Source organism: Monodelphis domestica, chromosome 5 (assembly GCF_027887165.1).
Source record: "Monodelphis domestica isolate mMonDom1 chromosome 5, mMonDom1.pri, whole genome shotgun sequence".
Classification (NCBI taxonomy): domain Eukaryota; kingdom Metazoa; phylum Chordata; class Mammalia; order Didelphimorphia; family Didelphidae; genus Monodelphis; species Monodelphis domestica.
In genome coordinates this window covers 310,989,196-311,057,289 of record NC_077231.1, presented here as the reverse complement: position 1 = coordinate 311,057,289, position 68,094 = coordinate 310,989,196, and the positions used below count along the sequence as shown (strand labels likewise).

General features: G+C 52.3%; 4 protein-coding genes across 17 annotated transcripts; 3 read left to right on the top strand and 1 right to left on the bottom strand.

Annotated features, from left to right (window-relative positions):
* The first annotated feature begins 9,148 nt into the window (after positions 1-9,148).
* Positions 9,149-19,803, top strand: NFE2L3 (NFE2 like bZIP transcription factor 3). Its single transcript, XM_007505336.3, has 4 exons — positions 9,149-9,611; positions 17,506-17,589; positions 18,120-18,218; positions 18,670-19,803. The coding sequence occupies exons 1-4, from the start codon at positions 9,276-9,278 to the stop codon at positions 19,576-19,578; spliced, it is 1,428 nt and encodes a 475-aa protein (XP_007505398.2). The 5' UTR covers positions 9,149-9,275; the 3' UTR covers positions 19,579-19,803.
* Positions 19,804-21,928: 2,125 nt separating this feature from the next.
* Positions 21,929-31,372, bottom strand: HNRNPA2B1 (heterogeneous nuclear ribonucleoprotein A2/B1). Of its 14 annotated transcripts, none has more exons than XR_008912520.1 (12): positions 30,923-31,270; positions 28,131-28,241; positions 27,841-27,987; positions 27,427-27,637; positions 27,170-27,271; positions 27,012-27,092; positions 26,449-26,511; positions 25,026-25,145; positions 24,676-24,798; positions 24,314-24,398; positions 22,796-22,876; positions 21,929-22,244 (listed from the first exon to the last, which is right to left on the bottom strand). XR_008912520.1 is itself a non-coding variant. In XM_056800458.1 (11 exons), exons 1-10 carry the CDS (start codon positions 30,926-30,928, stop codon positions 24,337-24,339), a joined length of 1,026 nt encoding a protein of 341 aa, XP_056656436.1. In that variant the 5' UTR covers positions 30,929-31,270; the 3' UTR covers positions 21,929-22,244; positions 24,314-24,336. The 14 variants fall into 14 exon arrangements, 10 of the variants coding, with proteins under 10 accessions (XP_056656436.1, XP_007505395.1, XP_056656440.1 ...); XR_473686.3 differs by lacking the exon at positions 30,923-31,270 and adding an exon at positions 30,356-30,627; XR_008912522.1 differs by lacking the exon at positions 25,026-25,145 and having other exon boundaries at positions 30,923-31,289.
* Positions 30,973-32,035, top strand: LOC130454745 (proline-rich protein 2). The gene is made up of 4 exons (XM_056800681.1): positions 30,973-31,364; positions 31,452-31,723; positions 31,830-31,843; positions 31,934-32,035. Exons 1-4 carry the CDS (start codon positions 30,973-30,975, stop codon positions 32,033-32,035), a joined length of 780 nt encoding a protein of 259 aa, XP_056656659.1.
* An 85-nt stretch (positions 32,036-32,120) lies between these two features.
* CBX3 (chromobox 3) lies at positions 32,121-37,736 on the top strand. The gene is made up of 6 exons (XM_007505331.2): positions 32,121-32,259; positions 33,071-33,122; positions 34,977-35,119; positions 36,198-36,360; positions 36,468-36,562; positions 36,827-37,736. Exons 2-6 carry the CDS (start codon positions 33,099-33,101, stop codon positions 36,951-36,953), a joined length of 552 nt encoding a protein of 183 aa, XP_007505393.1. The 5' UTR covers positions 32,121-32,259; positions 33,071-33,098; the 3' UTR covers positions 36,954-37,736.
* The last annotated feature ends 30,358 nt before the right edge of the window (positions 37,737-68,094 follow it).

Sequence of the window (68,094 nt, the reverse complement as noted above, 5' to 3'; positions counted from 1 at the left end):
GCAGGTGCCCGGAGCCTTCCTCGGCGCCCAAAGAAGGGGATCTGGAAGGAAGGTGGCCACCTGCGACGGTCACTGGGCAGCTGGCGCCTGATGCCCTGGCGCCCTTCCTCTCTCAGCGGGCTTGGAAGACGTCCTGGGGCGGCTTTGCGCTGACCGCCCTGGCTGGGCGGCACACGCTGGCCTCAGTCCGGCCAGTGAGCAGCAGCAGGTGCAGCCACCAAGTCATCGCTCGCTCCGCTCGGGGGCCCTTGCCAGTTGGCCCAGGTGTGCTTCCTTCTTTCATCCTTACAGCCAGGGCCTTTCTCAACGCCGCTGGTCCCATGCCCAGCACGGCAGGGACTGGCTGCTTCCCCGATGACATTGGCCGGCTTATTACGTGTTCAAAACTGTCCTTCCATCTTGCCAAAGTAATGTCTCAGCAGGGCCAGGAGCCGACACCAGGCGTCTGTTTGAAGGCCATCGTATAAAAGCGAGGAAGATCATTTATTCTGCCTTCATCCACATCAAAGCATCTTCACTCAGACTGCTGGATACAGAGACGACACGCAGCCCCTAGATAATAATAGCCGGCATTTACGAGGGCTCGGTTTTAAGATCTGCAAAGCCCTTTCCAGGCATGGCCTCATCTGACCTTCATGGCAACCAAGGAGGTGAATACCACAGGCGTTATTATCTCCATTTTACAGAAGGGGAAACTGAGGCTCAGAGGCACATGACTTCTCATGGTTATCCAGCCAGTAAGAGTCAGGGGCAAGATCCTAACCTTGCTTTCTGGAGTAAGGAAGACCAAGTTCATATCCTGCCTCTGACTAGTTGTATAACAAGTCAATCAAGTATTTATTAAACTCCCACCATGTCCTTAGTGTCCTCATCTATAGAATGGAGCTAGCTGGCTTCCATGGGGCCTCCTAGTTTGAGATCTGTAAGGCTAGGAGACCATGGGCCAGGCACTAGGCTAGAGGCCAGGGACAAAGACTAAACCCTTGAAAATACTTCAACCCTCTTCCTGACACCAAGTCCAGTGGAATCCATATTTCCATCACCCCTTTAGAGATGGAAGGAGGGGGAAGGAGTCAAGTCTAATTCATATTAGCAAAGGCAGAACAATAAATAGTAAATAGCAAGGGCAGAATCCCAACCCTATCCTCTGACTGCGAATTTTAGAATCAAAGATTCTTTTTGTTCTTTTTTTTTAACCCTTACTTTCTATCCTATAATCAATACTGGGGCAGAGGGATGGGACAGCGAGGTAACCCAGTGGATTGAGATCCAGATCTGGAGATAAGAGGTCCTGGGTTCAAATCTGATCTCAGATACTTCCTAGCTGAGTACCCCCTGGCAAGTCACTTAACCCCCATTGCCTAGCCCTAACTTCTCTTCTGCCTTGGAACCAATACACAGTTTTGTCCTCCATTTTTTAAGAAAACCAATGACAACATATGACTTGTACATGAATTGGATTGAAGTGGGACAGGGCAGCAGCCTCACTCTCTCTTCCAGAATCATCCAAGTCCAGTGGCAAGTCAAAAGTCATAGATTCTCAAAGGAACCTGAGAGATCATTTAATCCAACTTCCTCATTTTCAGAGGAAGCAAGGAAGGTCAGAGTCAAAATTTGAATCCAGGTCTTACAACTTCCCTAGTCAATCTGGAGTGTATTCAATTTTGAGCATCACATTTGAAGAAAGTCCTTCAGCAACTGGAAAGCACGTAGAATGGAGGAGGTCCTTGGGGGAGTCCACCCTACATGAGGATGGCTTGAAGGAACTGACAGAGAAGATGGGCGAACTGTCTTCAAGCATTCGAATGGTGGTCCTGGGGAAGAGGAACTAGACTTGCCCCAGTCAGTCCTACAGGGCAGAGTGAGGAGTAATCCATTGACATTTATTAGGGACCTACTGGGTGCCAGACACCTACTAAGAGTTGGAGATACTAAAAAAAAAATTTAATTGGAAAATGAGGGGATGCCCTCCAACTGTGGAATGGCTGAACAAATGTGGGATATGTTGGTGATGGAACACTATTGTGCTCAGAGGAATAATGAACTGGAGGAACTCCATGTGAACTGGGAAGACCTCCAGGAACTGATGCAGAGTGAAAGGAGCAGAACCAGGAGAACATTGAACACAAGGACAGATACATTGTAATACAATCAAATGTAATGAACTTCTCCACTAACAGGCAATGATCCAGGGCAATCCTGAGGGACTTATGAGAAAGATGCTATCCACATCCAGAGGAAGAACCGTGGGAGCAAACACAGAAGAAAAGCAACTGCTTGATCACATGATTTGATGGAGATAGGATTGGGGATGCTGACTCTCAACGATCACGCTGGTGCACATATGAATTATATAGAAATAGGTCTTGATCAAAAACACATGTAAAACCCAGTGGAATTGCACATTGGCTATGGGAGAGGGAGGAGAAGGGGAGGGAAAGAACATGAATCTTGTGACCATGGGAAAAATTGAGGTGGGGATGGAAATGAAGAAAGGCTTTACATAGAAGGTAGCCCTGGCGCTGGGAACAGAAGGAAATCAGGAATTCTGCAAGGTAGAGGCGAGGAATGATTGTGTTCCAGGCATAGAAAACAACCAAGCCAAGGCAACAACAACAACCACAACAAGATGGCAGAAAGCGTGTCATGGGAACACAGCAGTGAGTAGGCCAGTTATGGCTGGATCACAGAAAGCAAAGAAAGAAAGAAACGTTAGAAGACTAAAAGTGTAGGAAGGGTCCTGGTGTTGAAGGGTTTTAAATTGGATCTTGGAGGTAATAGGGAGCCACTGGAGTTTATTGATCGGGGTGGAGGGGCATGATTGAACCCCTGTACTTCAGGGCACTGCTCTGGCAGCTGGGTACAGAGATGGATTCGAATGAGGTGAGACAAGTCAAAGATACCAGATAGAAAGTTATCACAAGGGGCTAGGCAAGAGGTACGGTAGGTTGGAAATAAAGTGGTGGCTGTGTGAGTGGAGAGGAGGATGGATATTAGGCAGATGGAAACGAGAAGCCTGGGCAGCTTTAGGTGAGAGCAAGGAGCTGAGGGTGACGCCATGGCTAGCCTGCCCTTACCAAAGGCACTTTGCAGGTGGCATAAGGATACGAGTTTGAGACCGCCAACAAAAGCAATTCATTTTTTTACCTTTTTTTACCCTTTATGGAAATATGTTTGCGTGTAGAACCCAGGTCCAATCGCTTGTCAGCTCCAAAAGTGGGGAGGGAAGGAAGGAGGGAGACAACCTGGATCATATACCTTTGGAAGACTTAGGTGAAATGTGTTCTTATGTATCATTAAAAAAATAATAAAATATTTTGAAGAAAAACAAAACAAAAAAGACCAAACAAACAACAAACCCCTTGCCTTCTGGCTTGGACACAATGCTGTTCCGGTTTCGAGAAGAAGAGCATGAGAAGGCGAAGGAGTTACATGACTTGCCCAGGGCCACACATCTAGGAAGTATCTAAAGCCAAACTTGACTCCCAGTCCACTGGGCACCTCGCTGCCCCCCACTATTTGTTCGGCAACGGCTCATTTGTAGCGACAAATTCCCAAAGGGTGCTCGGTGCCAGCAGGGCTGGCCACCTTCTCACAACGGAGAGAGTTGATGTGCCCCAAACGTTCTCCAACGGCCGATGTCCGGTCCTCAAACTCCGGCCCCAGACCCCGACGTGAGCCATTCAGCCAGAGCGGCCACCTTCTCTTCAGTCTCGGATCCTAAGAGACATGGAGGCAGGACTTAAAGGGAGACGCATGGCCTCAGAGCAGAGACAGGAAGGCTTTTGTCTTTGCTTGCCCATCTTGCCACCTTCGTGGGCAGACGATTAGTCACTGCCAGGTGGGATGGAGAACAGCCCAGCTCAGAAGAAAACTTGTCCCTTTCACCCTTCGGCAACTGGGCATTGTGCACCTCCCCCGGACCGATGGGGAGAGGCGGACCCGGCCCATCGGGGCCAACGGGAGCAGCAGAGCCACTGCCTTGATTTGGGGGGAGCCCATCCCCTCACAGGAGAAGAAAAGGAACAAGAGAAGGAAGAGGAGGAGGAAGAAAGCCCCAAAAGGCACAGATCCAATAGAAGCTCTTCAGATCAGGCGAGGGTGAGCCCAAAGGGCACCTGGGAAGAAACCTGGATGGAAATGCTGGAGAGAGACGGGATTCTGGCCCACAGACTCCAGGGGAGAGTAGACTGGGGAGCGCTGAAGAGAAGGACTGAGACCTCGCTTAGGGGAGGAGGGGGCTTCAGGGTAAGCTCACATTTGGTTTGAAATGTCTCCACGAGAGCTCAAAGGTGTGCAAATACTCACCTGCCAACAACTCTGACGAGCGGGGAGTGACATATTATGATGCCCAATTTACAGTTGAGGAAACTGAGGCACCGAGAAGATAAGAGGCTGGTCCCAGGTCACACACAGCTAATGAACGAAGAAGCATTCATTAACTGCTTGCTCTGGCCCAGGCTTTGAGCGAAGTCAGCAGAGAAGCATCTAAGCTGGGAATCTGACTCCAGAAAGCCGGCGCTCTCTCTCCTATTTATTTGGAGAAAAGGGTAAAGGGATCCCCCAAATCGTGAGACTTTAGAGATGGAAGGTCCCTAAAGACTATTTCCACTTTACAGATGAGGAAACTGAGGCCAACAGAAGGGAAATGAATACATTCACACAGAGAGCAAGTGGAAAACTTAAGATTCTAACCTAGATGCCAACTCTTTCTTGGAGGAGTTAGTGACTCCGTGGATAGAGAACTAGTCCTGGAATCAGAAAGACCCGAGTTCAAATCCAGCCTCAGACCTTTCTTAGCTGTCTGACCGTAAGCAAGTCACTTAACCTGTGTAAAGATTAAAATTTAGGGGAGACTGAGGCATCTGAGGCAGGTAGAAATTAGTGTCTCTCTGCAAGGAGTATTATATTTTTTAGAGGTTTATTAAGGATAAAGATTAAAGAATATACAAGTAAGACACATGTGTCCAGGCCAGAGGCCTAGACAAAATAACCTCACATCATGGAAGAGACTCCCCTGCTCCAAAACGGAAGTCCAAAAAGAGCCAAGAGAGAGAGCGACTCAAAAGCCTTTGAATCAGCTTAAATACCTTCTCGATCTCGGCCCAGGTGAGATTGCAAGGCATTCTGGGGAAGTGGAGCAAAGGCTCATGGGGATTGTAGTCCTGTATTCGAGTCTATTTTTTACACCTGTTTGCCTGTAAAAGGGAAATAATATATGATATAGAAATAAAAGCCTCTTTCCCAGGTTGTTGTCAGGATCAAATGAGAGAATACTTGTAAAAGTGCACCTAGTAGGTCTATACAAATGGTGGCTATTATCCTATGCCATTATTAGCCTTTCCTGGCTAGAGGCCTCAGGCCGGAGGCTGCCTGTCCTCCCGAGGCTCACCGAGGAGCTCTGGACTCTCCAGCAGGGCAAGGGAAGGTGAGAGAAGATGGGCGGAGGAGGCCCCTCGGGGCCCTTGGCCACAGCCCGACCCTAAAGCCCGGCCCTGTGGGAAATGGCTGCCCGAGTATTCCGAGGGCTCCCGAAGCGTTCCACAAGGAAGCACCCCCCCGGGGCCCCCCAGCTCATGCCAGCTCACCAGAGCTGGTGCTTCAATTCGGGGTGATCTGGGAACCCCGGTCCCGGCAAACGCCACCCATCCGGGCTGGCTTTGATTAAATAGCCGAGAGGGCGGTGGCGAAAACGCTTCCTTTAATGGGAGAGCCCCAGCCCGTTTTCCTGCCCTGAGGAATGCCGACCCTTCCAGCTGGGCATCACCGGGAGGCGATGGCCCCCCTCCCCTCTTTCCTCTTCCAAGGGGCTCCCCAGGGCGCCCGGGGCCACGTGCCAGGCCCTTGGATACCGACGGGAGGCAGAAAACGCCTTCCTGGCCCTCGAGGAGCTTCCGTTCTCCCGGCCAGGAAGGAGCCAAGGGCGCTCCGAGGAGAAGGGCGGAGTGGAGAGGAGGCGATCTCCCAGCGTGGAGAGTGTCTGCTTTGCCAAGAGAAGACCAGAGTTCGAATCCTGTTCTACTCTTTAGCAGTGTATGACCTGAGGCACGTGGCCTCTGCCAAATGAAGGGGCCGTGGGGGGGGCCGAGCCCTTCGTCCGTGACCTTCTCTGCTCTCCACGGGCCTCCGGGGGAAGGCTGGGCCGTGGCAGAGCGTGGGGGGACCGCGGCTGCCGGCCCTCTTTTCTTTTTCTCAGCAGGGATGGGAGAAGGAGATTTCACAGAACAAAACTTCTCGTTCATTGGGAAAAGTCACCTTTAAGTCAGCGTCCTTCTGGCCCCGTCCTTTAGGCCGTCACAGCAGGGACTTCCTGTCGGGTTTGGGCCCGCAGAGTTCTGAAAAGCTCCGGCTTGGCAGGTGGCCGCAGGAGGGGCCCCTCAGAGGCTGTAGGGACCGGAAACCCCTCCCAGACCATCTCCTCCCCCGAGGCACGACTGGCCACCAATGCGGCAGGGCCAGTCCTGGCCCCAGCACCCATGGGCGGCAGTGGGGGAAGGGCCTCCAGGCTGTTCTGGGGGGGGGCTCTCTCAGAGGATCTCAAGGGCTATGACTCGGAGGGGAGTCGACTTTTCCTCGGTGGCCCCAAAGGCCGCCCGCTGGGTGCCTCACAGAGTTGAGAGCCTAGACAGGGAAGGTCCTGGGTTCAAATGTGGCCTCAGACACCTTCTTCGGAAGTGATTTTTAAAGGAAAATGCAATCAAAGGAGAGTCGGAGACACCCTGGAGTCAGGAAGCCTGGGGGAGCCTGGGGGAGCCTGGGGAGGCAGAGGAGGGCCCCCACGCCGGGGAAGCTTGTGGAAGAGGCCACGGGGGACAGTGGACATTAGGGGCGCGGAAAGGCCCCTCGCTCAGGCCTGGCTTTTCACCAGAGGCCTTTGCAGCTGACTGGAGGACAGAGCGAGGGGAAGCCAGGGGTTCCCAGAGCAGGGCCGGGGTGGGAGGTAAAATGTCGCCCCCTCCGGGAATCAATAGCAAGAAAGCCGCTTTGGCTTTGGCCGGCGCGCAGACGGTGTTCCTGCGAGCTCTACAAGCACAGATCCACGAGGCGCTCTGGGTTGGTAGGAGACTTGGGTTCGAATCCTGACCCTGGGACTTTGGGATGAAGCGAGGTCTGTCCGGACCTGGCACGGTGGCCTGGGTGGGCTCTGCCCCGCGCCACCGAGGCTGGCCCTCCCGCCCAGCCAGGGCTCGCCCGGATCTCCTCCTTCCGGAGGGAAGCCAGGACAAAAGAGCAGAGAGCCGGCCTCGCCCCCCAGGGCTGCCCCGGCCCCGAGCGGTTGCTGCAGGTGACGTCATCGTGACGCTCTTACAAGCTTTCCCACTGAGCCGGCAGGGGCCCGGACGAGGCCGCACCGCACCCCCGGGTGGCCTCGGGCCTGGCCGCACCGCCGGGTGGCCTCGGGCCTGGGCCGCACCGCCGGGTGGCCCAGGTCTCCCTTCCCGGCTTGGACACCCGCGGCAGGCCCTGGGGCCAAACAGGCCTGTTTCCAGTTTCCGGCTCGGAGCCCCGCCCCCTCCCTGCCCTGGCTGGGAGACCTGTCGGGCTCTAGGCAGGTCCAGAGGGGAGGGGAGGGGGCGCAGGGGCCTAGAGGCCCCCCCGGAGCCCCCCAGCCTCTGTGCCAGGGACAGCAGGGACCCCCGAGAGGGAGGCACGGGGGACCTCGAGATGACCATCGGGACGGCGGCTGACATTTAGGCAGCGCTCTGGGCGCCCGCGAGATCTCGCAATAACTCCGGGAGGGCCGGCCTGCTTGTATGGCTACAGAAGGGGCCGAGGCAGGATTCGAACCTCGGTCCTGCTAACTCCGAAGACAGCTCTCTGCCCGCCTCCTTTCACCCAAGAAGAGAGGTCGGGACACAGGAACGATTGCAAAGAGGGTGCCAAGGACTGGCTCCTTGGGGGAGGCCCCGGGAGCCCCGGCCACTGCCCCCGGCTCTGGGCAGCTCCGGCGGCTCCCAGCCCTGCAAGCAGGGACTTGCCTTCCAAAGGGTTAAACCCGATACCGACATCCGGGGGAACCAGCTTCTCCCACGGCCCCTTCATGTGGGTAAATGAGTCACGAGCTTGTGGAACAGCCTAGCCAGGAGCCAAACGCCCCCCCCCCCCCATTGACCCAGAGCGGGGACTCCCGGGAGAAGGAACTCCATCCGCCAGGAGAGGTCCGTGGCGCCGGGGAGACCAGGGGCCGGGCAGAGCTGGAAGGAGGCTCAGCCTGGACCCGATGAAAATGAAACTGGGCAACAGTAGAGAAAATCATTCCAAATCAGTCAACACCGCCTGCGTCTATTCACTCGGAGAATGTAGACCTGCCCGGGATGGGTCCGAGGCAGGATTCGAACCCAGATCTTCCCGCTGTCTGTCCGCGGAGGCTGCCTAGAGTTACTGGAGTCTCCCAGAACCTGCAGGCTTACAGCATCTCTGCCTCCTCCGGACTGCTGTTAGGGCAGGGGGAAGGCGGCCGCCCAGGATCAGGAAAGGCTTTTCTGGAAGCCCAAGCCCCAAAGTGAGCCTTGAAGGCAGAGTTCATTTCAGACATGGCCGGGAGCCGGGAGCTGGGCGACAGTTTGAGGGAGCAGGAGGGGGGCTGCTGTGAATTCAGACGAGGCCTCGGTTCTCGATCTGGGGTCTGGGCAGCTTCTGCCCTGCGGCAGGTGGTCCTCCGCCCCCTTTCCATCCCGCGGTCCTCGGGTCTTTGGAGGGATCTATTGTTAGACGATAGCGGACCCCCGCGAATAGGCGCTTGTGGGTGTTACCGGGCATTTTACAGATGAGGGAACTGAGGCTCGGGGCTGTGGTTTGCCCACGGACGCCGGTGGCTGAGGCGAGATTCTCGGGCTAGTCCCCTTCCCGGTTCCAAGTCTCCCGCCCCCGCCCCCGCGCCGGCCTCCAGGGTTGCATAAAGTGAAACCGAAGTAAACAGGACTACGAAAGAGTGTGTGCGGGGGGAGGCGAATTCTCCCTTCCCCCACCTTCCCTGGATGCTCGCCACCCTACCCCCGGCCCACTGTGCCCTGGCGCCGGGCAGGACCCAGGCCGCGCCCAGCCCGGGGGCGGGGGCCCGGACTCCAGCTGGGGTCAGACGGGGCGGGGCCTCCCACGGAGGGGGCGTGGAGGGGCTGGCGGCTCCTCCCCCTCCCGATCTCGGTCCTAGTACTCTCTGCCGCCGCCGCTGCCGCGGGTCCTCCTCCTCCCCTCCCCGGCTGGGGCCGGCTCGGTCTTCTGTCCCTCTGTCCCTCTGGGCTGCGGCGCGCGGAGCCGTCGGGGCGGGCGCTGGGATGAAGGCCGGGAAGGCGTGGTGGGCGCCCGTGCACCTGGCGGTCCTGCTGAGCCTGGGGGGGCTGCGCGTGGACCTCGAGCTGGGCCTGCGGCTGCCCCCGGCAACGCCCCCATCCCGGGAGCCCCCCAAGGCCGAGACGGCGGCGGGGCCGCGGCTGCTGCGGGAGCTGCGTGCGCTGGGGGCGCCCTTCATCCCACGCACGCACGTGGCCGCGTGGCTCGTGCACCGCGTAGCCGCGGCTGGGGGCCAAGCGCCTGGGGACCCCGGCGGCAGCGGCGGCGGCGGCGACGAGAACCAGGAGCCTGAGGCGGCCCCGGAGGTGGCCCCGCAGGAGGTAACCGAGAGTGGACCGGGTGGGCACCTCAAGCCCTTCCTGCCAGCTTGGGCAGAAGGGGAAACTGAGGCAGGGCGAAGGGACTGGGCCAGGGTCACGCAGGCGGCAGAACCAAGGCTCGGGCGGAGAGGCGAGCCTCCCACCCGGAGGGCTCCCTCCCCTTTCCCATGGCCCCGCTGCTAGACGGGATCGTGTAGACCAGGACCCGGATGCGAGCCTAGGTAGAAGCAGGCTCTTAGGATCCATTGGCGGGGTAGGAGAGCCCGCTGCCGCAGGCACCTGGGGAAGGGCAGCCCCTCCCCCCCGCTGCGGGCCTTCCAGGACCCGGAGACCCCGCCGGGGGAAGGGCTCAGCCGAGGAGCGGCTCATCCTCGCCCCCTCCTCGCCGCGACCCCATTTGGCCATTTCTAAAGAGCCTTCGAATGGGTGCTGCAGCCGGTCCACAGGGCGCCTCCCGCGCTGGCCCGGGCTGCAGACTGGGAAACTGAGGCCCGGGACTTGACCATGTCATAAGCCTAGTTCACTCCCTGCTCGAAGCGGACGGAGGCCTTGAGCTCCTTACTCTGGGCCTTCCTTTCTAAGGGAATAAAGGGAGCCGGACTGGGGCGATGCTGTCGAGGGGCCAGCTAGATCCTCATCTAGAACCCCGGAGCTTGTGGGGGAAGGACCTCCGGAGCCCCCCAAAATCTCCCACTAGTCCCTATGCCAGTCTCACCAGCATGGAGCCTCCCGGGAGGGGGCCTCGGAGAGAGGGGGTCCTGGTGTGCCAGACTCAAGAGGCTCTCCTGGCCTTCTGCCTCCACCGCAGCCCCAGGGATCGCTCCTTTCCCCGATGGTGCCCGCTCCCAGTAGGGCAAGGAGCGCCAAGGCAGGCTCCGGCTGGCTGGGCAGAGTAGACCAGAAAGCGCTGGGGGGCTCTTTCCAAGCCAGTTTCTTCCCACACCTCAGAGATGCCCCTGACCAGGGGGCTTCGGCTCCGTACCCGGGCACCGCCTGGCACCCCGTCCTCCTTGTTGGTGCCAGTTGTGATTCATCTGCCTTTAAATGATTCCTTCCTGAAACCTGCAGGCTAGAGATTAGTATCAGGCGGAGGATCTGTTCCTTGGACTTTGTTTTGGTTGAATTGAAATCTTATGCAAACGAAGGAAGAAGTTCTGGCCTGGTTTAAGTGCCCGTGGGCCGTTGGCATGGGACAAGCTTCTCCACCTCATCTAAAGGGCTGGTTGTTTCCAAGTGGGTAATGAATCACCCTCCTGCTGCTTGGCCCTGGGGCCTCCTTGGATACAGCCTCCCTGCTCCTTCCCTGGTCCCCCTGGTCCTCCTTGGGTGGATGCAGCATCTCCTGCACCATCCTTCATCTTACTGGGGTGGATGCAGCCTCCCTGCCCCTTCCCTGGTCCCCCTGTCCTCCTTGGGTGGATGCAGCATCCCCTGCACCATCCTTCATCTTCCTGGGGTGGATGCAGCCTCCCTGCTCCTTCCCTGGTCCCCTTGGTCCTCCTTGGGTGGATGCAGCATCTCTGCTCCTTCCCTGGTCCCCCTGGTCCTCCTGGGGTGGATGCAGCCCCCCTGCACCATCCTTCATCTTCCTGGGGTGGATGCAGCCTCCCTGCCCCTTCCCTGGTCCCCCTGGTCCTCCTGGGGTAGATGCAGCCCCCCTGCACCATCCTTCATCTTCCTGGGGTGGATGCAGCCTCCCTGCTCCTTCCCTGGTCCCCCTGGTCCTCCTTGAGTGGATGCAGCCTCCCTGCCCCTTCCCTGGTCCCCCTGGTCCTCCTGGGGTGGATGCAGCCTCCCCTGCACCATCCTTCATCTTCCTGGGGTGGATGCAGCCTCCCTGCTCCTTCCCTGGTCCCCCTGGTCCCCCTGGTCCCCCTGGTCCTCCTGGGGTGGATGCAGCCCCCCTGCACCATCCTTCATCTTCCTGGGGTGGATGCAGCCTCCCTGCCCCTTCCCTGGTCCCCCTGGTCCTCCTGGGGTAGATGCAGCCCCCCTGCACCATCCTTCATCTTCCTGGGGTGGATGCAGCCTCCCTGCTCCTTCCCTGGCCCCCCTGGTCCTCCTTGGATGGATGCAGCATCCCCTGCACCATCCTTCATCTTACTGGGGTGGATGCAGCCTCCCTGCCCCTTCCCTGGTCCCCCTGGTCCTCCTTGAGTGGATGCAGCCTCCCTGCTCCTTCCCTGGTCCCCCTGGTCCTCCTTGGATGGATGCAGCCTCCCTGCTCTTTCCCTGGTCCCCCTGGTCCTCCTTGGGTGGATGCAGCATCCCCTGCACCATCCTTCATCTTCCTGGGGTGGATGCAGCCTCCCTGCTCCTTCCCTCATCCCCCTGGTCCTCCTTGGATGGATGCAGCCTCCCTGCCCCTTCCCTGGTCCCCCTGGTCCTCCTTGAGTGGATGCAGCATCCCCTGCACCATCCTTCATCTTACTGGGGTGGATGCAGCCTCCCTGCCCCTTCCCTGGTCCCCCTGGTCCTCCTTGAGTGGATGCAGCATCCCCTGCACCATCCTTCATCTTCCTGGGGTGGATGCAGCCTCCCTGCCCCTTCCCTGGTCCCCCTGGTCCTCCTGGGGTGGATGCAGCCTCCCTGCCCCTTCCCTGGTCCCCCTGGTCTTCCTTGGATGGATGCAGCCTCCCTGCTCCTTCCCTGGTCCCCCTGGTCCTCCTGGGGTGGATGCAGCCCCCCTGCACCATCCTTCATCTTCCTGGGGTGGATGCAGCCTCCCTGCCCCTTCCCTGGTCCCCCTGGTCCTCCTGGGGTGGATGCAGCCTCCCTGCCCCTTCCCTGGTCCCCCTGGTCCTCCTGGGGTGGATGCAGCATCCCCTGCACCATCCTTCATCTTCCTGGGGTGGATGCAGCCCCCCCTGCACCATCCTTCATCTTCCTGGGGTGGATGCAGCCTCCCTGCTCCTTCCCTGGTCCCCTTGGTCCTCCTTGGGTGATTGCAGCATCCTTGCTCCTTCCCTGGTCCCCCTGGTCCTCCTTGAGTGGATGCAGCATCCCCTGCACCATCCTTCATCTTACTGGGGTGGATGCAGCCTCCCTGCCCCTTCCCTGGTCCCCCTGGTCCTCCTTGAGTGGATGCAGCCTCCCTGCCCCTTCCCTGGTCCCCCTGGTCCTCCTGGGGTGGATGCAGCCCCCCTGCACCTTTCTTCATCTTCCTGGGGTGGATGCAGCCTCCCTGCCCCTTCCCTGGTCCCCCTGGTCCTCCTTGAGTGGATGCAGCATCCCCTGCACCATCCTTCATCTTACTGGGGTGGATGCAGCCTCCCTGCCCCTTCCCTGGTCCCCCTGGTCCTCCTTGAGTGGATGCAGCATCCCCTGCACCATCCTTCATCTTACTGGGGTGGATGCAGCCTCCCTGCCCCTTCCCTGGTCCCCCTGGTCCTCCTGGGGTGGATGCAGCCCCCCTGCACCATCCTTCATCTTCCTGGGGTGGATGCAGCCTCCCTGCCCCTTCCCTGGTCCCCCTGGTCCCCCTTGGATGGATGCAGCCTCCCTGCTCCTTCCCTGGTCCCCCTGGTCCTCCTGGGGTGGATGCAGCCCCCCCTGCACCATCCTTCATCTTCCTGGGGTGGATGCAGCCTCCCTGCCCCTTCCCTGGTCCCCCTGGTTCTCCTTGAGTGGATGCAGCCTCCCTGCCCCTTCCCTGGTCCCCCTGGTCCTCCTGGGGTGGATGCAGCATCCCCTGCACCATCCTTCATCTTCCTGGGGTGGATGCAGCCCCCCCTGCACCATCCTTCATCTTCCTGGGGTGGATGCAGCCTCCCTGCCCCTTCCCTCGGCAGCACACACCAAGCACGTTCGCCCCCAGACTCTGCAGGCCCCTTAATGCTCGCCAGCACCCTGGTCCTGGCCGGTGTCGCCTGCACTGTGGGTCCCTCTTTTCTCCCCAGCACAGCTGCTAAAGTCAGGCTTGTACTTGAAGAGCAGGACTCCTCCGCTCAGAAAGCTTCAGGCACTCGCTGTGTCCCCAGATGACACCCCCCAGCCTCAGCCCCCGCCCGATTTCCAGGGCTCGGCCCTGGGTTCAAGCCATCTCTTCCCCCTTAGTTCTCATGCATCCTCTGCCCTGTGGGGTCCCCTAGAACTGGGCCAAGCCCCTCAGTGCCCCCAGACTGCTGCAGCTCCCTGGGGAGGCGGGAACGGCGCCGGATTCAAATTCAGGCCCCCAGGATGCGCCGGGGGACCCCTGATGAGGAGCAGGAAGCAGGGGTTCTCCCGACACTGGCTGTTACTGCCAGGGAGCCCCATGGACGGGGGGGGGGGGGGGGGGGGGGGGGGGGCCGCCCCTTGCAGCTCTGGGAGACAGAGAGGCGGAGCCACTCCGCCCCGGGAGGGGCTTTTCATGACCAAAATGAAATCCTAAGAATGATTTCTAAGCGTTTGGGCCCGCTCAGGGGCCGAGTTAACGACTGAGCGCCCCACTCATCACGGATTTTATGGGGCCCTTTGAAGAGGCCTGACGAGCCTTCCAACAACTTTGGAGCCCTCTTACAGCCCTCGGGATATCAGGCCGAGCCCAAGGGAGGGCCTGAGTGCGAATCCTGCCCCGAGGCTCCTGGACCTCCGTTTCCCCTCACCTCTAAAAGGAGGGGCCCTTCTGCGTCGGGTCCCCCAGCCTGGCCAGAGGGGGGTTGGACCCCCACCGCAGACTCGCCCTCCAAGGGGCCGGGGCATTCGGGGCAGCTCCCCGAGGGCAGGGACTCGATGCAGTTCCGTCAGAGAGGGCCGGCTTTGGGGAGATTTCTCTCCTCAGCTTTAGCACCTGAGAGTGTTTTGGGGTGCGGGGGCCCCCTCAGTTGGAGGTGCAGCTTCCCTGTGTCCGGAGCAGCTCTGGGAAGCGCCACACGGTGCTTTGCCTCCGGGGTCACCCCTTCAGAATCGGACCCGAGCTTGGGGGAGCTTCCAGTGTGGAAGCTCCTCTCTCCACGGCCTTAGAGCAGGAGCTCTTTTGAACTGGGGGGCATTCTCCTCATGACGGCTGGAGGAGAGGGGGGTGACCGTCCTGGCGGGGGCTCCGGAGCCCTGGGTTCCAGTCTGGCCGCGGGCTCTTCCCGGCAGAGTGAGCCTGGGCAAGTCCCCTAACCCAGCAGCCGGCCTCAGAGCCCGTCCTTCGCGTCCAGGTTGTGGGGTCCGGGGGGCGCCAAGCTCCGGCCTGGGCCCATGCAGCAGATCCTGCCCCAGAGAGGCGGGCCGGCTCCTCCCCAGAACCTGGGCCCAGGCCCAAAGCGGTTCCCCTGGAAGAGGGGGAAGGCCTGGGGTGAGAAGGGACCGGCCGCTGGCCTCTGTGAGATTCTAGGGAAGGCCGGCCGGGAGTCCCGGACCCTCCAGGGAGGGGAGAAGGACCTGCCTGCCAGGCTGTTGGCCATGAGAGCCAGAGGGAGGGAGGGAGAGGTCTGGCATTCCCACCTCCCTGCCTTTGGCCGTGCTGTGCCCCCGGCCCTCCACCCTCCAGAAAGACTCCTTTGACTTTCCCGAGAAGGGAGAGGGGGACGCAGAGGTCTGCCCTGTGCTTAGAGGGCCCCCCGCCTCTCAGCCCCCCTCAGTATTGAATATGATGTCCTATGTACAATATATAACTATAACGTTAATATTAAAAGATAATAAATGGTGAATTCATAAGAGATTCAGCCCCCAATTCAGAGCTGTTCTGCTGGTCTGTGTCTCCTCCTAAACCTCCTTTTCTTTCTTTTTTTCTTGGGGGGGGCAGTACAGTAACTTTTTTCCTTTGGGGGGGCATCTTTCCTGCCTTCCTTCCTCCGCCCAGTCCCAAAACTCCTCTGAAAGAAAAGCGCCCAGTAGGAAATCTGGGATCGAACCCGTCCCCGGTCCCGCCAGCCCACGCCACTTGCAGTTCCAGGAAGGCACCATTGGCTTCCTTCCTTCCTTTCCGGGGGTCCCCACGTGTTTCTGGCAGGATGTCTGCGAGCCCCAAAATCCTTCTCGGCTCTCCCGAGGCTGCCACGTGGGTGCCGAGAGGCTCGCTCGAGGTCTCTGAGTGGATCCTCGTGTGGGAAGGAGGGTGGACGGAGGGTGGGCAGCCGCCTTCTTTCTGGCTCCCGACTCCTAAAAGGTGCCCCAGAACTGAAATGGGAGGCATCAAGGAAGGACATTAGAGCTGGGATCAGAGCTGGGTTCAAATCCTGCTTCTATCATCTTATTAACATGAATGCTATTACCTGTGTGACCTTGGCCCAGTCACTGAACGCTGCCTGCCTGTTTCCCCATCCGTAAAATGAGGATGCAGATAGCACTCAGCCCGGTGTCTGGCGCCTCGTTGTGGGCTGTCCGTGTTGGCTGCTGTTGTTGTAACGTGGTCGTGTACTCACGGCACCCAGCTATGATACAGATGGAAATGACGGCATGCGGTTATCTAGGGCCATTAGATACGTTTTATCATCACCTATTAGTCATAGCTAGCAGTTACAGTGTTAGGATGGGCAAAGGGCTTTCCGTTCATTATCTCATTTGGTCCTCACAATCTGCCCAGGTGATGGGTGCTGCTATGCTTCCTATTTTACCGCTGTGGAAACTGAGTTGTCAGAGGCCAGATGACTTTTCCACAGTCATGCAGCAGGGAAGTCTCCAAGGCTGGATTTGAACTCGGGTATTCCCGGCTCTGGGTCTAGCAGCCTCTCCCGATCTCGATGTCCCTTCCAGTTCTAACAGTCTATGATTCTAAGTTTTGGGAGGGCTAAAACAACCACAAATAAGGTTCTATTTTCAGACAGTGAACCCTGAGAGGGCCAGGAAATATTTTTCTAGGGGTGGTCATGGGCCAAAGGCGGACTGACCACTTGCAGAGCACATTAGAGAAGTCATTCTTACACCAGGTGGCCTCCCATCTCTCCTGTAACAGAACTCTTAATTCCTGCACATTGGACAACCATCTCACCTGCCTCGAAAATGTCCCCTACAGACGAGGAAACTGAGGCGCAGAGGGGCTCCACTGGTCCCTGGCAGATTCAGAGAGGGCGTCCTGCTCTTGGTTTGGATGGTAGAACCATCCCACTTTTTTCACTCTGAGGATGCATCTCTCCCTCAAGTGTGGAGATGGAATCCAGGATGTGGCCCATTAAGAAAGATTGGAGGCACACGGAGTTCCCATCCCCTGTCCGGATGACCACCCCTCCTCCATCAGGAAGACCCAGGCTGCCCAATAGAGACTCCCCTTCGCTCTTGCCCAATGCCTCCTTTGTCCTCAGAACACTTCCAAGAGATGTCCATGCCCAAACTTGGCAGCCTCATGCTGGTCTAGTCTTGGGCAGGGTGGTCTTCGCTGCTAGGGGAAGACCCATTTAGACCTTCTTCCTGGATCACAGAGCCTCAAGCCTAGAGGGGCAGAGACCCCATGCATTGTGGGAAGATCTCTTTTGGAGGAAAGAGGGCGGTGGACAGAAGTCAGAATCTGAAATGAAAGGACTGCAGTTTAAAGCCTGTGCAACCCGTCAGAGTCACCCAATGCCAGGTACTAGGCTGAGGACAAAGGTGCTGGGAGAGCAGAAGCAGCCCTCACCCTAGGGGGCTTTGATTCTAACAGGGGAGGGGAGCTGCCCTATCCCTAGAGACAGAAGGAAGGTCTGCTCATTTTAGGGAAAACCTGAGTCACTCATTCTTTGCATGTGGAAAATCTGCATCATTGCCGAGGAGGCTGACATTGTGAGATTGCTATCAAAGTGTTCATGGACCCCCACAAGCAGAGCTCTTGATTTGGACATCCTTCTCTGTGGGAAGAAGATGGTAGATCTTTTGCTACAGGATGAGGAGCTCAAACGAAGCCTTATTTCTGGGTGGTGGATTGGGGGGGCCAGGCAGCCTGTCTGGCTGCCCCCCAACACTTAGGCCATTCCCTTGAACAACAGTCCATTTTCTTTTATCTTTTATACAGAATGATGGGGACGAGCCCGACCCAGCCTTGGCTCTGAAAGATGTCTTCCATTGGATGGCGCCCCACATGGAGAATTCCCTGGAGGTAAATGGGGGCCTTTTCCTTGGCCTGAATGTGGGGAAATCTCATCAAGCTCCAAGGGGGTTGGGCAGGGGTATGCGGTCCTGACCTTCCAGTTGCCTCAGTTTTCTGATCTGTAAAATGAAGGGGTCAGACAGTGACCCTCCCAGCAACCAATGTCAAGCCTTGGCTCAACATCTTGTGTGCCCCTTTGGCCTCAGTCTCATCTGTAGTGAATGTGCCATAGAGCGGGCTGCCAGGTCCAAAATCTATGGTCCTGCCTGTCCCTGGGAGAGTCAGCAGGGCCTCCGAGCCAAGAAATGTCCCCCAGAACTCTCAGCTCTGGTTATGGCTTCTTCCCATTTTAAAGAATGAGAGAGTCTGAGGGACCAGGAGGTCGCATTGAATCATCAGCCGTGGATTTGGGGTCCAGGCCGGCCCAGCAGGGCCTTTCTCAGACCCAGTCCGTGAGCCTCAAGGCAGGGGCTGGTGGGGGCCCTCTGGAGGCATCGTGGTAGCTCAGCATGGCATAATGGCTAGTTTTCCTGTTTCAGGGCATCCCAGACTTCCCCGAGCATCTGGAAGCCGGGCCGTTCCTGGGTTCCTCTGTGGGGGAAAGATGGCAGGACTTCCTGTCCCTGCCTGAGCCGCTGGTAAGGAGACCCCCCCACCCCAGTCACCTCCTGGAATCCCAGTATAGGGGGTCCCAGCTTGCCTCTAATTTAGGAGTCCCTTTCTGCATACCCCTGTCAAGGGCCCCCAAGCCTCTGCCTGGAATACCTCCAGTGATGAGGAGCTCACTCCCTCGCACAGTCCTGTCTGGTTGGGATGTTGAATCTTCATTCCATGAGTCCCACCTCAGCCCTTGGGCTGAGCACGTCCCCAGGGCAGGATGGTGATTCCTATTCATCCTCCCTGTTTATGGGGCCCTCATTGGAAGTCCTGAGTTCAAATGTGGCCTCAGAGCCATCCTAGCCCTGAGGGCCCTTAACCTGTTTGCCTCTGTTTCCTCATCTGTAGAATGGGGATGGGCTGGTCCCAGCAGGCACCTCCCCTGCCCCCTCCCCCACCCCAGGCCTGAGCTTTGCCATCCGTCCCTTGCAGGACGTCTCCCCGGCCGGTGACAGCATGGACGCAGCCTGGCCGTATGGGACGAACCTCAGCCGGGCCATCAGCCACAACGTGAGCCTCGGCGAGGCTGTGCTGTGGGGCGCTGAGGCCTCCGAGAGGGCCGCCGGGGCCTGGTCGCCGGAGGGGCCGGAGGGGGCCGAGGCCAGGGCCCGGGACCCGCTCTTCGAGCTGGACGAGGTCGGCCTCCCGGCGCCGGGCCTGGACGAGGGCTTCGAGAGGCTCTTTGAGGAGGCCGACTCCGATTCGGGCCTCTCCCTGGACTCGAGCCTCAGCAGCGCGTCGGGGGCGGCCGGCGGCGAGCCGCCCTGCCGGGACGAGGGGGCGGCGGGGGGCCACGTCCTGCACAACCACACGTACCCCGCGGCGCTGCGCGCCGGCCTCCCCTTCTCGGCCGAGGAGATCGCCAGCATGCCGGCGGAGGCCTTCCAGGGTGTGCTGGCCGGAGGCCGGCTGAGCGCCCCGCAGGTGGCGCTGCTGCGCGACATCCGCCGCCGCGGCAAGAACAAGGTGGCGGCCCAGAACTGCCGCCGGCGCAAGCTGGACCTGCTGCTGGGCCTGGAGCGCGATGTGGGCGCCCTGCGGGCCCGGAGGGACGGCCTGCGGCGGGAGGCGGCGCGCTGCCACAAGGCCCTGGGCCTGCTGCGCCGGCAGCTCCACGCGCTGGCGCGCCGCGTCTTCCGCCGGCTGCACGACCAGCAGGGGCGCCCGGTGGACCCCGCGCTGTACGCCCTGCGCTGCGGCCGCGACGGCAGTGTCCTCGTCGTGCCCAAAGAGCCGGCGGCCCCCGGCCTCCGCAGAGACACCCCCAAAGAGAACGGGGGCCGAGGGGCGCCTCCGGGGGCCGCCGGCCAGGATGGACCAAACTCCCTGGAGGCCCGCTAAGGCCGCGTCTCCCAGACCGAGGCAGCGGCCATAAGGCGGGTCCCAGCAGAAGGGCCGGCCTTCCTGCGCTCCGTCACCTTCTCCGGCCGGCTCCTGGGAGGCGGGACTCGAACTGGGGTCTTCCGACGGCCATCCGGCACAGCGCCCGGCCGGGCTTTTCCTTTTTTTTCTGTGTACTTTTTATGTACTTGTCTTGCTATGAAAATAAATGCTGTATTGGTAGAACCTCCCCCCCCCCCCATCGCGAATGGGGGGCGGCTCAGACTGGGGGCGGGGGGCCACACCCCTCCTCCAGCCCTGGGCGGAGAAGCGGGTCTGGGGCGGCTCCCAGGAGGCTTTTAAGAGATTTTCCTGAGAAGACCTCGAGCCCTGCTTCGGCTGCTCCTGCCTGGCGTCGTGGGTTCGGGTGTTTGGGGGGAAGATTAGAAGCCGGCTCCGCAGGGAGCCACCATGACCGGAGAGGCTGAACCCTCCCCATCCGTGGGGGGGGGGGGGGGTCCCATCCAGGCCGGCCCTGGTCTTGCTGGGGAGAGAAGCCTGCAGACACTGGCCTGCCGTCCTGAGCTCCATACAATTCTGTGGGAGAGAGCCGGGCCCAGCGAGGCAGATCCTGGATCCAATCTGGACTCCTCCGGGCCCTTCCTAGCTGGGTGACCCTGAGCAAGTCATTTCACTAGTCTAGCCCTTGGCGCCCTTCTGCCTGGGAACAGTCCGCAGGAGTAATTCGAAGAGGAAAGGGGAGGCTCTAGAAGAGCAACCCCGACCGCTGGGGCCCTTCCGCAGGGCGGGCGAGGAGCCTCGGCCATTGGAGGGAGGACAGCCGCAGGAGGGGCTCCGCCCAGGCTCCTTTTACGGCGGCCACACCCCGGGGCTTCAGCGGGCTTCGGACCCCCCCTCCCCCCCAGGCGCTGCCTCGATCCCATGCCAGGAGGGGGTTGGGACCCAGAGCTCGGAGGCAGCCTAGCGCACCTTTGAGGACTAAATGCTCGCTTGGACCAGCTCCTACTGGAGCCCTGGGTCGGAGGGTCAGCCCGGAGCTTTCAGAGGAGCACCTGGTCAGGCTCTCCCGGAACCCACCAGCCTCCATTTGTAATTGACTCCCGACCCTGACTTGAAGGTGAATGCCTTAATGGCACGCCGTCATTGGGCGGCTGTGCTGTCAATCATTTGCAAGCACGGCCCATCTCTTCAGAGCATCCCGCCCGAGAAATTGATCTCCAGCAGGTAGCCTCTGGCAACTGCTGGGAGGTGACCGAGACATGCGCAGTCAATAGATGCTAGGCTATGGCATACCAGGCTAGGGCGGAGGCTGGGGAAGAGGGAACTGTTACAGCACAGCCAGTGGCGCAGCCCCGCTCAGTAGTCCCCTTCCCTCCTTCCTAGGCATCTCTGGCGCTGCTGGGAGCCGTCCGACCCACCCCTTACACTGCCTTGATTCCAAAGGCCGCCTCGTGGGGCGGCGGGTCGTGTGCCCAGCAGCAGGGCCTTTTGCTTTTAATGCAGCACCCCAATACCTTCCCCCTTGGGGGGCTCCCGGAGGCGGCCAAGCTCCCAACGAGGTGCCTCCCCGGCTCCTATTTTCACCAGGAAACCCTGGGCGACGCCCCTACCTGCCCCAGAAGTTGCTTTTGGCTAGTGAGCAGCTCCAATTCTCTCACTTGGCCTATTTGTCTAGACTATTCCTGAAGCAAAAAAATGCAAAGCAAAGTGAGCTTCCTCGTGAGCCAAGGCCCAGAGTGTGCGGGGAAGGCTCCTCGGGCAGGCAAAGCAATGCACTTGCACAGGACCGCCCCTCCTGGAGGGATAGACATGTCTTGCTCTGGTTGCTGGGGCGGCCCAAGACCTCCCCCCCATCACTTGCCCAAGTCCCTGCCATGGGTAGTTTCTGAGGGAGCCTTTGCGAGGCTGCCTTTCACCCTGGGGATGTTACTGCCAAGTGTTATCTTGCCGAAGACACCTCACTGTCCCCATTTTTCAGATGAGGGGTTCTCACGTTCTGGTTACCAGTAAACTGCAAGGGTGGGAGTACCACTGAGTTGTCTAATGCCAGTATTAAGCCATATAAACTTGATTCACAATGTTGTTTAGCAAGTTAAGGAGCAACTTTTTCTTTAGTTAAATCCAATTGTCAGCGAACATTTAGCCAGGAAAACAGCAAAAAAAAAAACCACCCTCATGATTACAAAAATTTAAAAAATACAAGAAAGGTATTCAAGCAAAACAATCCATTCTTGTCAAATGTGCAGGTCTTAAATGAAGACTTAGGGAGTAGCAGCACTTCCTTTTAGACAGCTACAAGCCTATGAAATAGAAAAATGCACACATTGTGTGTAATCATCACACAAAGTACTTAGGTACAAAAATGTTTATTTAAAAAACTTTAAAGAGGTCCGCTCTGTCTGTTCACAAAACCTGTGTTTAAAATACTGTACAATTTCATTGCTGGCTAGTAGGCTGAATTAATTTATCATGTTTACAGACAATTCATCACCATTGATTTGAGCTGCTAGTTTTGTTCATCCAAATACATTTCCCTTTCAACTAAGTGCTTTTAAAAAGGATGGCACCAACAAGAAATCTACTCAGATGGGACAGAATTTCTTATTTCTTGGAGACAGTCTGTGGTTGACCCCTTCTTCATTAGTTACCTGCAGCAAGACACATTCCTGCCAAAGAAAAAAAAAGTATCTGAAGAGGTTGATCAATGTGTGCTCCACAGTAGCAGCTAGCAACCATTTCAGTGGTGGCCGAAAAACTTGAGTAGCTTTGACTGGTGAGAACCTGGAAATCTGGAAATCCCATCCCAGGCATGAAGCCCAGGGTCCAATCAGAGGGAAAACCTTTGTTTTCTCATGTAGCCAACCTAGAAGATGACCTGTGGGCTGATAAATGGAGCTCAGCCTACCTACACTGGTTGTACTTTATGAAGAATCAATGGTTGTCATAGGTTACTCCAATGCAATTCTGCTGCTTGGGGTATGATGGGGAAAGACGTGGTTTATGTATAATCTAGAAATATTTTAAGACATTATATGTAACTGGAAAACTCTGCCTTCGGTTATTAGGGGAAAACCTAACAAACAACCCCAGCTCTGATGTCCTTTCTCCAAAGGTGGTTCCGTTTCCTTCACTGTGCTCTCAGAATCCTATGCTTTTTTTGTGTGTGCTACCAACACCACTGATGGAACCCCAAGAAAAGCTTGACTTTAATCATCACCTGCATGCCTCAGTTGTTGAAAGGCAGCACTTTAGAATCCCTGGGGCAGCAGACTATGCTTGTCCTTGGTTCATATCAATGCTAAATTCCAGCAGGGAAAAAAATGATACGTTAAAGCACTGGAATCTTCATCAGGAAGAGAAAACCCCCCAAAACTAACAAAGAAATGAAAACCAACCCCCCCCACCCCAAAGCCCCAAGGCCCCCCCCACCCCAAATGTCAATTTAATTATATATTGGAAAACAGGATTCACACAATTATTTGAGTTGATAATGGTTAACTCAATTTATTGCTATGTTAAACTACATATAAATAACCACTATACTGACATAGTAGACTGTCATATAGTTATTAGTTTTATCTTTTTTTTGGGAACAATTAAGAAAGGAAAAGTAAATAAGATCTTACCTAAAGAAGTTTAACTGATGCTTAGAACTATTTTTCTCTACACACCCCCTCAGCTTTCGATGGCATCCTTCTAAAACTACGGCAGTTAAAAGTTTTGTAGAAATACAGCCCAGTTTGTTAAGACCGGCTCATCTGATTTTAGTAGCCGGTCAAGAGTTCTCTTGTACTAGACCTGTGTCCCTGGAAGAGTACCTCGCTGGGGATATTTCCTTGCATTGAAGAAGCAGCATCTAAAAGATCTAAAAAGGTGTTTCTCTTTGCAGAGATAGCCCTTCAGTTATCTAGATACTTTTATCCTGATGAATTGCAGACAACACACTTTTCTGATCAGCATTTAAATTTACATATGTAACAATAAGCTTAGCAATGGACTTAATTATATACTACCCCCTCCTTAACTTAGTTTAAAATAAAAAGTCTATAATTACACAATTTCCTTTAGAATTATTTTATTAAATCATAAATGTACAACAGCTTCTTAACTCTACACACGCACTTAAATTTTTTAAAGGAAAACGTTATGTCTTATTACACCATGATCCTGGCTAATAGCTTTTCAAAACTTTGAGAAAAATCTTAAAAAAGAAGGTTTCACATGTCACCTGAAACTTACAAATTTAACATTATCAAAGAAGGAATGCTTCTACACTCTTACAAAGACCACTAGAAAGAAACAACAATTAAAAAGCTAAGAAACTGTCTCAAAGGCATTTTTTTGTGTTTTTTGTGTTTTTTACAATCCTTCCTCCACAGTAAGGTAATGTTATTAAATAATCCAATCCATTCACAAAATGGCTCTCTGCATCTGCTCTGGTGTCTTCTGCCATATCACTGCATATTTATGCATGACTGAGATAAGAGTTTCCTTAACATTGTTATTTCGATAACCTGAAGCTGTTCTGTTACCTCTGGGCTCTCATCCTCTCCTATTTATACAGTGAAGCCTGTTTCAACAGAAGTAAAGAGTAAAAAAAAAATAGGTTATGAAATTATCCATCTAACCAGTTTTTAAAGGAAAGATAACATGAGCCTAAAAAGCTTTTACTCCTGCAGCTAGGTCTCCCAAGAGAAATAGCAACTTTAATAGTCTCAAACAAAAATCCACTTACCCATGGCAAACAGGCAGAAAAGCTCAATATCGGCTCCTCCCTCCATAACCTCCACTTCCCCCACTTCCTCCTGGACCATAGTTTCCTACAATTTTAAGACAGAGAAAGTAAGCTGCACCAGGGCCCTCAGGCAAACGAACAAAACACATTCCCCCCATTTCCCAGCTGGGCAGGAAACTGTCTTAGAAACCCTTCCCTGTGTGCAGTCCCCCATCTGCCACCCGTCACTGGGCTTCCCCAGCTTCAGCCCAGCCGCAGATCTGAGCTCCTGCTGCAGGGCTCCTCTAAAGGGGGGCCTTTAAGGGAAGAATCCCTGGGCTCGGGGCGGCACAAAAGGGGCAATTGCGATTGGTGTGCAGTACCTCCACCATATGGTCCCCCCATGTTCCTGCTACCACCGAAGTTTCCGCTCTTCATTGGACCATAGTTTGAAGGTTGTTGATTATAGTTTCCAAAGTCATTGTAGTTCCCACTTCCGTAATTGCCTGTTAAACATCAGACAATTAACAGTAGTCACGGCCAGGGAATGAGCTGTCACTTCAACGCATACACTACACACACGGGAATGTTTGAGACAAACCTCCAAAGTAACTACAACAAATAGCAATGCCTCTCTACCCTTCTAGAAGGACAGTGTCAATTCAAGAGTTAAGGCATTTCATTCCAAATCCATATTCCTTCCCCACATAAAGTTTTCACATGAATTGATTACCTCCTCCATAGTTGTCATAACCACCTCCGTAGCCCCCACCCTGGTTGCCATAGCCAGGTCCTCCACCACCATATCCTCCTCTTCCTCCTCCATAACCAGGACTACCTCCAAAATTGCCACCTATTATAAAATAAGCCTTTCAGTAATTGCTTAATAGCTTCAAAGTCAGAGAACTGTTGAGTCTGAGGAAGAATACCGATCTACAACAAAGTGCTATTTGAGGGTTTTCTACTTAACTTTTGTAGTCAGAAAGTTTTTTTATTGTCTTCTCTCCCCTGGGCTCTTGCCTAGGGGAGAGAACGTAGGCAACAAAGGAAGTTTTCCCTTGCCCTCTGAATAAAATAAAAGCTTCTTCCCCGTTTTGGACAGCAACTGCAGGCTACCAGAGAAATGTCAGCAAAATCGACATGTTCTTTCCCAAGGAAAGGGGTTAAAAAGGGGTGGGCTGGGGTCGGTACTGGCTCTCTGTCCCTAGATCTCCTTTTCCCCCTCAGCTCTGGATCAGCCCAAGTCTCTTGCTAGATATTGTCCGTGTGAGAATCAGCAAATATCCAGATCCCAACTGAGTCATTTCTTACTCTCCCATCTTCAGCTCACCACTCTCTAGTACAATAATCTGGACGTCTACTTCCTTGAATAAGGACAAGAGGGGAAATGTCTAAAGCAGTGATTTATTACAGAAAATTTCCTACCAGAATATTTGCAAGTGAGGTCAAAACCCTTAACTGTTTTAAAAGACAGACCGTTTTACACATTGACCTCGAGACCCTCCGATTTTTAAAAATAAAACCCCACAATCAGGAGAGGGGGGGAAAGGCTTCCTAATGAATAGAAAATGGATAATACTCTTTGCAGAGTTAAAAAAAAAATCACCTCAACTACTTGTGGGACTGACACAAACTCCATGGCAGAGCATAGACCCAATCTTCCACACAAAGGATTAAAATAACAAGGTGGCTGGCTCTTTCTGGAGCCTTTTTATTGCTGCTCTATTTAAAGTACCCCGATATAGTTTCTTTAGGAACCTGAAGTTCTGTCAAAGCGGCGACTGTGCTCAGACTTCCTGCTCTATTCTGACTTGGTGAAGTAAACATTGAGGAGAGAAAAAGGAGTTTCCAACCTCAAGTCTCTAGTGTGGGGTCGTTTACATTCTAGACTGAAATGGTTCACATCTCTACTTCTGTTAATGGGACAATGATTCGCTGGGCTAAATATCTTCATTTCGGTACCAGGAGGATGGATACAGGTCAAATCCTTACAACAGAATACTTACTCAGCTGGGGAAAAACAAGTATGGGAAGAAAGCTTGCTCAAAGCACTTCCTACCTACACCAAGGAGACCTTAAAAAAAGCCACATACTACACAAGCAGGCATATTAGGGAGGGGACCCCCACCCCCCTAAACCAGCAACTTCAAACTAACCTCCTGGACCTCCTCCGTATCCGTTGTAACCATCTCCAAAGCCCCGGCCACTTCCATATCCGTCTGGAGAAACAAAAAAGGAAGTTCAAGGTCAGGCACCCCAGGGTGTGCTGGCTGCTCTCAGCTTTATCAAACTTCTCTACTACCGGGGTACTACAGCCCCGTCCCCCCCTTTTCATCACGTGTATTCTCAAGCTCAATAACTGGTGGTGACTTATGTTCCTCTTATGCCACAGAAGGCAACTCAGACCTAAAATGACTCAATTCATTTTAAATGTACCAAAAAATTTATAAGTTCTAGCAATTTCTTTTAGATCTTCATAGAAGCGCCCCCCCCCCCCCATGGTTTCATTAACTGGGAAGGCTTCATTCTTACAAGAGAAAATGGGATGACCCAAGGCTGGTTCTTGACCATCCCAAGTCACTGCTTCCAATTCTCACTAAGCACCCAGCAAATGCTTACAGCATCCCACTTTAAACCGGTTTTGTCTTTTAAATCAAAGTACTGGGAATAAGACCTTGCTATTACTTTGACTGACAAGGGTGGGTTTATCCAGACTTACCAGATCCTCCTCTAAAATTGCTTCCTGGGCCTGGTCCAAAATTTCCACCACCACCACGAGAATCCCCAAAACCAAAGTTTCCTGCAAACAATTGTTGCGATTAGCACATTAATATACCCAGTGACCCGTAACCGGGGGTTAACAGAGAGCCACGCTACCTCCTCTTCCGCTTCTAGAGCTCTGAACTTCCTGCATCTCTTGTCTAGACAAAGCTTTTCTTACTTCTGCATTATGGCCATTGATGGTGTGGTATTTTTGCACTGAAACACAAGTTTCAAAATGTGAGAATCAACCAGCATCCTGCATTGTTTGTCTTTTTAATTTGGAGAAAAGTTCAATGCTTTAGAGGGCAAAGAGCCACAAAGCAAAACTTCCAAAGATACTACATAAAAAACAAAAGATGTAATTTACTTACATACAATTTTATCCACAGGATCATGGTCATCAAATGTAACAAAACCAAAGCCCCTTTTTTTACCAGACTGTCTATCTGTAATTATTTCAATGGTATCAATTTTCCCATATTCCTCAAAGTAATCTCTAAGGTGATGTTCCTCAGTGTCTTCTTTAATTCCACCAACAAACAGTTTCTTCACAGTAACATGAGCACCAGGTTTCCCAGATTCCTAGAAGAGAAAGTTATTTATAAACTAAAGCATAACATAGGCTTCTTGCTACGAAACCCAAGGAGGTAGTTATTGGCCCCCAAATCATGGCACTGGATTCTCCATTCCAGTCCAAAGGAATCAAAAACAAGAGGGGGAAGCTCCAGAGGGCCTTGGAGCTTAGCAGAGAAAACTGATCCTCAGAGAAGCCTCCCTCTGCTCACCTCTCTGGCTACTGCTCTTTTGGGCTCAACCACTCTTCCATCGATTGAATGGGGTCTGGCAGACATGGCTGCATCCACTTCAGCCATAGATGAAAATGTTACAAAACCGAATCCCCTTGATCTTTTGCTGGCAGGATCCCTCATTACCTACGAAACAGAAAGAGAAATCAACTACCCAGTAAAAAGAAAGGTAAACGGATGTGACCACACACCTCTTTAGTTCCATTACACTAGGTCAAAGTTTTGCTTTAAGTGTGTGTGGGCAAGTAGGAATTCAAAGCCAGATTTACCACACAGTCTGTGAGCTTCCCCCATTGTTCGTAGTAGTTTCTCAAACTCTCTTCTGTGGTTTCAAAGCTCAGGCCTCCAATAAACAGTTTGCGGAACTGTTCCTTTTCTCTCTGCAAACAAAAAGTGGACAGCAACGGGATTATGTTCAGGCTCCCTTCCTACGGAAGCTCCAGCTATTATCATTCAGAGGCTTTTGTGCTTCTGGGCAGCCTGATGTAACTTAGTAGCTGAAGATTGATGAATTTCCACCTCTGTTTCTCCCTTGTCTGCCCTCTAGTGGTGGTGAAAAGAAACCCAGACGGCCAAGTCTGCGCCATAAAAGGGAGGCCATCTCATTCTTTAAAGTTGCAGATCAGTTTAGGAGGGAAAAGTAACCCTTTAAAATTTGCCACAGGTCCTTATTAAACTCCAACTAAAGGCCTGACAATTGCTGAAGGGTCTTAACTAGTTTATTTACTTATTTTGTGCAGTGGAGATTTTACTGGCTTCTTACAATACAAAGGTGGCCAGTGCCTTCAAATTTTCTAGTTTAATTGGGCTCCTGAAATTCAGGCCACGGGAGCCCTAAGCTCATCTTCCAATTAGACCTTTAAGGCTTTCCAAAGCATCTGACTACATCCTAAACAAACCACTCTCCTGCTCGCCAGGATGTTAGTATCACTATTTTACAGATGGGGAAATTGAGGCAAATTAGATACTAGTATCTGAAGTTAAAAGAAACAAATTTAGTCAATGACTAGTAGACCTCAAGTGAGCTGGAGAGTAATTCTATACTTGTAACAAATCTAGAGCTTTAAAATGATCTGAAAGGAGTTCTCAAAGTAGAAGTCATCTCCCATCATCATGTCCTTTAAGTGTGCTTTCTGTAATTTGAAGTTAATTGTCAAGTGAGCAGCAGTGCAGGCACTACGAAAAGGCATCATTTATAACAAGCTTCAAATGCCAGCCTTTCTGAAAGGCAGCTAGAAGGGAACAGGGCTTTAAGGGAAAAGCCTCAAATTAGACCTAGAATAAAGATAGGAAAGGTCAAATATTTGTGGACACGCTAATCCTGGACAAAGAAACTTGCTACAACTATTCAGAGCATCCCTCGCATTTAGATCCTTCAAAAGGTCCAAACAGTAAACTGAAAAAAGCAGTCTTCAAGTATGCCAGTGACTGGGAAGATAAAGGTTTTGAAAAAAGATCTTAAAATAATTCTCCAGATTTATTGAATCTCAAGTTTGAAAAAGGCAGATTGTTGAAATTAAGCCCTTTGGGTTCCTTGACAAGTTATTGTCTCTTAAAGCTAACCGCACAGATCAAGTTCGTCATAACTGCCATTTTGTTTACGCCATCCTCTTCGCATATCTAAAATTGCTATTTGGGGCCACGAGTCGTTGTAAAAACGGAACTTCTATGTGCCAAATAGAAATTTAGGAGCCCAAAATGCAAAAGTCATTCTCAACTGCAGCTGAGAGGTAAAAGACTAGGCAAGAGTCGAGATGAAGACTACAGGGCATGCGTGCTCCACCAGAGCCACGTGGTCTGCCATAAAGAAAGGGCAGGAGCGAGGGGCTAGTTTCGCCTCCTTTTCCGGCGTGACCTTGGCCAGCCAGTTCTCAGTGGCGAGGTTCTTAAGCTTTACGGGATTAGTGGGATCCTGGGGCCAAGGAGAACGATTAAGACAGGTCTGGCCCCCTCGGCTGTAAAACTACCGAAAACGACCAATAGCCAGGAAGCTCTAACTGCGGCATCAAGGATCCTTCACGCTCAGTGCTTTTGGGCTGCTCCTCCTTGAACGCCTAGAGACCTCGAGCTCAATGACTTATGACTAGCCTGCCCTGAAACCCCGGACCCAGGAGCCTGTCCCTCCCCACCTCCCTGGGCTAGGCGGGATTTTGTTCCTTTTGTGCATTCGCATTAGGAAAAACGACCGTGGGGCAAAGAACCGGGAACGTGAAATGGGCCCCCGGTCCCGTAACTACCGCTTTCCTAACTGTACTGGGCGGCATGCCATCTACAATAAGCCCCAGCCTAGGCCCAATGGCGGCCTCCCCGCGCTGCGGCCCGCGCCACTACGCCCCACCCCCCCTTTGTACATTACCGACCACGTGGTCCCGCGCGGGGAAAGGAAGGCGGGGGGATGGGCTGGGATGGCGCAGTATTTTTCCTGCGCACCCCCCACCCCGGGGCCTGCCGCCCTCCCCCCACCCACCACGAGCCAGGGAGCCCCTCCACTCACGCCGGGGTCCCTAGGGGCCGCCCTCCCTGCACGCTCCGGGGGCGCCGGCGCCATTTCGGCGGGAGAAGGTCGCCGCATCAGCAGGAGTGAACGGGCGGACAGAAGGACTGGGGTAGCCGAGAACCGAGCTGTATCGAGCGCCAGCACCGCACAAAATTGATCCGGAGACCCGCGTGCCGGGCTGGGCCGGGAGCAGGGTACGGAGTAGCGGAGGCGCGATCAGTGGAGCTCGGGAAAATGGCGGCGCTGGCGCTGGGCGCGGCGTCGAGAACGCGCCGCGGGGCCGCGCACCCCCCCCCCCCAGCGGCGGCCACTGCCGCCGCCCAAACGGCCGGGCTCGGTACAGAAGGACCTCAGTCCTGCCCAACCAGACTTTTACAGCCATGAGCCTTCCCTGCCCGCCGCGCAGAGGCCAGTAGGAGCCCACAGACTTGCGGGGTGTATAGCCAAGAACCGCAAGACAGGCCGCGGGAACCCCCCCCCCAACCTGGGCCGCAGGTCCCCCCAGGCCCTCCCCACCGCTCGCCTCTACTACTTTCCTCCCAATTCTGTTAGGACCCCGCTCACCTCCATGGCGGCGTCGGTCGCCTCAGGCCGGGGCCCCGCAGCCGAGCGAGATGAGAGGGATCTCCGCGGACGGGCGCGAACCGGACTCGTCCTGGCGCCGGAGGGGGGCTGCCGTGCCGCGGCCCGAGAAACCACACCGCCGCCGGCCGCTGGGCGCAGGATCCGAGGCGGAGAGCGAGGATGAGGGCGGCGAAAGCGAAGAGCGAGAGGAGCAGACAGAGGAGGCGGCGGCTCCGGCGGCGGCGGCTGCTGCGACTGCTGCTGGCGCTCGCGCGGCTGCCGCTTTTCTAGAACCTTCCCTCCGACCAACGCGTCTTCCCCCTCCGCCTACGTCAGTGCGGCTGCGCAGACGCACTAACGGCCGCCAACGGCGCGGAGGGGCTGCGTTCGCCCTACGCCAACAGCGTACCCCGCCCCCGCAGGGCGGTGCCTGGCGCCATTGGTATCCACGCGGCCTGGAGCCGGGCGCAGAGCGCGCGGCGGCGTAAAGGACGATTCAGAATTGCGCACGGCCCCCGCCGCGGCGCAGGGCGGGGGAGAAACGGTCGCGCAGTTTGAAATTGACCCAGCCCCCGCCCCCCGCCCCCCGCCCCGGGGCCCTGACGGGCTCCCTGAGCGCCGCCGAGCCAGAAGCCGCCCGCCCCACGGCTCCGCCCCCGCGCCGGGGCCGCGACTCGGCCCGGCCCACCCCTGGGGCCCAGACTCGGCTGCCCAGTTCCGCCTGGTCCCCTCCCCCACCTGCGGCCGGCCCCACCCCCACTCCCAAAGGAAGTCCTTTGGGCCTGCGTTTTGGCGCCAGTGGTAACGCCGGCGCGGCGTAGCTCCAACCCTGCCCAGCCTAAACCCGAGCTGCCGCAGCCCCCCACCCCCTCGCCCCCGGTCCCTCTCTCCGGCCCGGGGTCCGCAGCACGGCCCCCCACGGTAAGGGTTGCCACCGCCCCTCCCCCCGCCCGTTCCCGCCGTCCGCCGCCCCGCCCCTGACGTCATCATCCCGCCCCCATCAGCCTCCAGGCTCCGCCCCCGCGCTCCCCGTCCCAGCTCAGCAGCGACGGCAGCGGTGGCCCCGGCGGTAGCAAGCAGCGGCAGCAGCAGCAGCAGCAACAGCAGCGGTAGCGGCGGCCCCGCGCAGCCAAGCCCGGCCCAGCCCCGCGCAGCCGCCGCGCCCGCCTGCCCCCCCCCGCCCGCCAGCCGCGGCCCCAGGACCCATCTCGCACGTCCCGCTCGGCAGCAGCGGCCGCAACTCGGCCGGCAACAGCAGGACTCACGCGTAGTCACGCGTAGGCCGGCGGGCACGCAGGCGGGCGGCGGCAGCGGCCCGGACACGGAGCGGTAGTGAAGTCGGTGCCTTTCTTGCTATCCCTTCTTTTCCCTTCTCCTTCGGGGTCCCGGGACTGGGCTGGGGGCGCCCACATAGGGCGGGTCTGGGCGGGCGCTTCAGGCTGGGGGTGGGCGACCGCGGCAGGGACTCTTCCCCCCCCCCAAACGCCCCGCGGGGCGCGAGGCCCAAGCCAGCTCGTCCCGTTAGCTCTTGGGCCGGGCCGGCTCCCCGCGCGGCTGCGGGTCTTTGTTCCCGCCCCCGCTGAGGTCCCCAAGGCGGGAGAAAACAGATACCGCCGGGTTGGGGGGGGTTAAAGGGGTGGCCTTGGGGGGCGGCCGATGGTCCGCCCAGCAACGCGGCCTGGCCTTGTCCAGCGGCCTCCCTCTGGCCTTGATTTCGGGAGCGTGGGCAGGGGACGGCCAGGCGGCCACGTGAAGTTGGGCTGTGGGCTGGCCTCGGGGGCCCTGGGGTGGGGGTGGGGGTGCTGCTCGGTACCTGCCTGAGCTCCGATTAGGGGCTGGTGGGGCCAGATGGGGAAGCAGCAGGCTTTGTGTCTGTCTGCTCCCCGCCCCCACCTCCCCACGAAGGTTTGTGAATGCGAGGGCTTAGGTGAGCATGCTGGTGGAGCCTAAGCTGCGGGCCACTCACTCTTAACTTGCAAAGGAGCTCCGAGGCGGCTTCTCCATTGGATTGGGGCCAAACTGGCTATGTGGAGAGAGAGAGAGATGTGTGTGCTGCATACATGGGGGTTGGAATCCGGACCAAACTTGTACTCACTCAGCTTTTTCTCTCATGTAAACTTCCTTTTTAACTGTCATGCATTTTTCTAGTAAAAGCTCTTCAAGTCTGCAATAAAAAATGGCCTCCAATAAAACTACATTGGTAAGTTAATAAGCACTATGTAAGGATTAACCCAAGTATCCCCCTCCCACCCCCCAAAATGATAACTTTGCATCTCTGTGGTTCATGAACGCTCGTCCAACTGTTCCCAAGGCTGAGAATCCAGGCTAGAGCCAAAGACCTTGAAGTTAGGAGAAAGGACGCTAAAGTGACATTGTAGCCAGTGCACGGGGTCTAGGAGCAAAGCCTGGTCACAGGCCCGCAGGGAGCTGTTTGTAGGGCTCCATTCAGGGAGGCTACAGGCAGCAACAGTTACATAGTATCTTCCCAGGAAAGGACGGATTCTTGAGCAGCATCCTTTATCCTGGCTGCATCTTTCTCAGGAGCCAGACAGACAGACAGGGGCCTCCGGAACTCCTTGGAGCCTTCTGATTGGCTGCAAAGAAGCCCCAGTGAAGTGAGGTTGGGGTGGCTGGGCTGTTGCTCAGTGACTCTGGCTAAGATTTGCTGGTTGAACGCCAGTATTTCTTCAGCTTTGACAGCTCGGGAGGCTTTAAAGTGCCATGTGTCTCCCTGAGTTGCATCAGCCAGATTAGCTTTTTCTTTATTTGTTTTGAAAATGACCCTTTACCTTCTGTCTTAGTCCATACTGTTATTGGTTCTAAGGCAGAGGAGTGGTAAGGGCTAGGCCATGGGGGTCAAGTGACTGGCCCAGGGTCACCCAGCTGGCATGTGTATTGAGGTCAAATTTGAACCCAGGACCTCCCATCTCTGGGCCTGACTTTAAGAAAGCTGGCTGGAGACCAGGAAGGACAGGCTCTGGTCTTGGCACAGTTCAAAGCAGCCTTTTCTACAAAGCACCGTGTTGGCTTCTGGCCATCCCACTGATACCCCCGTATTGATTTCTACACAAAAGCACAGAGAAGGTTGCCTCTCCTTAGACACATCCCATTTAAGGCTTGCCAAGAGCAAGTCTTCGGAATAGTTGAAAATTCACACACAGGTCACGAAATTCAAAGTTGGGGTTCCCACCGGGCCCAGTTCTGTATTGTTTGCCCCTCTTTAGGCCTAAAAGGTGAGTGTTTGCACAGCTGGAACCACTAGTCCCCCTGCTTTGTAGTCAGCCTTCGGGTTTACACTGAGAGAAATCCGCAAACGGATGCGATTGTACACTGGAGGGGGGGGGCGGGGAGTGTCCAGGGAGGCCCCCGAGCTGGCCCAGTCACGGCTTTTGCCCTTTGGGGACCTTCCTGCCTTTGCCCTTGGAATTGCATCGGCTTCAGCCAAGTCTTCCATTTATTTTGTTGTTGTTTGGACTGACTGTGTGCTGGGGCCGCGTCAACCCAGAGCGAGGGAGGGTCTGTCCAGGAGGTGGGAGGAGGGGCTCTGGTGATGGACGGACACGCAGAAAGACCTGCCAAAGTTCCCCACATTTGTGCCATCTTAGCTTGTTTTCTAGCTGAGTGAAAGGAAGGGGGGCACCAAACAGGCGCCTCTGGGGTGCTCCACTTTTTTTTTCTTTCCCACGTGGTAGAAGAACAGCTGGGATGAGAGGGAGGAGCACAAGAGCCCCCCAAGCGGTATCCCAGTGCTGAACCCCCCCAGCACAGTCTCGCCCTGGCCTCCTTTGCCTCTGTCTTCATGGAAGGCCGCTCTGGTCTGGGTCCGGCCCTTTGCCCACCCCCGCCTTCCCTCATGCAGTCCAGAGTGTTCTCCCGTTCAGAAGTGCTGCTCTGGGGCTCCTCGCAGAAACCTCGGCTTCCAGGAGAGCCCGCGAAGCCTTCACGGGCATTGGGGGGCACAAAGCCGAGTGTGGCCTGCGATGGGAGGGACTCGGGGCTCCCCGAGAGGCCCGGAACCCCACGGGCTTGACTCCCTTTTCTTTCTCTTCCTTAGCAAAAGATGGGAAAGAAGCAGAATGGCAAGAGCAAGAAGGTGGAGGAAGCGGAGCCCGAGGAGTTCGTGGTGGAGAAGGTGCTGGACCGGCGTGTGGTCAATGGCAAAGTGGAGTATTTCTTAAAGTGGAAAGGCTTTACCGAGTAAGGAGGCTCCCTCATCCGCCCCAAATTCTTGTGGCCCGTGACCAGAGTGGGGAGCAGTGGAGGCTAACCTTCCCAGCAAATGCCTCGCGGGGTTCCCATGGGCACCCCGGAAGGAGGCACTGCCCTTTGCTCCCATTTTACAGATGAAGAAACTGAGGTGAAGGGGGGGGCACAGCTAGACTTTGTCTGAGGCTGGATTTGAACTTGGCTCTCCTCAACTAGGCCCAATGGCTTCTGTCCACGCTGCCCCTGTGCTCTGGCGTGGCGTCCCTCATTTCCCTTCGAAATTGAGAGCCCCGACTTGGCTTGAGACTTGGTATCGCGTAGACCTGGCCAGGGGTTCACCCCGGGAGGTGTAGCCATGGGGGGGTCCCCCCGCCTGGGTAGACTGGGCCCGGAGGGGGCGCCCCTGCTGAAGGGGGCCAGGCCTGCACCAGGGGTGGCAGTGTGCCAGGAGACAAGCCAAGCCGGGGCCGGACCCATTGGAGAGAGGGTTGTGGACTCTGGGCACTGGGAAGGGAGCAGAGGAGGGAGGCTCAGCCCTGGGCTCGGGTGGGATCCAGGAAAGGAGCGTATCGGGGGGTGCTCTTGGGACTGCTTCCGGGAAGTGGCTGCCACCACAGCGACCGAAGGGCCGAGTCCCGGGGACTGTGGGGAGCTTCGGGGGGCACAAGAAGCGGCCGGCAGTCTGTTGAGGGCAGTGTGACTCCTCCCCCCACTGAGAGCGGAGAGGGGCAGCCAAATGTGGCCCAGATCTCGGGTTCTTCAGCCTCAGGAGGGTCCAGGGAGATCCAGACAGGCCTGCATCCGCCTGGGTCAGGGAGGCTCCGGGTGTCACCCCCAAGACTGGGGTCTTTGGGGCAGGCGCTGAGCCTGAGACAGGTACACAGCGAGCGGCTCCCTGTGGGGGGGTCCCCAGCCTCTGGTCCTAGTCGCGCTCTCCCCGTGGTGGCCATCCGTCCCGTCCAGGGAGCGACAGGCCCCTGCCTCCTCTGGGTCACCCCCCGATAGGGGAGCCTGGCTCTTGGCTGGGGGGCCTCGGGCGCCCTCTAATGCACCTCCCGCCCTCCCCCAGCGCCGACAACACGTGGGAGCCTGAGGAGAACCTGGACTGTCCGGAGCTGATCGAGGCCTTCCTGAACTCCCAGAAGGCCGGCAAAGAGAAGGACGGCACCAAGAGGAAGTCTCTGTCCGACAGCGAGTCCGACGACAGCAAGTCCAAGAAGAAGCGCGAGTCGGTGAGTCCCTGGGCCAGCCGGGCGCGGCGGGCTCCCCCCTGGGCCCGGGAGGGGGACGGGGACGGGGCTTGGCCGGCAGGTGACGTTCTCGGCCTCCTCTGATACAGGCCGACAAGCCCAGGGGCTTCGCCAGGGGCCTGGACCCGGAGCGCATCATCGGGGCGACGGACAGCAGCGGAGAACTGATGTTCCTCATGAAGTGGTAAGGAGCCCCCCGGGGCCCCGCAGAGGGCCGGCCTGGGCCCGGGGTCCCCTCGAGCTGCTGCGGGGGCCGGCCTGGGCCCGGGGTCCCCTCGAGGAGCTGCGGGGGCCGGCCTGGGCCTGGGGTCCCCTCGAGGAGCCGCGGGGGCCGGCCTGGGCACAGGGTCCCCTGGAGGAGCTGCGGGGGCCAGCCCGCTCGCCCTCCTGCCCTTCTCCCCTTCGGGGGCCTCGCGGTTGGCTTTGACGCGGCTTGTTCCTCCCGCAGGAAGGACTCGGACGAGGCCGACCTGGTGCTGGCCAAAGAGGCCAACATGAAGTGCCCCCAGATCGTGATCGCCTTCTACGAGGAGCGGCTCACCTGGCACTCGTGTCCCGAGGACGAGGCCCAGTAGTGGCGCCTCCGCCCGCCTCCCCCGGCCTCTGGCTCTGGGCCTCCCCAGCTCTGCCCGCCCGCCACGTCCGCCCGAGCCCTGGGCCAGGTTCTAAGTAGGTTTGTTTTGTTTGGTTTGTTTTGTTTGGGCTGGTTCTTGTTCTGCACCCCCGCTGGGGAGCGGGCGGGCGGGCGGGACGCCGCGTTCGGCCTCCTCCACACGCATCCCCGAAGGCTTGGCACGATGGACTCGAACCTTTCTGACCCCCCATTCTGCAGTCGCTCTCGAGCCCCCTCCCCCTCCCCAAGCTCCCGGGAGCCGCTTGCCATCACCCCGGCCGGGGCTCCTCCGTCCTGACCCGCAGCCCGGCGGCTGCCCTCCCTGGTTCTGACCGGACAGGACGGCGGGCGGGGGAGGAGCTGCCCGAGGCCTGAGGACCAGCCTCTCCCTGCTGGGGGAGAGCCGGCCGGAGCCGCCACCGCCTTTTCCCTCCATTTTCGGCCTTGATTTTCAAAGAGAAGAACTTGGACTTGCTGGTCCCGCGCAGGGTCCCCGCAATCATGTAGTGCGCCCCGAGCCTGGCCCGGCCCGGCGCCCCGTGTGCCCCCGCCGTGCATGCTGTCCTCCTCCCGCCCGCCGTCCCCCACCCAGGACCAGCCTTTTAAGTATTGGGCCGCTCGGCTCCCGGGGCGGCCGCAGAGAATAACTTTGTAGTCCTTGGAATGTTATCCGACTGTATATTGTTTACTTTCTGTAAATACTGGTGAGCAGTGGTCAATAAATAGTTTTATATTCTTCCTTTCACCCGAGCCGGCCTCCTTCTCTGAGCGTCCCCCCTTGCCTGCCCCCTTCCCCGTCGGCGCGACCCTCCTCCGGGGCTCTCGCAGGCCGCCTCGCCGTGTGACCCTGGCCGAGTCACTTCACCAGCCCCCTCCCCCACCTAGTCCCAGGGCGCTCCTACTCTGGAGTTGTTGGCAGCCCAAGCTGAAGGAGGGAAGAGGGTCCCCCGCCGGAGCCCTAAATAGTGAGATGTGCCCGTCTAGGCCAAATACGAAGAAGCCCCAAAGCAGGGGACCGTCCATGGGCAAGGGGGGCCACCCAGAAGCAGAGATGGGGGGGTCCCCACAAACGCGCAGATACCGACAAGCCCTAAAGGAAGCGAGCCACAAACGAGGAAAGAGTGAGAGCCGATGGGAAATGGGGTGCCCCGGCCCGAGGCCCAGATGCCTCAGCAGAGAAGGGACTCGAACCCGAGTCAGGGAGGAAATCGAGGCTCGGGCCGGCCCCGGGACTGCATTTTTCACACTGGGTGAGACACTTTGGGAAAAGTCGACAAGCGTGCAAGGGAAGGAAGCGGGTGACTCGTTCACCCCGAAATGGCTCATTGAGTCGATGGATACATCTTGATGATGCCCATAAAAACCTGAAAAGATTTCTGGGAACAGGAGCCACTGGTGGTCGCTAGGACGGCCTCATGAGTCTGTTTTTATGGCCTTATCTTCAAGGAGCTTCTGGCCTGGCCCCGGGTAGGAGGCGCCCACAGCGACCCCCAACTAAGCCGCTTGGGAGGGCCCTAGAACAAAGGACAGAAAAGCCTTTGCCCCTTGGTGGCGAGCTCGTGCCCTGTTGGGTCCTCCATCGCTCGTTCTCGCCGAGGGGCACCGAGAGGGCGGCCAGCGAGCCAGGCACAGGCCCAGGGCACGGGGAGAAGCAGCGGAGCGCGGCGTGCCCATTTGTGCTCCGGGGAGTGGATGCCGGAGGCGGTGGCCTCACGTGACCAGCAATCTCCTTTTCTGATCACAATCTCCGGCGACATCATGGCCAGCGTTTAAACCCGTCTTTTTTTAAAAGCCATCTGGGAGCGCTTTCGTTTTTTTCCTTTGTCCCAAGCTGTGACCTCCTGTGTAAAGGGCACCGCTCGGACCCCCCTCCGGAGACGGATCGCCCGGCCGTCTCCGGCTATTTCCCCACTCCAAAAACTGGGAGCCACCCGAGGAATAGCAGGCCTGGCCAGAGCTTTGTGCCTCCAGGTGCCGCTGCTCAGAGTCAGACTGAAGTCCTGGAGGGCGCAGGAGAGGCGATGTCGTCCCCACTTGAGACAGTTTGTGTGTTCGATCTGTGGTCTGGGTCCAGTACACCGACAAGACAAATGATCAAAGCAGGACCAGCCTTCATGATCACTTATTCCCAAGTATCCGCCCATAAAGGAAGATCTTTAAAGTAGGACTAGTCAAGCAGCCATGCAGTGATCCAGGACACTTCTGAGGGACTCGTGAGAAAGATGCTCTCCACATCCAGAGGAAGAACTGTGGGAGCGGAAATGCAGAAGAAAAACAATGATGGGGATGTGACTGGGGATGCTGACTAAGCAATCTCCCTGGTGCAAACATCAATAATATGGAAATGGGTCTCGATCAATGACACATGTAAAACCCAGGGGAATTGTGTGTCAGCTGCAGGGGGGATGGAAGGAGGGGAGAGAAAGAATATGAATTTTGTAACTGTGGAAAAATATTCTAAATTAAAGTTAAAAAAAATAGAACTAGTGAGCTTGAAGGATATATCCATAACCTAAAAGAGAGACCCTCTTCCTAAGTGATCAGCTGATATACAGACACTTGCTGAGGCTTCTTTCCATCCACACTTTGTGCCAGTAACTAGCTGTCTAACCTAGGGAGCATCACAGCCTTATTGAGCCTCAGTTTCCTCATCTGTCAGGTAAGGAGGTTGGACTAGAACCGGGGTTGTTCACCTCTTCTGTGTGATGACCTCTTCCTCCCCATCTCCCTCACTTTGGCAAGCTGGGGATCCCTTCTCAGAATTGTTTTTTTAATAATTGAAGGAAATGACATCCAGAGGAAAAACTGTGGGCATAGAAACACAGAAGTAAAAAAAAAAACCGCTTGTTTTTGAGTACATGGGTCGAGGGGATACGGCCGGGGTTGGAGACTAAAGGAACATCCTAGTACAAACACCGACAACATGGAAATGGGTTCTGATCAAGGACACATGTAAAACCCAGTGGAATTGTGGGTCGGCTAGGGGAGGGTGGGAGGGAGGGAAATCGTGTGATTGTTGTACCCAAGGAATAATGTTTGAAATTGACCAAATAAAATTAAAATAAATAAATAAAATAATTGAAGGAAATGCCAAGTTTCGCTTAGAGAATAATGAATATCAAAATGTATTTTTTCCCCATCAAAATTCTTGAACACACTGAAATCTACCACTCCTTTGGGTGTCTTTGGACCCCAGGGTAAGAACCCCCAAGTCAAGGTTGTCTTTGAATTCTCATTTCTTCAATTCTTCACAATTTGGCCCTAGTGGAAAGAGTGGTCCATGTAGAGGCTTTGAATCCCGCCTCTTCCACTCATTCTAAATTTGACCAGGGTTCTCAGCTTCCGGTCAAACGAGGCAGAAAGCCTAGAACTCTTCCTGCTCACAATCGAAGAGCGTGGAACACCCAACATGGAAAAGCCCGAGGTCCGTCCTAGTTGGCCGTGTTCTCCCGTTTTCGTCTCGGGACGGGGTAAGGTACAGCATCCCTTTCAAAGGTCCATAGACCACACCGGCTCTTTGGCCAGCATTCAACCCTTTAATTTAGCAAGCCTTTATTAAGGAGGAGCTGAATGAATTTGAGCCCCACTCAGCCTCTGGCTGACGGGAAATGGCACCCTGAAATGGTTTTCTCTCTTGTTTCCTTCATCCCTGAGTTCCAGCCTAGGAGGCACCTCTTCACAGCGTGGGGGCTTTTGGCTCAGAAGCCCCGGATTAGATGTTTGCTCCCCCGTGCCTTTGGGGCAAACCACTGACCTTGAGCTCCTCTCTAAACTGGGGTTTGGACTGGCCTTGAAATAAAAGCTCACCTGAAGAAAAGGAATCCCTTCTTTCCTGCTCACACAGCCCGCTTCTGCCTGCTTCCCCCCTTCAGTAAATCAGGGACTTCTTCCACCAAAAGTCAACTGCAAACTCCTCCGCTTCGCTGTTGAAGCCCTTCGTCCCGGCCCTCCCACCTCTCCCGCCTTCCTGGATGTTGCTCATTTCCCATCGCCGCCTCTCAGGCTGCCCTGAGCTTATCTCCGGTGCGCCCTGCCTGTTACTTGTCCCTCCCGCTTATGGGGGACTCAGGAAGCGCTTTTTCTTTTGGGGGCCAGTCTCCATTCCATTTATTTCCCAGAGTTCCTTTCACCCAGGGCCTAGCACCCAGAAGCGCCATGTTGCTTTTTCTTTTTGGGCCAGTTTCCATTCCATTTATTTCCCAGAGTTCCTTTCACCCAGGGCCTGGCACCCAGAAGCGCCATGTTGCTTTTTCTTTTTGGGCCAGTCTCCATTCCATTTATTTCCCAGAGTTCCTTTCACCCAGGGCCTGGCACCCAGAAGCGCCATGTTGCTTTTTCTTTTGGGGGCCAGTCTCCATTCCATTTATTTCCCAGAGTTCCTTTCACCCAGGGCCTGGCACCCAGAAGCGCCATGTTGCTTTTTCTTTTGGGGGCCAGTCTCCATTCCATTTATTTCCCAGAGTTCCTTTCACCTGGCACCCAGAAAGCCTTTGATAAGTCATTGTTGATGGGATTGGTAGAAGGAGCCCAGCTTGGGCAGGGATGACACCTCTGGAGAGTCTGAGGGTCAGAATCAGGAAGGCCTGGGTTCAAGTGTGGTTTTGGATGTGTGGAGTTGTCTGTCCGAGCCATCCCTCCACTTCATAGTGTTTCAGGTACCTCCCTAAGATGGATCTCAAATGGTAGATTTGGGCTCTGGGCGCTGGCAGAGGGAGGGGCTTCTGTCAGCAGGAAGGTCTTCCCAAGCGATTTCTGGTTTCTCGAATCAATTTCTGGTGTCGTTAAAAAAAAAAAATCAATGTGGATGGATGAATTCTCCCTTTGATAAGATTCCTCCCAGCCGGGTAGCCGTCCTTCAGCTAAAAGCCTGGACCCCAGGACCACCTCATGGAGGGAGGGCAATCCACAAAGGAAAGCAGATGGGGGAGGGGAGGTACCTCTCAGGGGCATGATGGAGAAATCAAAGACATCCAAAATAAGTGCATCCCGGTGGGAAGGGAGGCATCCTCTCCTCTCCCATTTCCCTAAGGAAGCCTTCATGGCTCTACCCTGCCATCAGAGGGCAGAGGTGCCAACTCGCTCTTCCTCCCTCTCCTTCGGGGTTTTCCTGGCAAAGATCCTGGAGGAGATGGCCATTTCCTTCTCCAGCAGCTCATTTTACAGATGGGGAAACTGAGGCACGCAGGGTCCCACAGCCAATAAGTGTCTGCGGTCCGACCTGAATTCATGAAGAGGAGTCTTCCTGACTCTCCACAGTGCATCCCAGCGGCCCTTCCCTCCTTAAAGGTCCCTCCTTCAAGCATCTCTCCTTCCTGGTTCCAGAATGATAATTGTGTTAAAGAGCAGGAAGGGGGGCAGGGAGGGAATCTGCCTCCAGGGTCCTCCCTGCTGCAGGCCTGCACCCTTCACCCTTCGCCTCCATCTTCCTGAACCCTGGCCTCCTGGAGGGGGAGCACGAAGGGACTTTCCTGGAGTGCTGCTCCCTTTAGGGGAGCTCTCAGGAGTCTGGAGGTCTGGCCTTCCAGGGAGATGAGCAGCTCCCTGAGACAGACAGACAGAAACAGATCCTCCACGTGGCCGCCAGCCACCTGCACTTTGCTCCCTGCTATTGCTGGGAGGGATGTCTTTGGTCCAGGAAGTGAGCCTTCCCAGGGGACTCTGCAGTGCCAGGACCCTGTAGGAAACCCGAGCGAGCTTCCTTCCCTCCCATGAGGCACCCAGAGCTTTCGGTGACGCTGAATCTGAGGGAAGCTCTGGAAGGCAGAGGGGAGCCGGGGAGGACCATCGAAGGGCTCCGGGAGGGCTTCACGGGTCCTGTCTCTGCCTCTTGGGTGTCTTTATTCGCTGTGAGAGGACAGGGCGGCCGGCCGGCTGCTAGACCAGGGGCCTCGGTCCTTGGGGGCCTGCCAGCCCATCCGTGAGAGCCCAGGCATGAGCTGCGTCGCGGGAGGCAGCCCTAGATGTAGAGGCTGAGAGCCGGGGCTGCCGTCGGCCCTCTCCAGGCACGGCTCGGATAGTCTGGGTTGGGGGCTCCCGGGGGAATAAGTGGTGTTTAGACCCAAGTGGTCAGGGGGGAGTCGTGAGCTTGGAATGGACCAGCCGGTCCACCCTACCTCCTTCCTGGGACTCCCCACTCCCTCTCACTCCCCTCCTTGGCACTCACTTTCCAACTCACTGCAAATGGCTTTTCCTCTGCCACTGCCTCATCCCTCCTCTGATGGGGGCCCAGAAGAAGGCCAGCCGGGCGACTTACAGCAGGAGCTCAGGACTTCCTCCCTTCTCCCTTTCTCTAGAACTATGAAGTAAACCCTGTCCCATGTGCTTAGCATGAAAATCCAGACCGACTCCGGAGCAGGGAGGGAAGGAGGAGGAAGACAGCGTGAATCATAGGAACTTGGAAGACTTCTGTGCAAATGTGCTATGAAAATAGGCAAAACACCAACAACCACAAAAAACATTAAAATAGCCCCTTCCAGGTGTTTCAGTTTGAAAATATGTAAAAGGTAAAGACTAGAGGTAAAACCCCAGGGAATGGATCAAGTGGAAATTTCTTTCCTTTCCACCCTGGAGTTCCCCATCCCCAGAAGCAACTGGCCCAAGACTCCCTGGAAGGAAGCTCTGTCCCCTGTAGAGTCAGAAAGAAGGATAATCATGACTGCTGGAAAGGAGACCCTTTTAGACCTTGACCCCAGTGATCAAGAAAGTGTGGGAGGATCTGGGTTCAAATGTGATCTTGGATACTTCCCAGCTGTGGGATCCTGGGCAAGTCATTTAACCTCAATTGCCTAGCCCTTACCACTCTTTTGTCTTAGAATTGAGAAAGAAACAAAGAAAGGAAGGAAGGAAGGAAGGAAGGAAGGAAGGAAGGAAGGAAGGAAGGAAGGAAGGAAGGAAGGAAGGAAGGAAGGAAGGAAGGAAGGAAGGGAGAAAGAAAGGAGAAAGGAAGGGAGGAAGGGAGAAAGAAAGGAAGGAAGGAAGGGAGAAAGGAAGGAGAAAGGAAGGGAGGAAGGAAGGGAGAAAGAAAGGAAGGAAGGGAGAAAGGAAGGAAGGAAGGAAGGAAGGCAGGAAGGAAGGAAGGAAGGGAGAAAGGAAGGAAGGAAGGAAGGAAGGAAGGAAGGAAGGAAGGAAGGAAGGAAGGAAGGAAGGAAGGAAGGAAGGAAGGAAGGGAGAAAGAAAGGAGAAAGGAAGGGAGGAAGGGAGAAAGAAAGGAAGGAAGGAAGGAAGGGAGAAAGGAAGGAGAAAGGAAGGGAGGAAGGAAGGGAGAAAGAAAGGAAGGAAGGGAGAAAGGAAGGAAGGAAGGAAGGAAGGAAGGAAGGAAGGAAGGAAGGGAGAAAGGAAGGAAGGAAGGAAGGAAGGAAGGAAGGAAGGAAGGAAGGAAGAAAGGAAGGAAGGAAGGAAGGAAGGAAGGAAGGAAGGAAGGAAGGAAGGAAGGAAGGAAGGAAGGAAGGAAGGAAGGAAGGAAGGAAGGGAGAAAGAAAGGAGAAAGGAAGGGAGGAAGGGAGAGAGGGAGGAAGGAAGGAAAGTAATGGGTGTAATGCTGACCTCAAACTATATTTAACCTGTTCTCACCTTTTCCTGGTTCAAGAATGCCACAAATTGTCTTGGGGCAGAGATGCCAGCGATCATGGGTGATTATGTCATGTAAGCTAGAAATGCTCCCACTTAAAATAAGGTCAAATGAAATAAAATTCTTTCAGGCAATCTTGCCCCTGAACTGCAAAGTATAGTCGAATATTTCCTCTTCAACACTACTGACCTCAGGTAAGCTCGGCCATCGCCATCGGGAAATCACAAAATTCCAAGCCACAAATATTTATTCCATTTCTGTCATGGCAGGGACCTAGGCTAGTGGCTAGAGGCAAAAAGAGCATCTTTGCCCTTAAGGAGCTTGGCTTCGCTGGGGGCCTAGGACATGTGTTCAGGTAAAGGGCACAGAATAATTCTTTGTCCTTTCAGGTAGGGGGGAGCACCTCACTCCTGGAGGAGGGGGGAGGGGAGGAGGCTCAGGAAGGGCTTCTAACAGGAGGTGGCACCTAAGCCCAGGGCTTTCTGGGACATTAGAGGCTTTGCCAGGAGGAATCCGTGGTGTGTTCTACAGGCCTGGAGGCAGCAGATGGAATGTTCTCAGTGGCCAAGAGGGAGTAGGTAGGAGATTGGAGATTGGAGATCAGCAGAGAGATTAGGGCAGGAAAAGTCCTTTTGAGAATCATCAGCATAGAAATGGTCTTTCAATCCCTGGGAGCTGCCAAGGTCACCAAAGGAAGGAGAGGAGAGGCCAGAAGAGGCCCTGGATGCGTCTCTGAGGGGCACCTGTGATTGGATGGCGTGATCTGTAGAAGGACTGAGGAAGGAGACAGAGGAGGAGCAGTCAGAAAGGTAAGGGGAACCCAGGAGAGAGGAGCCCCCAAAACCTAGAGAGAAGAGAGTGCCCAGGGGACACAGAGAGAAGTGGGGGAGAAAGCAGGAGCAGCTATTATAGAGGGACCTTTTTAAAAAAATAAATCCTTCCCTTCAGTCTTAAAAAGGGTACTAAATATTGATTCTAAGGCAGAAGAGCAGGAAGGGCTAGCCACTGCAGGCTGAGTGACCTGATCAAGGTCACACAACTAGAAAATGTCTGAGGTCAGATTTGAACCCAGGACCTCTTGTCTCCAGGCCTGGCACCACTCTACCCACCGAGCCACCTAGCTGCCCCTCCTCATGTCATTTCTGTAGGAATACTTTCCTGACTGCCCCATACATGTCTTTTCAACAAGTTTGCCACAAAGGGCAGAACAGATATAGGACCGTCGTTAGCAACAATGGAAGGATCAAGTGGATTTTCTCCAAGATAGAAAAGATATGGGCATGTTTGTAGGCTGTAGGGAAGGAGCGGCAGAGGAGAGATTGAAAACAAACAGAAGAGTGCAGCTGGCAGGGAGACATAGGGAATAGGAATGCCTGAACAAGTGAGGCTTAGCCTGGGGAAGGGGGAAGGCCACTTCACTCTGTGAGGAGACACAAGAGCTAGGGAGGGACCTCAGACAAATGGCCTCAATGTTTTCTGTAAAACATGAGACATGGGTAGCCTGGTGGCTCAGTGGATGGAGAGCCAGACCTAGAGACCGGAGGTCCTGGGTTCAAATCTGTCCTCAGACACTTCCCAGCTGGGTGACCCTGGGCAAGTCACTTCACCCCCATGGCCCATCCCTTACTGCTCTTCTGCCTTGGAACCAAGACACAGTATGGATTCTAAGCTGAGCTGCGGGGGAAGGAGAGGGGCAGCCCTGGGACGTTTGAGGAGGAAGAGGAGAAGGTTTGGAGTGGCTGGGGTGCACCATGGCCCAGAGAGCTGCTAAGGGAAGAAGGAGATGATTCTGGGGGGCAGTGTGGGTGTGGGAGGTCGAGGTAATCTCCCTAGAACTGCCCTTAAAGCCTTGGGCTCTGTCTAGTTACTGCTCCACTGAGCTTGCCTAGAGGAAGAAGGGAGGGCTCTGAGATGGCAAACTAGTGACTAATGGGATGATGGCGTCTCCTAGGGAAGCAGGTGTCTGGTGGTGCTCCGGCCCTCTGGCATCTCCAATGGCCAACCCATTTGGTGAGTTGGGGCAGCCTTGGGAGGTTGGAGGAAAGATGCGCTGGGGAGTGAGTTGATGAGGCGGGTGTGGTAGGATTGCCGAAGGGACCGGTTGAGGCAATGCAGCCCAGATTTGTAGTGGACCCAGGCGGGCAGGGGGCCAGTGAAGGGAAGGAGTGGAGGGGTCCAGGGACTGGAGGTCGTGGTACGGAAAGAGCGGGGTCAAGTAAGGGAAGGCAGAGGGAGAAGGGAAAAGCTCGTAGATTCTGGTCAGAATTCCTGAATGTGGAGGTGGTACATTTGTGGGCAATGGCAAAACCAAAGGCCTGACCGTCCTTAATGTGTGGCTGAGCCGGGGAGGCGGCGGCGGCGGAGGAATTGAGTACTTCAGTAGAGGATTCCAGGGAGAATCAATACGATTGTGAAATCCCTCATGTGAGAGCAGGAGTCGGAGAGAAGAAGAAAATCAGCCCCACGTTGAACTCCTGAGGAAGGAAGGGAGTATCCTGTGGGTCTGCAGACAAGAGCTTCCAGGATTCTCACTGGACAAGAGCATGAACCACAAAGGCAGAGACTGCTAAATGAAGGGGCAAACGTGGCAAACCCGGCCACGGGGAGCAACTATTCCAATTCCCCTGCCTTGACCAATTAGCACAGGAGAAGAGGGAAGGTACAGCCAGGGTTGGAGAGGGCGGACCAGGAGATCTCAGTAAGAGCTAGTGATCAGACGGAGGAGAAGGGGAATAGATTTACCACAAAGGGAAGTTTGGAATGAGGAATCTACAGGAGTCCAGAGCCCTTGGGATGGGAAGTGTATGGCCAGGTGTGAGAACGTTGGTCACTGAGGGAGACAATCTTCTGCTCTCCAAGGACAGGTACAGCCTGAAGTTGAAGGGAGGGTTGCTCTTCTTTTCCCTGGAGGTTCTCCATTCCTTAGTTGGGAGATTGGGCTGGCAGCAGGAGATAGAGACACCTTGTGCTGGTCCCAGTGGACGTGGATTTTTTTTTGGGGGGGTGGGTAGCTGGAAGATACCAGCTAGCAACTTTTTGTGGAGTATTAGACCTAAATTTATTTGGATATAAAATTGTCTAACCCCAAAGCTTAATCTAGAAGCCAGAATGACCTTCAAGATGCTCCTGGGAAGCCCAATGGTTATAAAGGATGCTTAGATCCTACTCAGTGCTTCTGTTGGGTCCCTTCGGGTCTCGTTTTAGATCTGCACAAAGGTTATGATTTAGGTTCCCTAAAACAGATCAGCTTACCTGATCTTATACTTTCCTACCACTTTTCTTTTGGAGACTCCCTACTGTCTGTGGGAAACCAACCAGGCAGGTGTCCTTATGCTCTTATCTGAACTCTATATGATGTAATCTCACACTGATGGAGGAAGTGACCTCTCCCTTTCTCCCTCTCTCCCTTTCTCTGTCTCTCTCTCCCTCCCTCCTTCTCTCTGTCTCTGTCTCTGTCTCTCTTTCTCTCTCTCTCTCTTTCTCTCTCTCTCTCTTTCCCTCTCTCTCCCCCCTGTCTCTGTCTCTCCCTCTCTCTCTCTCTCTGTCTCTCCCTCTCTGTCTCTCTCTCCATCTCTATCTCTGTCTCTCCCTCTCTGTCTCTCTCTTTCTCTCTCTCTCTGTCTCCATCCGTCTCTCTCTCTCTCTCTCTTTTTCTCTTTATCTCCCTCCCTCCCTCCCAGACATCCTAATAAATTTCTTTCTAAAACTATTTTAGATGTTAGGGTTTGTTCTCAAGAACAACACTTTCCCCAGGAAACATACTTCATGGAACTAGAGGAGGTGAAAGGCTCAGCCAGCAGTGCTAGACTCCCTGGTTATATGGAAGACCCCCAGCCTGTGATCTCTGATAGACTGGAAGGACCACCGGTGATGGGAAACCAGGGCACTAAACCAACCACCTCACGTCCTAAGGAATGACCTGCTTAACGCAGCCCAGCATCGTAGCATCCGTCCTCTCAGAAGATGGGCACCCTCCACTCAGTGGCCAACATTCTCACATATGCTTCCCATCCCGGGGGCTCTGGACTGTTGTAGACCACCATCCAAACCCCACCCAATTCCTCATTCCCAAACTTGCCTTCCTCTCCTCTTCCTTCTGACTACTAACTCTATGTCCTACGAGGAAGGGACTCTCAGCTCTAGCACAACTGGAAGTGAACTCAGTACACGGACAAAGGCTAACAGCATCATTCTCAATCCGAGCCCGGCTCCTCAAGGTCCTTGGCGGGAGAGAACTACAGAACTAGTCCATGGGGAGGCGTTTTGTACTTTGGCTCTTGCTGTTTTTATCCCTTCGTAAAAGTGCTTATGGGTGCTGTTTAGGAGATGTTAACCAGTTAAATGCAGTGGGTGCTAATCACTGCTAATGATACTTGGGAGAATCGACCACAATGGAGTCTTGAGCCTTAGAAGGAATCCTGAGGGAGAGGCAGAACCCCAAGAGATGGATACCTCTTGGAGTCGACAGGGGGACCCAGGGAAGTGTAGACGACAGGGGGGTTTGGAGGGAAAGGTTTTAAGTTCTGTTTTGTCCTTGCCTGGGTCACTCACATGGAAAGTCCAAGAGGCAATCAGCTCAGAAAGAAGACTCCCTATGTAGGGAAGGTAGTGAGTGCTCCATTAGGATGTGAGTATGTTTATAAAGATCTGATAAAATTCAAGGATAAAGAACTAGTTTAGGAGGGAGAGAAAGACTGCTAGGGCTGAGCAGAGGCCCGAGAGAATCTGTGGGGGTCCGCAGGGTTCTGTCCCCCCAGCTCATTTGTGTGTGATGGTTTTTGGAGTCCGAGACGGAGAAGCTTCCAAAGTAATGGCTGCGTGAGTGTTTGGAGACTGCAAGAGGGAGGGCTTCAGAGAGCCGGCTGGCTTCATAGCCTGCACAAACATGGGTTTTGTAAGTTTGACCTCCTGAGGGATAGATGAGTCACTGACTCCCAGGAGGCTCTGATTCTAGTGATAAGAAACAGTGGAAAAACCCAGATGGAGAGCCAAGAACCCGGTGAAAGGGAGGACAATGGAACCAGCTAAGAAGGCATCTAGCAGAACAGAAAGGGTACTGGCAAGAATGCTGATTGGGGGAATGGCACTGACACAAGCCTGGGAGCCTTCTCATTGGCGCAGAGCTGAACTGGGCCACCAGAGCAGCTTTGGTCCTTCAGCACCATCTAAGGTTTAGGAGAGGAGAAGCCTCTCTGACGTGCCCATGGCTTCTTGCTTCCCCCTCCGGTTTGAGAAGGGAAAGCAGATGGCAAAGTCAGGGTGTGTTGCAAGCTCTGTTTGGCTGTCATAAGAAGCTTTGAGTTTATTGGATGTTGCAGAATCCTTCTGACCAAAGAGCTGGCCTAGTGTGTCTCTATTGGCCTCAAAACCAATCTGAAGAGCTTTCTAGGTCTTTGGGAGCTCCTCAGAACCTTTCTAAGAGGGGTTGTGACTTAAAAACAGGCCAGCCAAGTAACACACTGGATAAAGCATCAGAGCTGACTTCCTGAGTTCAAATCCAGCCTCTGGCACTTATTGGCTTTATGACCCAGGGCAAGTTATTTAAGCCTCAGTTTACTCATCTAGAAAATGGGAATGGGAAAGCGCTCTATTATCTCTGGCAAGAAAACCCTAAATGGGGGCATGAAGAGTTGGACACAACTGAAACTACTGAACCACAACAGTGACTGAAAAGGCATTGCAAATGTTTTAACAGCTTCAAAGCAGAAGGAAGGATCTGCCTGGGGCAGTAACAGATACCTAAATTGTGCTAGCTGTGTCCAAGTAGACGGAGGACGTTGGTCTTCGTTGCTACTCATGGGTTGTCCTCAATCATGATTCCTGTGGATTTCTGTTCCACACCGGTTCCTATCAAGTGTTTGAATGCTCTCTCTTGGAGAGAGCGCATGGATTGGTGGGAAAGTGTAATCTTGATGATTATCATTTCTGCCTCAGCCTTAAACAAAAGTTCTCTATTTTAAGAGTTGTGTGATATTTAAAATGGTTGAGGTCTTAAACTGTAGTGAGTTAAAATGGTGGAAGATATAAATTGTGTTAGATATAAGAGAGGGTGAGTAAATTTTGACTGCAGAAATATGTTTCACTACAGTGTCTTGGGTTTTAAATCAAATATAAGGTGGTCGCTAGGGAAATATTCCCAATTATTCAAATACCCAAGTCAATTGGGTTTTATAGAGATTTTTAATTAACAATACAATGAGTAATCAAAGAAAGAGAGAGAGAGTAAGAAAGGAATAAGTATGAAGGGCCTCAAGCCAATATGGCCTAGACCTGAGTCTTAAGAGAGAAATCAGTCAGTTTTTTTAACACCACAAGGTCTGACTAAACAAGAATTCTAGTAACACCAGGCCAGCTCCATCTCAGCTGACTTCACCTTCCAGCCAGAGACTGTTCCAAAAGGCCTCTCTCAAGAGATTCTTCCCAAGCGGTCCTCATCAGAGATCCTCCAAAAGGCTTTCTCCAAAAGAATATATCCTCAAGAGATTCTGCTTTTTCTTATATAGGGGTTTTTTCTCTCATGTCACCTCCCCTAAGTCCCTACATCTACCAATCACTGTAGACGCTTTCCAAAGGACTGCCCATCTGAATTCCTGCTAAGTCGACCAATCTCCTCAGTAAGTCTGAAGGAGAGAAAACATAGCTGAGTCAACTAATCTCATCAAGAGAAAACTTGCCTGACCCTTTTAGGTATCCCATTGTATCAATTCTAAAAACAGACCTGGCTCAAAGAACTCCTTGCCTTATTATAAGCATGGGTCCAAGTACTTTCATTGTTTAGCAATGAGTTTTCTCCCCTAAAGCAGTCTTAAGTACGGTTGGAGTAGAGGTCCTCCCATTTCTGATCCTGGCGAGTTCTCACATCAAAATGGGAAATGTTTCTCAGTAGGGAATTTGTTCCAATTAAGAATTCCCTGATGGGGAAATTTTTAACATTCACAAGTCTGAGAGATTTCAAGATTTACAGTTGGTGGCTAAGGTTCTGGATTCCTATGTGGCCACAGATACTCCCTAGCTGTTCCACCCTGGGCGAGTCACTTTACCCAAACTTCATTGGTGGAAAGAACAATAGACTTGAATCCAGAGAACTGGGGTCCTTTCCAGGGAGGAAGACATGCAGCAGGGAAAAGCCACAGGAATTTCCCATCAGGGCCAGCACACGAGCCATGAGCACGGGGCCTCCGTAATCTTCTTTGCTCTTAGGTGAAAGAAGAGCTGACGAGGTCGTGAGCTTGTGAGGAGCTTGAAATGGTCAGAAGAGTGAGCAGATGCCAGAAGTCTGGGACTGTGCGGACAGTCGAGCTCAAAGAGGAGGGAAGTCCCAGGATTCTGCTTGACCAGCATAACAGTGAACTGAGGGCACCCAAGAGACAGAATGGCTTTGCCAACTCATCCACTGGCTTTGCCTCTTTGGGGTGTGCAGAGAACTTGGTGGGCAAACGGGATGCAGTAAAAGATCTAAGGTTCAGTCTGTCCTAGGCTGGGAAGGAGAGTAGTCATGCCTCCAAGGCTGGGGAGACTTTCAGATAAATTCTCTTCTTGCTATAACTTCTCAGTCCATATCTCTATAAAAAGCTAAAGAAACATGGACTCCGCTATTGCCTACTTGTAGGTACCCGACCCCTCTGGGCTTCACATCCCTCATCTGTAAAATGATCTCTGAGCTCCCTCCCAACTTCAGGACCACGGTTGGGTCCTATTCCAGTGGCACCATCTTTGTTGGGTTATTTGGGTTTTTTTGAAGGGAGGGTGACCACTTCCTCTGAAAATTAAATGGATTCTAAGAAGCTCGTCCAAAAGGCTCATTTGGAAGCAGGACAAATTGTCTTTTTGCTTTAGGGCTAAAAGCTTCAAATAATTTATGGTCACCTCTCTCCGTACTTCTGGAACATTATAACTGGATAAGGAAGACTGCAGTAAGGAGTAGCATCAGTAGTTACAATATCAGTTCTCTTCTCACTCCCATCCCTCCCTGGTTCTTTGGGGCGGAATTTTCCTTTTCCTCACTTAAATATTGAATTGCTTACACTCTGTTGTGCACTTTTGCCTTTCCTGTGATTCTGGACTTTTCAAAATAGGTACACAAAAAAAAATTTTAAGCCCATACCGTCCGTCTTAGAATCAATTGGTTCCAAGGCAGAAGAGTGATAAGGGCTGGGAAACGGTGGTTAAGTGACTTGCCCAGGGTCACCTAGCTGAGGCCAGATTTGAACCTAGATCCTCTTCTATCCACTGTGCTACCTAGTTGCACCTGGTGCACAGATTTTTAATGACCTGGTTAAATGGAATGCGGAGGTCTCATGGAACATCATTCTATTCGTTTATCCATATCCAGGCCAGTTTCCTTCATAGGGAAGATGGGTTCTCAGAGAGACTTAGCCAAGGCTTATCAGAGCCAACAGGAGCCAATTCACAGTTGCTGGGGATCTTGTGTACCACCGAAGGCAGAGAAAAGACGCCCAAGTGCCCTTGGCAGATATTCCCCTCCTTTTTAGGCCCCCTGTCTAGAGAGCAGTGCCCCAATCTGTCAGTTTTGTCTAGACGATGTGCTAAGTCAAGATGAAATGAACACCACCGTTTTTGTTCACAAGAAGCGGACCACGTTTCCGTGAAATCATTCATTTATCCCTGATCCGTTTTTCAGGTGAGAGCTCGTCTCACCTACTCACCTGTTGTGAAATAGTTGTTTGTGCCAGCTCTTGTGAGGGTGCCGCCTTCATAAACACAGCCTTTGAAAAGCCACTTCATTCGGGCTCACTCCTCCACAGCAGGAAGCATGTTGGTGGAGGGTCCTGAGTTATGGCTGGTTCTAGAAATCTAATCCCAATCCCTCAGGGCTCTACAGCTGGGATGAGACTCAGTGAGATGACAGCCCCAGAGCATTTGCTCATTCATAATAAACAACTAAGGAGGCATATCAGTGACAGTTACCCAGCCTCCCTTTCCAAGCTATTCACCATGACTGCCCTTCCTGGACTCTGTGTTCTGAATTCGCTCTCCCTCACAGACAGCATCCCAATTGCTATCTTGATGCCTTTAAGAGTGGTAAGGGCTAGGCAATGGGGGTTAAGTGACTTGCCCAGGGTCACCTCAGAGGCCAGATTGGAACCTAGGACCTCCCATCTCTGTATCCACTATGCCACCTGACTGCCCTTAACAAATGCTTCTTAAAAAAAGATTTATTTAATTTTTTCCTCCTCTCTCCCACCTTCTCCCACTCACTGAAAAGAAAGAAAGAAAAGCACAACTTTGGTATCATATAACTACAGTGGATCAAGACAAATTCCCACATTGGCTATGTCCAGTAATAGAGTGTGCATTCTGGGTGTTCATACCTTATTTCTGCCCTCAGGTGGGGAGCATTCTTCATTAAATCTTTGAAGTGATGGTGGATCATTTTGTTGATAGAATTCTTGAGCCTTTCAGAACTCTTCATTTTTTACAATATTGATTTTCGAGCATAAATTGTTCTCCTAGTTCTGCTCATTTCACATGTTCACATGAGTTTTCCCAGGTCTTTCTTAATTTCTTATAGTATTATATCATTCCCTTATATAGACTGCCATAATTTATTCAGCTATTGTTCAAATTATGAAAACTCCCAAACTTTACAGTCCTTTGTCATCACGATAAGAACACTTACTCTTTTTAAAAGAAGCTTTTTGGATCACAGGGAGAAAGACTTGAACAAAAATATTCATAGCTGCGCTCTTTGTGGTGGCAAAAAACTGGAAAATGATGTGGTGTCCCTTGATTGGGGAATGACTGAACAAATTATGGTATTGTGCTGTAAGGATTAATGAACTGGAAGGATTCCATGTGAACTGGAACAACCTCCAGGAAGTGATGCAGAGTGAAAGGAGCAGAACCAGGAAATCATTATACACAGAGACTGATACACTGTGGCACAATCGATTGTAACTGACTTTTCTACTAGCAGCAATGCAATGACCCAGGACAATTCTGAGGGAATTATGGAAAAGAACACTATCCCCATCCAAAGGAAGAACTGTGGGAGCAGAAACATAGAAGAAAAATAATTGGTTGATCATGTGGTTCAATGGGGATAGAATTGAGGCCATAGACTCTAAAGGATCACCATAGTGCAAATATCAATAATATGGAAATAAGGCTGGATCAATGACCAGAATTTCTATTTCTCTCAATTTTCACTGTATTACATTGATATTCTACCGAAATGCTGTTTATTTTATTTTGTAACCTTTTTCTTTGTAGAAGTTATTTATTGTTTAAATTAATTTGGTTGATTTTCCAGGATTTTCTAAGTACATTCCCATGCCAACTGCAAAAGCCAATAATTGTTTCCTTTTCATCTATCCTTATTTTCTGCATTTTTTATGTTATTGTTGTAGCCATCCTTTCTAGTGCCATATTGAATAGAAGTGATAGCTATGAACATATGTGATTCCCCCTTGATCTTATTGGAAAAGACTCTAGTTTATTCCCATTATATGTAAAGTTGGCTCTTAATCTAAGAAATATGTTATTTGCAATGTTAAAGAGAGGTTCATTTGTTTCTATGCTTTATAATTTTTTTAATAGAAATGGGGTATTTTATTTCATCAAAAACTTTTCTGGTGTGTATTGATATAATCATGATTTTTGTTTTTCTATTTTTAATATGTCCAAATATGTTTATTACTCTCCTAATATTACTAAATATTATTTCCTAATGTTTTCTAATAATAAATAGTAATAATAACCTAACCTAATAATAATCTACTACTAATAAAAATCTATAATAATTAATAATATAATAAATAAATAATAAAAATGTTTTCTAATAATAAATCAAGCCTGAATTCCTGGTAGAAATCCAAACTAGTTGTAGCACATAATCTTTTTGACATGTAGCTTTTTTTGTTAAAATTTTATTTCAAATTTTTGCATCAACATTCTTTATGGGTATCGGTCTATAGTTTATTTTTATTTTATTTTGATTCTCCCCAGTTTAGGTGACCATATTGGCATCATAGATGATGTCATCAATTTGGTAAAATTCTTTCTTTTGCTATTTTTGCAAACAGCTTGTATCATAATGGAATTAATTGTTCTTGAATGTTTGATAGAATTCACTTGCAAATCTGGTTCTGGGTTGCTTGGTAGGCTTTTTTTTTCTTTCAGCATTTATTTATAGCTTGTTCAATTTCTTTTTCTAAGACTGGGTTGCTTAAATCCTTTCTTGTTCCATTAATATTGGCATTTTATAGTTTTATAAAGATTCGTTTGTTTCATTTTTGTCAGTTATTGGCATATAGTTGGGCAAAATATTTTCTAAAATATCTTTTTTTTTTCAATTTTGTGAATTCTCCTTTTCCTTTTTTGATAATAATAACTTGTTTTCCAGCTTTCTTCTTTCTAATCAAAGTAGTTAATGGTTTGGCTATTTCCCCCCCAAAAAACTAGTTCCTTGTTCTAGTTATGACTTCTAGGGTTTTGGTTTTGGTTTTGAATTTTGTTAATCTCTTCTGTGATTTGCAGGATTTCTATTTTGGTGCTTAATTTGATGATTAACTCTTTATCCCATTTTTAGCCCCACCCAGAGTTTCCTCTAGGAAATCTCCCAATAAAAACTCATGTCTAGGTCTCCTAGGAGTAAAAGGATCTCCAGTTAACAGCATTTATTGGTGATCATAGGATTGCCTTCATCCCACCCCACCAAAAAAAAAATCAAAAAAGAATATAATGACTTCAAAACTCCATAGTAAACCATAAACAATAGTCTTCCCACTAGCTGGACTAGTAGACTGCCCCAGCCACAGTGGCTTTTGGGCTGGCTCTCTGTCTCTCCTTCCAAGCACTGAACCAAGATCTAATCAGCTCATCAATCCCAGATAACCCAATTTATGTGCCCAGGAACTGAGCCTCTCTGGCCTCCACTCTGTATCTTAACTTCCCCCAAGTGGAATATTCATATTATGTGAAATCATCCCCCCTCAAGCTTCAGAGATCAGTCTGAAACAGCCTCTGGCCAGACTTGAAGCTGTGGCCAACAACCCCCCAGCCCAAGGCTACCAAACTGGGTTGGGACCTTCCTTCTTTGGCTGAGACCTTAAAAGGCTAAAGGGATTAAGGGCAGGACTGATCAGCCCTATAGAACTCTGGAGGCAAGGCTGTGCTGACATTTTTCTGGTAGGAACAAAGACCCATTTCCCCGGTGATGAGAGAGGGATTGAAGTCTACCTCCTCTTTCAAAATATCCCAAATACCCAAAATGTCAGGAGAGGGCCAAAGGGCAAACTGTCTTCATGAGCAAGAGGCAGGGTGCCCTTAGCCTCATTTTTGCTAGATGGCCAGCAGACTTCAACTCTTATGTGCCCTTTTGTCCTGGTAGTTTCTCCCATTGTATCAAAGTCCTTTCCCAGGTATTCCTTTTGGCTGGATCTTTCCCTTTTGTGTCCATTGTAAAGCATCAGCCTCTCCCTCATAATCCTATCTAGGGCTTCTCATTTCTTTGTAGCCATTTGTAAAGCCAATCAATCATACTTCTCTGTTCCCAGTTCTCCAGGAGGTATATAAGTTCCCCAAATTCTATGGTGCTTCAGAGCAAGGTGATTTCTCCTAGGGACACATCCCCAGTGTCCCAGGATGTGGGCCTTGTAAAGGTCTTGGCCCAGAGCTCTTTGTGGTAGCCAAATTTGGGCCTATCCCTCTCCTGATTAAAGACTTGGTTTTTCTGACTATTTAAGTAGTTCTGTGTTTTTTCCAAGATAACAGTAGCAAACCTGCATTGAGCCAATCTACTGGCACCATTTTCCCAACAACTGATGCTCATGTTGTGTCCCTGTACCACATTTTGATAATTCTTACTTTTTTCTTATTATTATATCTGTTGCTATGATCAAAGATCTTTGATATTCCTCTTGTCATTATTTTGGGTTGAATGAATCCATAAATTGTAAACCTTAAAATTTCTCAGACTTATGATTGTTGGAAATTTCCCCATTGAGGAATCTTCTACTTAAAAAATTCCCTAGCAGAGGGTGAGAACTCTACTTGAGTGTGGGGGCTCCTAGCTATGGGAGTGTCCCTGCTCCACCCTACTTAAGACTACTTTAAGACAGAAAGCTGCTTGCTAAACAATGAAAGTACTTTGATCCATGCTTATGGAAGGGGCAGGAAGTTCTTTGAGTCATGACTGTTTTAGAATTGATACAATGGGATACTAAGTACCTATAAAGGTGGGGCAACTTGTAAACTACTTAAACCTAAAAGGGTGATAACTTATTCAGAGGTTTTTTCTAATGAAATTTGTCAACACAGCAGCATTTTTTCCTGACTTACTAAAGAGATTAAAACTACTCAGCTGTGAATTCAAAATGGGTGGTCCTTTAGAAACATCTACAGTGATTGGTAGATGTAAGGACTTAGGGGAGGTGACAGAGATCTGAGATTTTGCCCTTAAAAATAAGAGCTTGGATCTCATTCAGTGATCTTGATTTCTGATTCTCATTCTGAAGGAGAGCTCCTTGAGGAGCTCCTCTGAGGGGCTCTGTCCCTCTGGGGTAGGAGCTCTGGAGGCTCTTGAGAGAGGCCCTTTGAAACAATCTCTGGCTGGAAGACTCTTTGAGGAAAGACGCCGGCCTGGTGTCACTAGTATCCTTGTTTAGTCAGACCTTGTGGTGAGTGTTAAAAAAACTGACTGATTTCTCTTTTAAGACTCAGGTCTAGGCCATATTGGCTTGAGGCCCTTCATACTTATTCCTTTCTTACTCTCTCTCTCTTTCTTTGATTACTCATTTGTATTGTTAATTAAAATCTCTATAAAACCCAATTGACTTGGGTATTTGAATAATTGGGAATATTTCCCTGGTGACCACCTTATATTTGATTTTAAACCCAAGACACTGTAGTGAAACATATTTCTGAGGTCAAATTTACTCACCCTCTCTTATATCTATCACAATTTATATCTTCCACTATTTTAATCACTACAGTTTAAGACCTCAACCATTTTAAATCTCACAAAATATGTGAATTCTGACTGGTATATCAAAGGCCATTCCCATTCCCAGTCTCTGCCTCTCCTCAGACCTTCCTATTCCCTGAGACACCATATTGAAATTGGGTCAATGAATAACCCTACAATGGCTTCTTAGTATTCTGGTGAAAGGAAGAGGAAATCCATGCAGGAAACTTTATTGTTGTCTTCTTTTAAGAAAGAGCCACAGCAGCTCCAGCCATTAGCAACCACCACCCTGACCAGCCTGTAGCCATCACCATGGAGGCAAGACCTAGCAGCACCAAGATTACTCCTCGCTGAAGGCTCAGATGATTTTTTAGCAAGAAAGAATTTTTAATTAAAGTCTATACAGAGTGCTATTGCTCCCTAATAAATGGCAGCATAGTGAAATCTCCCCTTTAGATGCCCCTGGAAACCAAACAAGTTTGTGTGCCTCGAGTTATTGCGATGTTCACTTTATTGCTGTGGTCAGGAAGTGGACTTGGGTGTCTGTACTTGTGGCACTTTCTCTATATGGTGAGTGCAGCTCTAATGTGCAGTTAATGGCTGGTGGAGTTGTATGGGATAAAAATTGATGGCAAGTACCCCACATCAATCTGTGTGAGATACCAGTGCCCCACTCACTCAAATAAACAAAATCAGTCACAAGGTAGAAGTAAAAAGAGGCAGTTGTTTATTCCCCTTCATGAAAGAGAGCACTCCAATCAGGGGCTAAGAAGTGCTGACTAACTAGGCAGCAAACAGGCAATATATACACAAGACTCCTCCCCACTCCCCTGTCAGGCTTACCAGACTTTGACCTATGAATCAAAATACCTGTGCTTCCAAGGCAAGAGAAGCCACCAGCACCTTCTGTCCTTCTTTAGTCTCCCTCCCTAGCCTGTCCTGGAGTCCTCAACCAACAAAAAGGTAACAAACTGGCTTTTATAAGCTAAATGCTCATTCTGGGAATAGCACACTCAATTCTGTCCCACTCAGAGTCAAAACAAATAAAAGTTGTTCCTGATTTCCTTTAATGCTAGATCCAGTTTATCCAGCCTCTCTGGTTTGCCTATATTCTCCCTTATTAGATATAAACTCCTTGAGGGCAGAGACTAGCTTTTACTTTTCTTTGAATAGCCAGCACTTAGCTGTTGCCCCCAGGAGCCACTTTTGCTCTTACCTCAGCTGCCCTCTAGGTTGGAGAGAGAACCAAAAAGACTCTGAGGGTGTGTTGGCTCACTTTTATGGAGCTTGTATAAAGGGCTGATTTTGACCCAACAGGATGAACCAGCCAATTCATCCCAGAGTAATTCACAATGGCCCAAGCCAATCTTCCCATCCTTAATAGATAGACTAAATCACTCATCCCCTGTGAGGTCGTGTAAATGTCTCTACATGTCCACGATCTCTATGGGGAGATGCAAAATATACCCAAAAGGAGAAGATTATCATGTCGATTGGGTCTGATTAGTCTTCTTGTTTGACTTCTCACACCATCACCATTAATCTTTTCCTTTGGGTGTCAAGGACAAGCAGCTGTGGCTTGGCATAGAAGGAGGAACAAAGAGTTAGAAAACTACTTCTGACTAGACCAGAGGCAAGGTACTTTGTATCTGTGTGACTGGCAAATTCCCAAGAATTATCTACAAAACCACTGGGTTGTGATCTATGTCAGGAGGGAATTCCCATGTTGGTGATTTCCAGTGTTGTCCCAGATCACAGATCCATGCCCTGTTGAGCAGCAGAAGGGCTATAGAGGCAATAGTCAGAAGATGAACATTTTTACTGGTTTCTCAGAGAGGAACACTGGAGTCAGGGAGATCTAGTTGTGGGATCTTGGTCACTTAACCTTCTTGGCCTCAGTTTCCTCATCTATAAAATAAGCTAGAGGAGGAAATGACAAGCAGCTCCAGGATCTTTGCCAAGAAAACCCCAGATGGGGTGACAAAGAGACAAGACTGAAAAGACAACCAGAGTGGTATGGTGCTGCTGGCCATATCCAACCTCGGGACACTCTTTAGTGTTTAGACTGAAATGTAAATTGGAAATAGTTTTAAAATTTAAATTTAATTAATTAATAAATAATTAATGATTAATTAAAAAATTCATAAAATTTAAAATAAATAGTAATAATAATAGTAATAAAATTAATATATAAAATATAATAATAATATTAATAAAATTTAAAATTGAACAAAAATACAATCAAACCTAGACAACATAACATTTTATAATTAAGTCAATATGCCTTCAAGGGATCTTTATGCATAGACTACTGGCCTCAGTTTCTCTTGGAGTTTAATACCTCTGGAGATTCACAGGGTCTTGGTTCATATCTCAGCTCTGTTGTTTACTAACCTGTGACCTTGAGCAAGTTACTTTGGGAGACCTCAGTTCTAAATCTACCACATTTTTCACCCTCTCCAACCTGCCAGCTCCCTATTGCTATCTATGGAATTGTAGGGAACAAATGCGTCTTCTGTCTAGCTAGACCTTTTAGCTGGATTCTAAGTTAACCTTTTAAAACCATAATTTGCAAGTTGTTGAGACCAAGTGAGGCTGCTCCCTTTACTGGTATTTCTAGACATAAATGTACCTGATCGGGGTAGGGAGATCTTTCTTCATAAGATATATAGCATGCATGAGTAAATGCCCCCAAAGAAAGACTCTGGAAATGTGTTCTGGAATATTAACTTAAGGTTAAAACTCCTGGGGAAAAAAATGCAATTAAAGTGGGGAAAAAAACTGGCCCAGGTAATCTCCGATGTAGCAGGATATTGGAATTTTTGCTGAATTTGTGGCTTTAATAAAGCAATCCCAAGACTATAAGAGCTAACAATTAATAATAATGGTAGACTTTCCATATGTCAGTGATAATTTAATAGGAGAAAACATGACTGTAAGCTTATTCAGCATTCCAGGGGAAAAAAAAAACCAACAGGTGAAGGTTGAGCTCCAAACAACATCTGTCCTTGTGGTCCCCAGGTAGGCTTGCTGCTCCCTTGGTAACCAAAGAGGGGGGGAACAGCCCACCCCAAAACACCATTGTGGTCACCTTGGTTACCCCATTTTCCTCAGGAGATAATGCTTAACTGGCAGGGCTGTAGGTGTGATACAAAGAACATTTAACCAGAAGTCAGGAGGTCTGGGTTCTAGTGCTCTCAGTCTTCCACTGACCAGGTGTATGAACTTGAGCAACTTGGTCTCAGTTTCCTCATTGGTAAAACAAGTGGAGATTAAACTAGATGACCACTCAAGGAGCTTACATTCTACTGAGGAGAAACACCAGCTACCTAGATAACTAGGAGCAGGGACTGGACCTGGGAGTTCATGAATGTAGAGGACTCTCATATGAGGAAACTCCCTCTAACAAGTCAGGTAGCCACTTCTCTACAAATCACAGTCCTAGTGACCTATTAAGAGGCCAGAAAGAGATCTGGTGATCTACCATTGCGCTGCTGAGAGGCGCCAAGTTTTCACAGTTGATTATTGTACATGATTGGTGTTACTGCGTACAGCATTCTCCTGGTTCTGCTTATTTCGCTCTGCATCAATTCCTGCCATCTTCATCTTTCGAGGGATGTTGTAGTTGATGGTAACCATCAGTTTGGTCTTTTAAGGGAGAAATTCAGAAGGAGAAAGACTCGTGAGTGCCAGCTGGAATAGATTGAACTTGCCAGTCCTTAAAAGCTTGGAAGGGGCTGGGGAAGTTAATTAACTTTGAAAGCCCATAGTCTAGCGCTGCCAGGAGTTGGTCCTGCATTATCCTCTGGAAGATTGCTTAGGGAACCAGTGTAGACTCTGCTGCTAATCCTTTATGAGCCCCAGCAGGAGTTTGTCTTCTTTTTTATGACTAATCCTGTCTCTTAAATTAAGTCAAGATCCCGACTTCTTTGTTCATTTCTTCCCATCTAGGCTATCCCCAAGATCCTTTGGGTCTATGATCAATATTTAGTTTCTTGGATCATAATGGAAGTAAAGAAAGTGAAGACATCCACTTGGGGGCCATCCATGTCCTCTTGGGTCTCAAGCATTCGGATTTTAGCCAATAAAGAATAGGGGGCCCCCTCTCGAGTTTAGGAGCACACAATTCCCATGAACAAAGAAGAGAGCTTTTCCCTAGAAAAAGAGGCTGAATGAGTCTTGCCTCTTGCTCATAAAGGGAGTCTCTGCCTCTTTCTGAGTGGCCTCACAGCTCAACTTTTGGACCCCCTGACCGTCCCCACTGGTACATAGTTCAAAGGAGGAGGTAAACTTAGGGACCACAACTGCTCTCTCATCACTTTATCACACACAGGGGAGGCTGTCATTGGCCAGCTGCTTGGCTGATCAGCCCTGCCTATAATCCTGTTAAGATCTAAAAAAAGAAAGAAGGTCCCAATCCAGTTTGATAGCCTGGGCATTGGGGGGCCCAACCTGGGTGGGAGGCCAGGGGGAGATGATTTCACATAAAGAGCACAATTCAATATTCATAATCCAACTTCAATGTTTAGTCAGTGATTAAAGGGCCTGAGACTGGCCAGAGTAAGAAAAAGCCAGCGAGCTCACAAATGGGAGTTAGCAGAATGGATTTCTATTGCTGATGGAGTTCCTCGAACTCGTTTAGCCTCATCTGTAAAATGGAAATAATAATGATGAGGACCAAAGAGAGATGAATAGAAGCAACCTTAGCAAACCTGAAATAACGTGTTCCAAAAGTCTTAGGGTTTCTTAGAAATGCCACAAATTTACAAAGAAACAATATAAAAGGGTCATTTCAAATTTTAGAGTGGTCTTGTAGTAGAATGCTAGGCCTGGGGTCAGGAAGATCCGAGTTCAAATCTAGCTTCAGACTCTAGGTGTATGACCCTGGGCTTCATCTGTTTGCCCTATAACTATAAAATGAGGATAATAATAGCACCTGCCTTGAAGGGTAATTACAAGAGCAAATGAGATCATTGTAAAATGCCTAGCACCGTGCCCAATGGTGTATGGGTATTTTTACATATATACACACATATATTGCTTATGCCTTATTTATACTGCCTTCTCTTTCCCCTTAGCAGTTTAAATATTGAGGTTTCTTTTTAAAATTCAACAAAACTTCCATCTTGTCCTCATCATCACGTTAGTCATTTCAAACTTTGCAAAACCTGCATCAGCTACTGCTCTGTTGCCTGAGAAAAATGTATTTGTCATTGTAGCTATACCAAGGAGAGTTGTAAATCCATACATGATACTTCTGATGGGACCCCATCTGAAAAAGTCTAATGGAGAGAATCAGGTGACTGTGGCGACTAAGCAAAAGGGCCTCCTTTATTTATCTGCTCTCTGAGAAAATGTCACCCAGAAACAGTCTCTTCTCCCTCTCTCTCTCTCTCTCTCTCTCTCTCTTCTCTCTCTCTCCCTCCCTCCCTCCCTCTCTCCCTCTCTCTCTCTCCCTCCCTGTCTTTCTCCCTCCCTCTTCCCCCTCTCTCTCCCTCCCTTTCTCTCCCTCTCCCTCTCTCTCCTCTCTCTCTCTCTCCCTCCCTCCCTCCCTCTCTCCCTCTCTCTCTCTCCCTCCCTGTCTTTCTCCCTCCCTCTTCCCCCTCTCTCTCCCTCCCTTTCTCTCCCTCTCCCTCTCTCTCCTCTCTCTCTCTCTCCCTCCCTCCCTCCCTCTCTCCCTCTCTCTCTCTCCCTCCCTGTCTTTCTCCCTCCCTCTTCCCCCTCTCTCTCTCTCCCTCCCTCCCTCTGTCTCTCTCTCTCCCTCCCTCCCTCTCTCCCTCTGTCTCTCTCTCTCCCTCCCTGTCTTTCTCCCTCCCTCTTCCCCCTCTCTCTCTCTCCCTCCCTCCCTCTGTCTCTCTCTCTCCCTCCCTCCCTCTCTCCCTCTGTCTCTCTCTCTCCCTCCCTGTCTTTCTCCCTCCCTCTTCCCCCTCTCTCCCTCCCTCTCTCCCTCCCTTTCTCTCCCTCTCTCCTCTCTGTCTGTCTGTCTCTCTCTTTCTCTCTCTCTGTCTGTGTCTCTCTGTCTGTCTGTCTCTCTCTCTCTCCCTCCCTCTATCTCTCTCCCTCCCTCCCTCTCTCCCTCTGCCTCTCTCTCTCCCTCCCTGTCTTTCTCCCTCCCTCTTCCCCCTCTCTCCCTCTCTCTCTCCCTCCCTTTCTCTCCCTCTCTCCTCTCTGTCTGTCTGTCTCTCTCTTTCTCTCTCTCTGTCTCTCTCTGTCTGTCTGTCTCTCTGTCTGTCTCTCTCTCTCTCTCTCTCCCTCCCTCTATCTCTCTCCCTCCCTCCCTCTCTCCCTCTGCCTCTCTCTCTCCCTCCCTGTCTTTCTCCCTCCCTCTTCCCCCTCTCTGTCCCTCTCTCTCCCTCCCTCTCCCTCTCCCTCCTCTCTCTTTCTCTCTCCCTCTCTCTCTCTCTCCCTCCCTCTCTCTCTCTACCTCCCCCTCTCTTTCTCTCCCTCCCTCTCTACTCTGTCTCTTATTCTCTCTCTCCTCCTCTCTCTCCCTCTCTCCTCTCTCTGTCTGTCTGTCTGTCTCTCTCTGTCTCCTCCTCTCTCTCTCTCTGTCTCTCTGTCTGTCTCTCTGTCTGTCTGTCTGTCTCTCCCTCTTTCTCTCTCCTCTCTGTCTCACTGTGCTCCTTTCTCCCTCTCCTTTCCCCCTGCCCCCTCCCCTCTCACATACACACACACACATAGACATGCTACACAGTGACAGAGTGTTCTGTCTTCTTAAAATGAAAATGAAAAATTTATCCTTAAAATTCACAAAACTGTAGAAATTAAAAGAATTAAACTTTCAAGCGATTTTGGGTGTTTGTAGCATATATATGTCTGAAGTTATTAAAGCTTAAAACTGCCCTAAGACTTCTGGGACACCCCGTGTAGGCCAGATCTCCTCTTCATAGAGATGCTGACTGGGATGATTATTAATCAGGGCCAGGTGGACTGCCTGTCCTTAGGAAGATGCCAGGAGATGAGAGGCGCGGTGGCTGGAAAGCTGACCTCAGAGTAAGGAGGGCGTGGGCTCTCGGGCTACCTTCCTAAGAGTCTAAGTTGCTGGTGGGTTGCCGATCTGCATCAGAAGCTTGCTCTGCGCATAGAAAAATGGGGTTAGATGAAAATAAATAAATAATCGGCTTAATCTCTAGTCTTCTTGCCCTATAAATAGGGCCCAAGGAAACCCTGAGAGTTCAGATGGAGCCCTAAAAGGGGAATGTGTGATGGCCAGAGCTTCTCGCCAGGGTCCGAGAGAGGATCCCGGAGGAATTCCAAGCCCCAAACCTGGAGACAGCAGGCTGTTCCCCATGGTCCTGCTTAAGGGCAACAGTATGCTGTTTGGGCCAGGCTCTAGAATGCTTCGGAGCTGCCTAAATGGCACCCACAATTATTCAAGAGATTCTGGCCCGACTATCCACACTGGGAAAACCAAGTGGATGAAGAAAGCGGCGCTGGGTGGACAGCCCAGAGAGGTCTCAAATAAGACGGACACCAGGAAGAGGTCCGGGACTGAGCTGGTGAGGAGCCCAAGCTTCTTCCTGAAGCAAGGCTCACCTCTAAAAAACAAAGGATGCGGCCAACACAAAGGCAGAAATGTGACATGGGGGCCAGGCTTCCATTCTCATTGATCTAGACTGTTCTGGAAGGCTCCAAGCCCTTTCCTACCAGACTAAGTCATTCTTTTCTCTCCGGGTAATCTGTTTCCATGGCAACAGGCACCCGTCCTGAATTCCGGCTTCTGCAGGATAACAGGCAGGAGAGGCAAGCCTGGAAGTGAACGCAGCCTCGGAAAACCCAGCTAAAAGCCAAGAGGCTTGGCTGCCTCCTGGGTGTGAGCAAAGCTTTTCACGGCTGGCCGAAAGGCCAGAAGTCAATCGTCTCCGAAGATGGTGAACCAGAGATAGAGAGGCAGTTGGACGGGGCCAGTGGATCCATCACTGTGCTTTGAGTTAGGAAGAAGAATTCAGAACCAGCCTCAGGGGCAGCCAGCTGGCCCCGTGGATAGAGGGCCGGGCTTGGAGTAGTTCCTAGCAGTGTGACCCTGGATAAGTCACTTGACCCCAATGGTCTGGCCCCTGCTCCTCTTCTGCCTTAGAATTGATAATAACAGGAAGAAAAGGTTTAGGCAAAAACAATTAGCTTTTCTTTCCTCATTTGAGATCCGAATTTCAATCATACTTTCTGAATCTCCTCCCCTCACTGTGCCTGGCCAAGAGTGCAGGAGGAGAGATCGGGGAAGGCCACCCTGAGAAAATGAATGTTCTAATCCTGGAAGGAGGGCATCCGATTGTGTACAAACCGGAAGGGAAGCGCAGAATGGCTCTATTTCCCTAAGTAAGGAGGGGGCTGAGCCATGAACTCATGGGAAGGTCCATCAGAAACTGAACTAGGGAGAGAAAAGTAGCCCTGCCCACAGAGCGGGCAGCGCCCCAGCCCTGGCGTCTGGCCCTGCCACAGAGCGCAAGAAGCTGGGCTAATAGCCGAGAGCACCCTCTGGTGTTGGCTGGCACCGAGGACCAGGAGGGAGAGCCGGCTGGTCAGACATCACACAGCCTGGTGTTTACCCTGACCTGGATTAGGCACTGGGGGGCGGGCACAATGCCCCTTGGCATCCCAAATGTGACCGCCGGCTCTCTAAGGGCAGGGACGGCACCAAACAACGCTGGCTGGTCTAGTAAGGGGAAGCGTGAGTTGGAGAAATCCTGCCGTCCTGCCCCTAACCCACGGAGGGACACGGCTGTGGCGGGTAGTGCCCGAGACCCCACCAGAAACACTGCAATTCTGGCCTTCCAAAAACAAAGGCCTCCGGGTCCATCTTCACTCCTGTGCATGCTCCGGATCCCGTGGACGGTCTTCCCAGGGAAGCCCGGGTCCCGGGTTCGAGGGCACGAAATAAAACAAAATAGGGAGGATTTCGGAAGAAACCAATTATTCAGACACTCCCTTATCCAAATGTTATTTTCGAATCGGCCCTTTTGGGGGTTGGGGGGATTGGCTTGGCTGGTGGTTGGTGGTCTTCCCTGAGAGGAAAGAACAGTCCTCACCCACAGACTCCTTATCCATCAAAGCCCAGGCTGCTGCGACCCCAGAGCGACGGCAAGCTTCCAGGAAGTCACAGAACCAGCGCAGGGCATTTGGGGTCCATCCGTCCCTTCTGTCCCCTCCCAGCCAGGCCCTTCTATGTACTGGGGTCATCCTAGGAGGAAGAAGCGGAGATCCAGGCGGCACCTCCCCCGGCTTGGGTTTCCGAGCCTTTGTCGTTGGCTTCCCACAAGGCGCTTTGGTGGCAGGGCTCCTTCGCAAGCCTCCATTGACGCCGAGATCTTTTCTGACATAGCAATCACGGTGCTGGTTTTCCTCCCTTCTTTTTCTCTTTAAACATCTCTTTGAGAGAAAGCGGAAGGGATTGTGGGAAAAATAGGGCGCTATTAAAAATACATCAATAAACCATATTTTTAAACAAAAGCCAGCAAAATACGGAAAGGCTTTGCGTGACGACGTCGAATCACTCGTCTTCTTAAGGAAGGCGGGAAGGGACGTGCCGCTCAAAAACTAAAAAGCAAATGCTAAAAATTGTTTTTATATGCATTTGAGATAAAGAGAATCTCAAGGTTCTTTTTATTTTTA

Bases quoted from the DNA above. Each gene is read 5' to 3' on its own strand.
- HNRNPA2B1 (XM_007505332.3), bottom strand. From the start codon at position 30,433: ATGCGGCGACCTTCTCCCGCCGAAATGGCGCCGGCGCCCCCGGAGCGT. The intron at 27,988-28,130 runs GTAAATCTGGCT...TCTGTTTCGTAG, and splicing joins GGAAGCTCACAGACTGTGTG to GTAATGAGGGATCCTGCCAG. The intron at 27,638-27,840 runs GTGAGCAGAGGG...TTTCTCTTCTAG, and splicing joins AAAGAGCAGTAGCCAGAGAG to GAATCTGGGAAACCTGGTGC.
- CBX3 (XM_007505331.2), top strand. From the start codon at position 33,099: ATGGCCTCCAATAAAACTACATTG. The intron at 35,120-36,197 runs GTAAGGAGGCTC...GCCCTCCCCCAG, and splicing joins AAGTGGAAAGGCTTTACCGA to CGCCGACAACACGTGGGAGC. The intron at 36,563-36,826 runs GTAAGGAGCCCC...TTCCTCCCGCAG, and splicing joins CTGATGTTCCTCATGAAGTG to GAAGGACTCGGACGAGGCCG.
- NFE2L3 (XM_007505336.3), top strand. From the start codon at position 9,276: ATGAAGGCCGGGAAGGCGTGGTGGGCGCCCGTGCACCTGGCGGTCCTG. The intron at 9,612-17,505 runs GTAACCGAGAGT...TCTTTTATACAG, and splicing joins CGGAGGTGGCCCCGCAGGAG to AATGATGGGGACGAGCCCGA. The intron at 17,590-18,119 runs GTAAATGGGGGC...TTCCTGTTTCAG, and splicing joins ACATGGAGAATTCCCTGGAG to GGCATCCCAGACTTCCCCGA.
- LOC130454745 (XM_056800681.1), top strand. From the start codon at position 30,973: ATGAGAGGGATCTCCGCGGACGGGCGCGAACCGGACTCGTCCTGGCGC. The intron at 31,365-31,451 runs GTATCCACGCGG...GCCGCGGCGCAG, and splicing joins GGCGGTGCCTGGCGCCATTG to GGCGGGGGAGAAACGGTCGC.